The following is a 72089-nucleotide window of genomic DNA, read 5'->3' as shown; positions in this document are numbered from 1 at the left end:
TCACACATTGCTGTTAGCTAGGGAGTTCCAAGATTTTGACCCAAATTCCATTGGATAACCCAAAACTTGACTGTTGGATTGTTTGGTTTTTTTATAAAACACTATGAATGAACCAAGCTGAAGTTGGAGTATGATGGTAAATAAAACATTTTTGCGATAGCAGAACTGTGCTTGCTTTGTTTGGATAGCTACATTTCAGTTCACATGTTCTTTATATTTCAACTTAGAAAGTATTGGGCAGATATTAACTTCTCAAAAGGATGTTGGTAATTGAATTAAATGAAGAAAATAGTTCTGCTTGCGAGTGAGTCTAAAACTAGGGGCCTTAAATAAAAAACAATTACTAATAAATCCAATAGGAAATTCAGGAGAAACTTCTTTACCCATTGAATTTACCACAAAGAGCAATTAAGGTGAGTAGCATAGATGCATTTAAGGGAAAGCTAGATAAATGCATGACGGAGAACAGTAAATATAAGATTATACTGGTAAAGTTAAATGGAGAGGGGTGGGAGGAGGTTCATGTGAAGGATAAACACCAGCGTGAAACACTTGGGCTGAATGGGTTGTTTCTGTATGGTGAATTCTATGTAACAGCCCTGTAGCAATTCAGAAGATGAATTGCATGCATGTAGCAGTATGAAGTTCAGTGCCTGGCAGTAGTTCAAGTGGAAGAAGTCATGTTAATAGATAATGGTTGAGGTATTTCCACTGTTTTGTTCCAGTTAATTGAATATTTCAGATTTGATTTTTACACACTCACACTTTATTGCTGCAGGCAGACAATGTAAAAGAACAAGATCCCATAGTTTCCTTGCCAAGCCCAAATATTTGATGGCACCACCTACACTACACCTGTAATCAAAACTTGTTTGGATTAAGGATAAACATTTGCTATGACAGTTTATGTGCAGTACAGCGCACAAGGCTGACTCCAGGGTTCTGGTGACCCAATAGTCCAATGTTGGTAAGTAAATACAGGTTACTATAGTGATGTGTTACTATAGCGACATGTTTATGTATAACCAGTGTTTGTTCCAGACGCAGTAAAACCAACCAAGCATGTAGACTTGCAACAGAGAAACAGCGTTGTTAGTCAATCAAAACACAAGTAGAAATGTCAAATTCTTTGTGTATTTGCCTCCTTTTTTTAAGTAGGTAAGGCCCATCCAGTCCCTACGTATGATTTTGCTTTCACAGATGAGATAGAAGTAAGAAGGAGAAAAGAGAACAAGGTCTGAAGAATCCTTCATGATGTCTCCACCAACATGGCACACACTGTGGCCATGACTCCCTCAATACCTGTAACATTTAGGGCATGTGCCTGAAGCAGAAAAAGGGTGTGCGAGAGGTTTTAAACTTCTTTGCTGGCTGCCTGCTGCTTCATTTTGTGCCTGACCTTGGCCTGCGAGAAAGAAGGGAAAATGTTTGTGGTAGCCTTAGTGAGCTGTTTTGAGAACTACCTGTAATGATTAAATAATGGAAATATTATGTACAAGATAAGTTAGGGTATGTGGCCCAGATAAGCGCCCTTTATACAAAGGCAGGGAGTATAAGGAACAAATTGAATGGGCAGGATTTTACCGTCGGCGAGTGGGGGTGAAAGTCCCGACGTCACCCCACCCCATTTAAATTTTCAGGAAGGTGGGGGCGCAGCAAAATCAGCTGCGGGCCCGCCGACCTGTCAATGGCCAATTAAGGCCATTGACAGGATCAATTAAGCCATTAAAGGACCTGCCTGTCCAACCTTAAGGTTGGCGGGCAGGCCAGGAGCCCCGGCGGCAACTGGAAAAAACATGGAACCTCATCCAACGGCGGGATGAGGTTTCATGCTGGGTTTTTAAAATTTTAATAAAGTTGTGATGGAAATTATGAACATGTCCCAACCCATGTGACATTGTCACATGAGGGGACATGTAAGGGAATTTTTTTTTCTCTATTTTTAATATTTTTAAAAGTAGAGGCGATCTCCCTGAGGCTGCATTTAGCCTCAGAGAGATGAGTGTGCGCTTTGATGCGCATGCGTGAAAGAGCGCACTCTCGATTTTAGGGATTCCCCCCGCCCGCACAGGGAGTGCATAGCGCTTCCCTGCGGACGTCACGCTGGGCGGGCCTTAACTGTCCCGCCCGCGCAAAATGGCGGCGTGGCCGCGATTGGGTCAGCTCCGCCCGCCCGATGAACAGAAAATTCAGCCCAATGAATTGCAGGTGCAAATTCAACTTGGAGGGTAGCCATTACTATGACTTGGCTGCAAGCTGGTCAGGACTGGGAACTAAATATATCAGATTACAAGGTCTGCAGGGAAAAAGGTAGAGCGGGAGAAGGAGCCTTAGTGATTAAGGATGAAATTTTACGAGAGCGTACAATGAGAGGCAAGCAGACAGTGGAGACTTTATGGGTAGAATTTAAAACCATAATGGGCATTGTGTATCAGATGTGAAGTGGTAAATTGCAGAAACGCAGAGATTAAGACAAGCATGTAGCAATGGCAGAGTGGTTTTAATGGTTGGGATTTTAACTTTCATATGGATTGCAACAAGCAGACTAGCATGTCAAAAAATTTCTTAGGTGTGTCCAAGGTTGTTTTCGGTAATGATATGTCCTAGAACTTACATGCGTGAACAATTATCTGATAGTTATCATAACATATTGATTAAGTGCAATATAAAATTTAAAAGGAGGTGTCAGCTGTGGCTCAGTTCATAGCACCCTTGCCTTTGAATCAAAGGGTTGTGGGTTCATGTCCCACTCCCGGAAAACCAAGAACTGTGATTGTACTCAAAGAGTTGCAATCTGTGACTGTTGATAACTCGAAAGAGTATAAAATTTAAAAGGGAAAATTGCAAAACAGCTCCTAAGATTCTAGGTTTGACATAAATTTGATTAGACAGAGACTGCCCACTGTAAACTGAGCAAGTCTGCTCATAGGTAAAATGAAGATCAGTGGGAGGTTTTTGAAAAAAGAACTAGTTTATACCCCTAAGGGGCAAGAGCTCTACTTGCCAAAAAGAAATTGGGTGACTAAAAATGTAAGAGACAACTTAAAACTAAAAGAAAAAAACATTCAAAATGCAAAAAAAGCACAGATCCTGACAAAGGAGGAAGTTACAAAGAACAGCAAAGGGTGAAAAAACAAGTAGCAAAGGCTTTACAAAAGGAGTATGAAAAGAAACTTGCACAGACCAAAATCAACACAGATTTTTTATATAAAGGAAAAGATAGTGATCAGGGGCAATGTGAGCCCTTTAATCTGCTAATGGTGATATTGCTGATGAAAGTAAAGAATTGGCAGGTGTATTAAATAATTAATTTATGTCAGCATTTACAGTAGAGGCAGAGGTCAACATACAGAAACCCTAAGCAAACTATTACAGAATCAGGGACAGGGAGTCACCAAAATTAACATAAGCAAAGTAACAGTAATGAAGAAAATAATGGCAGCAAAGAGTGACAGTTCCTCAGGATTGATTCCATCCCAAGGTTTTAAAAATTGGTAAGTGCAAGAGAATATTATAGATTCCTTAACTATAACCTTCCAATGTTCTCACGATTCTGGGACTGTTCCTTTAGATTGGAAAATCGTGCATGTCACTCAGCTATTTAAGAAAGGTGAGAGAGGAAATTCAGGAATTATAGGCCAGTTAGCCTAATATCTGTTGTTGGAAAATTCCTAGGCCAGGATTTTCCCGTCGGCGATTTGGGGGTGGGGCCCGCTCATCGGTGGGAAAACGACGCGGGGTGACATCGGTAGGAACCCCTGATGTCATCCAGGTCCCTTTAAATTTTCAGGAAGGCGGGGGCACAGCGAAATCAGCTGTCCGCCCACCGACCTGTCAATGGCCAATTAAGGCCATTGACAGGCTAAGTAAGATTGTAAAAGGCCCTGCCTGTCCAACCTTAAGGCTGGCGGGCAGGCCAGGAGCCCCAGCGGACTTCTGATAATACATGAAACCTCATCCACTGGCAGGGTGAAGTTTCATGTCTGTTTTAAAAAAGTTTCATAAAGTTTATGTGTTTCTTATTTAACCTGTCCCATCTCGTGTGACAGTGTCACATGAGGGGGACTTGTTAATAATTTTAATATTTTTCTATTTTTGGAGTTTTTTTACCTGTCAGTAATCTCCCTGAGACAGCACTTGGTCTCAGGGAGCAGTGCACACTTTGACAGTTGGGGATTCCCTCCCCCCCCAGAACAGGAAGCGCATAGCGCTCCCTGTCAGGCAGGCCGCTGGGCGGGCCTTAATTGGCCTGCCCACTCAAAACGGCAGCGTGCCCCGTTTCGGTGGCGGAGTTTGGCTGCTTGCCTGCCGCCAAGCCATTGGGGCCCGCCCGCCATCCAAGGGCAAAATTCTGCCCCTAGAGTCTATAATTCAACATCATTAGCTGTCCCTCAATTCGAGGATGATGTCTACTCAGGGTCGTGAGTTTCTGCCATGGGTCTTCATGTGACTGAACAGGCCGACTCGCGACCCACAGATTTTTGGGCATGTGGGGCAGGATGTCCCAAGAGGTCATTGGATCCGGCGTACAGGGTTTGCTTCCTTCTCTTTTCTTCCATGCCGCCGCTGTACCTCATCACCAAGATGCTTTGAGCACAGCAAGTAATTAAGAAGGCTAATGGAATGCGATCCTTTATCACAAGACGAGTTTCAGGACTGGATGCTGGTGGATGGTGAGTAAGGGGTCTTAATTTTTTTTCAGTCTTTTTGTAAAGATCTAATTTTGTTTGTAGTTAACATTTAACTGAAATCCAGTTTAAATGCTAAAGTTCCCAGCCTTAACCTGGGTTTTAACAAGGTCTTCGCTGGATGAGCAGTTGGGTTTAGTTAATTGAAGAAGCAGCTGAAACTGGTTCCTCTGTGACTGGATCAGCCAGTCTGAGGAGCGTAGAAAGCCAGCCAACTTAGTGCAACTTAGCACTTGAGTGCAACTTAGAATAGACTGCTGGGAGTTGGGTGATTAAGGGATTTTTGGGGAGGAAGGGAAAGAGGTACTCCTTTGTTTTTGCTTTTGATAACGTGAGAGGAGCGGCACCTGGGAATGGCCTGGGACCAGAGCGAGAGGAGCAGCAGCCTGGGAATGGCCTGGGACCAGAGCGAGAGGAGCAGCAGCCTGGGAACGGCCTGGGACCAGAGCGAGAGGAGCGGCAGCCTGGGAATGGCCTGGGACCAGAGCGAGAGGAGCAGCAGCCTGGGAATGGCCTGGGACCAGAGCGAGAGGAGCAGCAGCCTGGGAATGGCCTGGGACCAGAGTGAGAGGAGCTGCAGCCTGGGAATGGCCTGGGACCAGAGCGAGAGGAGCAGCAGCCTGGGAATGGCCTGGGACCAGAGCGAGAGGAGCAGCAGCCTTGATAAGTAGGACCTGCTGAGTATTTCTACTGTCCAGTCTTTAAAGTAAAAATTGGTCTTTAGTTTAGATTGAGTAGTGTTTAAAACATAAGAAGTAAGGTCCCTATTATACATATTTAATATTCCTTAAACTAGAGAAAGTAAAGGTAAAGGGACCAATTTATGGCTAAGTCATTGCAGGGCAGGTTGGCCAAGTGGAATTCTCTTCCTGTACGATGTGGGAAGTCAGTGACCCTTCCATTGTCCAGGGCAACCATGTGTGCAGGAAGTGTCTCCAGCTGCAGCTACTGGAAATCCACGCTTCAGAGTTGGAGCTGCAGCTGGAGTCACTGTGGAGCATCCGCAAGGCTGAGATCTTCATGGATAGCACGTACAGTGAGGTGGTCGCACCGCAGGTAAAGAGTGCACAGGCAGAAAGGGAATGGGTGACTGCCAGACAGAGTAAAAGCACTAGGCAGGTAGTGCAGGAGTACCCGAGGTCCATCTCCCTCTCTAACAGATTTTCTGTTTTGGGTACTGCTGGGGGAGATGATTTCTCAGGGGAATGCAGCAAGAGCCAAGTCCATGGCACCATGAGTAGCTCAGCTGCACAGTGAGGGAGAAAAAATAGTGGGAGAGCAATAGTAATAGGGGATTCTAACATAAGGGGAACAGATCGACGTTTCTGTGGCCACAAATGTAACACCAGGATGGCATGTTGCCTCCCTGATGCTAGGGTAAAGGGTGTCGCTGAGTGGCTGCAGGACATTTTGATCCAAAGGGGAGTCATATAAAGTTGCCAGAAAAAGTAGCAAGCCTGAGGACTGGGAGCAGTTTAGAATTCAGCAAAGGAGGACCAAGAGATTGATTAAGAGGGGAAAAATAGAGTATGAGAGTAAACTTGCAAGGAACATAAAAGTGAACAGTAAAAACTTCTATAAGTATGTAAAAAGAAAATGATTAGTGAAGACAATAGTAGGCCACTTACAGTCTGAAACGGGAGAATTTATAATAGAGAACAAGGAAATGGCAGAACAATTAAACAACTACTTTAGTTCTCTCTTCACAGAAGAAGACACAGATAATTTCCCAGAAATGCTAAGGAACCAGGGTGTTCAGCGAGCGGGGGGCGGGGGGGGGGGGGGGGGGGGGGGGGGGGGTGGTTGGGACCCGCTCACCAATGTGTAAAAAGATGTGGGTTGATGTCGGGCGTGCGTCCTGACGTCACCCTGTGTCATTTAGATTTTCAGTTCAGCGGGCGCGCAGCCGAATTGGCTGCACATCCACCGAACTGTCAAAGGCCTATTAAGGCCATTAAAAAAGTAATTAACATGATTAATGGACCTGCCCGTCCAACCTTAAGGTCGGGATGAGGTTTGATGGGGGTATTAACATTTCTGTAAAATGTTTAAATAAAAGAAATTGACAGGTCCCAGCTCATGTGACAGTGGCACATGAGTGGACATGTCAGTAACTTTTTTTCTCATATTTATTTAATGTTCCAAACCTGAGCCGATCTCCCTGAGGCAGCTCTTTGCCTCAGGGAGATCTGCACGCTCTTTCGCACACATGCGCGAAAGAGTGCACTCCCGGCTGAGGGAATCCCCTCCACGCTCCCCCCTCTCCCCGCCCGCACAGGGAGTGCATAGCGCTTCCTGGCGGACATCACGCTGGGTGGGCCTTAAGTGGCCTGCCCATGTGAAATGGCAGCGTGCCCCCGACTGGGGACGCCAATCGGGAACCCGCCCGCTTGCACCCGCTCCCGCACAATCCCCCCAACGGCGGGGAAGATCCTGCCCCAAGGGTCTAGTGAGCAGGAAAAATTGAAGGAAATTAGTATTACAAAAAAAATGTACTGGAAAAATTAATGGGAATGAAAGCTGATAAATCCCCAGGGCCTGATAATCTACATCCCAGGGTGCCAAAGGAAGTGGCCATGGAAATAGTGGATGTGTTGGTTGTCATCTTCCAAAATTCTGTAGATCTTGGAACAGTCCCGGCAGATTGGCGGGTGGAAAATGTAACCTGGCTATTTAGGAAAGGAGGGAGGGAAAAAACAGGGAATTACAGACCGGTTAGCCTATCATCAGCAGTAAGGACAATGATAGAGTCTATTATAAAGGATGTGATAACAGGACACTTCGAGTATCAACGGGATTAGACAAAGTCAACATGGATTTATGAAATGGAAATCATGTTTGACAAACATACTGGAGTTTTTTGAGGATGTAACCCGTAGAATAGATAAGCGAGTAACAGTGAATGTGGTGTATTTGGATTTTCAGAAAGCTTTTGATAAAGTCTCACATAAGAGGTTAGTGTGCAAAATTAAAGGACATGGGATTGGGGGTAATATATTGGAATGGATTGAGAATTGGTTAGCAGACAGGAAACAGAGAGTAGGAATAAATGGGCCTTTTTCAGAGTGGCAGGCGGTGACTAGTTGGGTACCACTTGTGCTTGGTCCCCAGCTATTCACAATATATATCAATGATTTGGATGAGGGAACCAAATGTAATATTTCCAAGTTTGCTGATGACACAAAACTAGGTGGAAATGTGAGTTGTGAGGAAGATGTTAAGAGGCTTCAAGGCGATTTAGACAGGTTGAGCCAGTGGGAAAAATCATGGCAGATGCAGCATAACATGGATTTGTGTGAAGTTATCCACTTTGGTAGGAAAAACAGAATGGCAGAGTATTATTTAAATGGTGATAGATTGGGAAATGTTGATGTACAGAGGTACCTTGGTGTCTTTGTGCACCAGTCATTGAAAGCAAATATGCAGGTGCAGCAGGCAGTTAGGATATGTTAGGCTATGCTCGCTTTCATTGCAAGAGGGCTTGAGTACAGGAGGAAGGATGTCTTACTGCAGCTGTACAGGGTCTTGGTGAGACCATACCTAGAATATTGTGTGCAGTTTTGGTCTCCTTACTAAGAAAGGATATACTTGCCATAGAGGGAGCGCAGCAAAGGTTCACCAGACTGATTCCTGGGATGGCAGGATTGTCGTATGAGGAGAGATTAGGTCAACTAGGCCCTGTATTCACTGGAGTTTAGAAGAATGAGGGGATCTCATTGAAACAGAGAAAATTCTGACAGGGCCGGACAGACTGGATGCAGGGACGATCTTTCCTCTGGCTGGGGGTCTAGAACAAGAGGTCACAGTCTCAGGATTATGGGGTAGGCCATTTAGGACTGAGATGAGGAGAAATTTGTTCACCCAGAGGGTGGCGAACCTGTGGAATTGTCGACCACAGAAGGTTGTGGAGGCCAAGTCACTGAATATATTTAAGAAAGAAGTAGATAGATTTCTCAACTCTAAAGGTGTCAAGGGGTATGGGGAGAGAACGGGAATATGGCGTTGAGTTAGAGGATCAGCCATGATTATATTGAATGATGGCGCAGTCTCGAATGAACCACTCCTGCTCCTATTTTCTATGCTTCTATGAACATAAAAGAAAGAATGTTATGCTTCAGTTGTATAGAGCACTGGTGAAACCACATCTTGAATACTGTGTGCAGTTTTGGTCTCTTTATTTAAGGAAGGATGTAAGTGCATTGGAGGCCTTTCAGAGGTGGTTTTCTAGATTGATACCTGGAATGAGTGGGTTGTCTTAAGAGGAAAGACTAGACAGACTGGGCTTGTTTCCACTGGAGTTTAGAAGAGTGAGGGATGACTTGATTGAAGTATAAAAGATCCTGAACGGTATCGATAAGGTGGACATAGAAAGGATGTTTTCTCTTGCAGGTGAATCCAGAACTTGGGGGTAAAAGCAAAATACTGCGGATGCTGGAAATCTAGAACTAAAACAAAAATACCTGGAAAAACTCAGCAGGTCTGACAGTTGACGTTTCGAGTCCGTATGACCCTGTTCCTCCAGTTTGCGTTGAGCTTCACTGGAACAATGCAGCAGGCCAAGGACAGACATGTGGGCATGAGAGCAGGGTGGTGTGTTGAAATGGCAAGCGACAGGAAGGTCTGGGTCATGCTTGCGGACAGACCGAAGGTGTTCCGCAAAGCGGTCACCCAGTCTGCGTTTAGTCTCTCCAATGCAGAGGAGACTGCATTGGGAGCAGCGAATGCATTAGACTAAATTGAGGGAAGTGCAAGTGAAGTGCTGCTTCACTTGAAAGGAGTGTTTGGGCCCTTGGACGGTGAGGAGGGGGAAAGTAAAGGGGCAGGTGTTGCACCTTCTGCGGTTGCATGGGAAGATGCCGTGGGAGGGGGTTGAGGTGTAGGGGGTGATGGAGGAGTGGACCAGGGTGTCCCGGAGGGAGTGATCCCTGCGGAAAGCTGCTGGGGGCGGTGAAGGGAAGATGTGTTTGGTAGTGGCATCATGCTGGAGTTGGCGGAAATGGTGGAGGATGATCCTTTGAATGCGGAGGTTGGCGGGGTGATAAGTGAGGACAAGGGGGACCCTATCATGGTTCTGGGAGGGAGAGGAAGGTGTGAGGACGGATGCAAGGGAGATGGGCCGGACACGGTTGAGGGCCCTGTCAACCGCCGTGGGTGGAAAACCTCGGTTAAGGAAGAAGGAAGACATTTCAGAGGAACTGTTTTGGAAAGTGGCATCATCAGAACAGATGCGATGGAGGCGAAGGAACTGAGAGAATGGGATGGAGTCCTTACAGGAAGCGGGGTGTGAGGAGCTGTAGTCAAGGTAGCTGAGGGAGTCGGTAGGCTTGTAATGAATATTGGTGGACAGTCTATCACCAGAAATTGAGACTGAGAGGTCAAGGAAGGGAAGGGAAGTGTCATTGATGGACTGCATGAAAATGATGGAGGGGTGGAAATTGGAAGCAAAATTAATAAATTTTCCCAGATCCAGAGGAGAGCATGAAGCGGCATCGAAGCAGTCATCGATGTACCGGAGAAAGAGTTGTGGGAGGGGGCCTGAGTAGGACTGGAACAAGGAATGTTCCACATACCCCATAAAGAAACAGGCATAACTGGGGCCTATGTGGGTACCCATAGCCACACCTTTTATTTGGAGGAAGTGAGACGAGTTTAAGGAGAAATTGTTCAGTGAGAGAACAAATTCAGCCGGATGGAGGATTGAAGTGGTGGATGGGGATTGTTCGGGCCTCTGTTCGAGGAAGAAGCTGAGAGCCCTCAGACCATCCTGGTGGGGGATGGAAGTGTAGAGGGATTGGACGTCCATGGTGAAGAGGAGGCGGTTGGGGCCAGGGAACTGGAAATTGTTGATATGATGTAGGGAGTGAGAGGAATCGCAGATGTCGGTGGGGAGAGACTGGACAAGGGGAGAGAGAATGGAGTCAAGGTAGCAAGAAATGAGTTCCGTGGGGCAGGAACAAGCTGACACGATCGGTCTGCCGGGACAGTCCTGTTTGTGATTTTGGGTAGGAGGTAGAAGCGGGCCGTCCGAGTTTGGGAGACTATGAGGTTGGAAGCTGTGGAGGGAAGATCTCCAGAGGAGATGAGGCCAGTGACAGTCCTGGAAACAATGGCTTGATGTTCAGTGGTGGGGTCATGGCCAGGGGGAGGTAGGAGGAAATGTCTGTGAGTTGACACTCAGCCTCTGCGAGGTAGAGGTCAGTGTGCCAGACAACAACAGCACCACCCTTGTCAGCAGGTTTGATAACAAAGTCAGGGTTGGACCTAAGAGAACGGAATGCAGCAAGTTCAGAAAGAGACAGGTTAGAGTGGGTGCGGGGGGCAGAGAAATTGAGACGACTTGGGGGCACTGTTTTGAAATTAAGGGTCACCCCTTTAGGACAGAGATGAGAATTTTTTTCTCTCTGAGGGTTGCGTAACTTTGGAACTCTCTGCTTCAGAAGGCAGTGTAGGTGGGGTCATTGAATATTTTTAAGGCGAAGGTGGATAGATTCTTGTTAGGAAAGGGAATCAAAGGTTATCAGGGTTGAATGGAAATGTGGCATTTGAAACACAAACACAAGAACCAAGATCCTATTGAATGGTGGAGCGGGCTCAAGGGGCCAATTGGTCTACTTCTGCTCCTATTTCATATATTCGTATGTTCGTATGACTCAAAGCTTGATGTAGCTTGATGGATAAATTGTCGCAATCCTGAATGATTAGCACAAGCACCTCCCAGTCATTAATGTCAATGCCGCCGTGCTTCAAGGAGACCTTCGGGGTGTCTTTGAAGTGTTTTCTTTGCCCTCACTTCGAATGTTGGCCACTTGAGAGTTGAGAAAACAGGACCTGGCAGAGGAGATGGTTTTGAGCCACCTGAACACAGTGTCCAGTCCGAAGTTGATCTTACAGGAGATTTGCCTGAATGCTTGTGGACCTGTCTTCAGGAAGGACAATAACATTTGTTCGATGTTCCTCCCATTGAATCCAGAGGGTGCGGCGGAGGCATTGCTAATGGAATTTCTCTGGCACTCTTATGTGTCATTGATTCACAATTCAGGTCTCACTGCAGTGCAGGAGTGTGGTGACAATTGTTCTGTACACTGGGACTTTTGTTGACTTGTGGAGGCCTTTGTTGTTAAACACTCGCTGCCGTAGTTTGTAGAAAGCTGAGCTGGTGCAGCTGATCTGGTGTTGGATCTCCTCATCAATAGCGGCCTTTGAGAGAGGTGGCTGCCAAGGTATGGGAAGTGCTCAACATGTTCCAGAGTCTCACCTTCAACATGTATGGGAGATGGAATATTTAGTTGTCCAGGTATGGGTTAATGCATGAGCTTTGTTTTGGCAACATTCAAGGACAGGCCGAGTTTCTTGCATGCAGAATTGAAGAGATTAAGAGTGGCTTGCAAATCTGTTGCAGAATGGGTAACAACACTTCAGTCATGTCAATGGAAAACTCTAAAACTTAAATCCATAATTAAGGATTGAAAATTTTCAGCTGATCAGCGACTCTCTCTGCTAACTCTTAGCATGGATTTGTAAAGGGTCAGCCTACCCAATGAGCCTGATTGATTTTTTAAAAAGATGACTAAAGTACTGGGCAAGGGAATATCTATTGATGTCAGTTCCAGAGGCATTTGATAAAGTCCCTCTTAAGAGACTGTTAGCTAAAGTTGAAGCCCATGGAACTGAAGACAAGTTATTAATCTAGTTAGAAAGTCCACTGACGGAAGGAGACATAGAGTAGGGACAAAAGGCTGGTACTCTAGTTGGTTGGATGTGAAAGTGATGTCATACAGGGAACTGTGTTGGGGCCTCAACTATTTACAATATTTGTAAACAACTTAGATGATGGAATAGAAAGCCATAAATCCAAATTTGCTGATGACACAAAGATAGGCATCATTGTAAGCAGTGTAGATGGAGACATAACATTACAAAGAGATAAAGACTTGCATTGGGGAGGCGATAGTGCAGTGATATTGTCAGTGGACTAGTAATCCAGAGACCCAAGGTCTCTGGGGATCCAGGTTCAAATCCCACCACGTCAGATAGTGGAATTTGAATTTGATAAAATCAGGAATTATAAGTCTAATGATGACCATGAAACCATTGTTGATTGTTGTAAAAACCCATCTGGAAGGAAATCTGCTGTCCTTACCTGGTCTGGCCGGCATGTGAAGCCAGATCCGCAGCAATGTGGTTGACTCTGAAATGGCCTGGCAAGCCACTCAGTTGTATCAAAGTTGTACAAAGTCCAAAAAGAATGAAACTGGACGTATCACTCGGCATTCGACCTGGGCACCGGAAACGATAATGGCAAACTCAGCTCTGTCAATCCTGCAAAGTCCTCCTTACTAACATCTGGGGGCTTGTGCCAAAATTGGGAGAGCTGTCTCACAGACTAGTCAAGCAACAGCCTGACATAATCATCCTCATGGAATCGTACCTGACCGATAACGTCCCAGCTACAACACTGACATCTACCCATCAATGTGGAAAATTGCCCAGGTATGTCCTGTACACAAAAAGCAGGACAAATCCAGCCAGGCCAATTACCACCCCATCAGTCTACTCTCGATCATCAGTAAAGTGATGGAAGGGGTCATCAACAGTGCTATCAAGTGGCACTTACTTAGCAATAACCTGCTCATGACGCCCAGTTTGTGTTCAACCAGGGTCATTCAGCTCCTGACCTCACCACAGCCTATGTTTAAACATGGACAAAACAGCTGAACTGCAGAGATGAGGTAAAAGTGACTGCCCTTGACATCAAGGCAGAACTTAACCGAGTGTGGCATCAAGGAGCCCTAGAAAAATGGGAATCAGGGGGAAAACTCTCCGTTGGTTGGAGTCATACCTAGAACAAAGGATGTGGTTGTTGGAGGTCAGTCATCTCAGTTCCAGGACATCACTGCAGGGGTTCCTCAGGGTAGTGTCCTAGGCCCAACCCTCTTCAGCTGCTTCATCAATGACCTTCCTTCCATCATAAGGCCAGAAGTGGGGATGTTCGCTGATGATTGCACAATGTTCAGCACCATTCTCAACTCCTCAGATACTGAAGCAGTCATGTCCAAATGCAGCAAGATCTGGACCATATCCAGGCTTGGGATGACAAATGGCAAATAACATTCACGCCACACAAGTGTCAGGCAATGACCATCTCCAATAAGAGAGTCTAACCCCTTGACATTCAATGGCATTACCATCGCTGAATCCCCCACTATCAACATCCTGGGGGGTTAGCATTGATCAGAAACTGAACTGGACTAGCCATATAAATACTGTGGCTACAAGAGCAGGTCAGAGGCTAGGAATCCTGCGGTGAGTAGGACTCCCCAAAGCCTTTCCACCATCTACAAGGCACAAGTCAGGAGTGTGATGGAATACTCTCCACTTGCCTGGATGAGTGCAGCTCCCACAACACTCAGGAAGCTCGACACAAACCAGGACAAAGCAGCCCACTTGATTGGCATCCCATACACAAACATTCACTCCCTCCACCACCAATGCACAGTGGCGGCAGAGTGTGCCATCTACAAGATGCACTGCAGGAATTCACCAAGGCTCCTTCGACAGCACCTTCCAAACCCATGACCATTACCATCTAGAAGAACAAGGCCAGCAGACGCATGGGAACACCACCATCTGGTAGTTCCCCTCCAAGCCACACACCATTCTGACTTGGATATATATCGCTGTTCCTTCACTGTCGCTGGGTCAAAATCCTGGAACTCCCTCCCTAACAGCACTATGGGTGTACCTACACCACATGGACTGCAGTGGTTCAGGAAGGCAGCTCACCACCACTTTCTCAAGGGCAGTTAGGGATGAGCAATAAATGCTGGCCTAGCCAGTGATGCCCACATCCAGTGACCACCAGATGTCTCAAAGCACTTTATAGCCAATGAAGTACTTTTCAAATGTAGCCACTGGTGTAATGTAAGAAATGCAGGAAGCCAACTTGCACACAGGAAAGCTCCACAAACAGTGATCGTGTAATCTGTGTTTTGTGATATTGATTGAGGGATAAATATTGGCCAGGACACCAGGGCTAACTTCCCTGGACACCTTCGAAATAGCGTTATGTGTTCTTTTAAGTCCACCTGAGAGGGTTTAACATCAGAATCTGAAAAACAGCACAGCTGACAGTGTAGCACTCCCTCAGTACTGCACTGGAATGTCTGCTTTGATTTTTGAGCTGGAGTGGGACTGGAACCCACACCTTTCTGACTCAGATGTGAGAGTGCTACCAACTGAGCCACAACAAAACTGCAGCAAATGTATTTCATTGTGAGCAAATGTGGAACAGGGTATTTTCCAAATGATGAAAAGCTAGAAACAGTGGGGGGGTGCACAGAGATTTCAGGGTCCAGGTAGTCAGATCATTCAAATGCCATGAATGTGTACATAAAATAAACAAAAAGGCTAATGGAATGATGGCTTTTACATCTAGAGGACTAGAATATATGGTTAGAAGTCATGCTTCAGCTCTATAAAGCCTTAGATCACACTTTACATGTAAGCTGTTCGAGGCACCACACCTTATGAAGGGTATAATGACCTCGGAAGGAATGCAGAGCACAGATTTATTAAAATGATACCTGAACTCCAAGGATTAAATTACAAAGAGAGATTACACAAACTGGAGTTGCATTTCCTGGAATATATATATGGGTAAGGGGTGATTTGATTGAAGCTTTCAAGATTTTTATAGGGGTGATATTCTCAGAATCTTCCAAAGCATTTCACAGTCAATGAATTTACTTTTGAAAGGTAGTTACTGTTTTGCAGGAAATTACTTTATGTAGAGTGAGATCTCACAAATATTAATGATAAATTAAACTGTTTTGGTGGAGGGATGGTTGTTGGCCAGGATACCATTTAATCCTTGGCTCTTCTGTGAATCGTGCATAGGATCTTGTGTATTTACCTTAATAGGCAGACAAGGTATTGGTTTACTATCTTACCCAGAAAATAACGCCTCTGGGAGTGCAGAAATCCCTCAGTTTTAATATCTTCTGGATTATATACTCGAGGCCTAGGGGGATACTTAAGTCCACAATCTTCTGACTTAGTTAAGAGTGCCACTACTGAGTGTTTTTATAGAGCTAAATGGACATTGAAATGGAAGAGCTATATTATAAATTCTGTGAAGTTTACTATTGAAACAAGACATTGGGCACAATTCTGATTTGTGCAATAGTATAAGATGCATGATAATGAATCAGCAACCCGTTCTACTTGAGATTTTTATATCCGTAGAAATAAAACTCTGGAGAGAAGTCAAACGGGCTCCGATGCCCCTATCAACCATTTTACCCTATTGCAGAAAGTCAAGATTATCCCCATGTTACAGGGGTGAAGTTATCATGCAAAATCCCAATGGAATATGAGTATTAGAACCCGTGGGATCAGTATTCTGGCATTGTAGCACATCCCTAGTGCACTTGTTCAGATTATGGTGATCTCGATATACATGAGTCAGTGCTTGGCTGCTGCTGCCATAAATTTAAAAAGAGGCCACATTGGTCTGCTGTAATTCTTAAACCGCTACTTAGAGATCAGATAATGGAATATGAAATCTGGCAGCTTTAGTAAATGTAAATTAATGTGTATAAACTGATTTATTTTTCACAACGACACTATTCATTTGGTATACTTAGCTTTCCCATTCACTGTTACCAATTTACATTTTTTAAAATTCCTTTTATTGGAAATTTACACAAGAAAAATTAAACAAGGTTTTTTTAAGATGGATAACGAATTTAGTTTTACTTATATCATAGAATAATAGATGCAGTAAAATATGTTATAGGCTGACATCTTATTGGGAATTTGCACAATTTATACAAGATTAACTTATACCTGGAAGTGATATGTACTGAATCTAACTGAGAGGTTTGGATACTTTAGACATAGAATCTAATTTGCTTCTGTATTCTATTATCAACAATGACATGAATAGAAATTTTGATCAACAAGAAAACAATTCTGTACTAGCAATTCCATTAATATTTAGCTACGTGATGTTAATTAATGTCAGCCCTAAAGCTATTGCTAATATCTTGCTAATGATAACATTTACAGTGCATACTCTTTCTTCCTGCTGGTTTTAGCGAGTTTCAGTATTTTGCAAGAATTCGAGTATTTTATGTTTTCTACAGAGAGTTTTGTATTTTATTCTATTTTAGAATGTGTTTGTGTCTCAGTGCAAAAGATATTTAGCCAGATAGTGCCAGAACTGAGGAGGAACAACAATCAAGGAAGACTGAACAGACTGGGACTCTTTCCACAATAAAAGAGATGATGGAGAGGTGACCTGATAGAATTATGTAGGGGCTTGAGCAGGTAGAAGTAGTGAAGATGTTTTCAATTATGGCAGAGCCCAAATCTAAGGGTTATTAATACTAAGATAGTCACAAATAAATCCATTAAGAAACTCAGGACAAACTTCTTTATTCAAAGTGGTTAGAATTTGGAAAGAAAGGGTAAGCACTGCAAATGTTATTAATATTTGGTTTTGAACGTGGATCTCGCCACCACAAAGAATTATTGAATAGCATAGATACATTTAAGGGGAAGCTTGATAAGTACAAGACAGAGAAAGGAATAAAAGGATATGTTGTTAGGGGGGGAGACGAAGTAAGGTGCGAGGAAGCTCATAGACTTGATGGGCCGAATGGCCTATTTCTGTGCTGTAAAATTTAATGTATGTCACTTGTGTTGCTTTGCAATATTATTATCTGATGCCGGATTACAGGAAAGCTCTATGCACATTTTGTATTATGTTACAGGAAATTATCATCCACGTTCGCTTAGGCAATGGCTCTTTCTTTTCCTTTCTCCATCATAAATATACAATTACTGAATTCAGATTATTTCTCTGGTTTATTTTAATTCTACGGCTGTGTTGTTAATGGAATTGAAAAATAATCAAACATTTTTCTTGTTTTGTGAAAGTTCTGAGGTGTTCCATTTTCACAGAATTTAAATATTTTAAGACTGAAAGAGAAATGTCATGTAAGACAGGATGAATGTGAAGACATTAGTGAGAGCGAGGAAAAGATTCATGAGAATAGTTCCAGTGATGAGGAACTTCAGTTATGTGAATAGATTGGATAAGTTGGGGCTGTTCTCCTTGAAGGAGAGAAGTTTGAGAGGAGATTTGACAGGGGTGTTCAAAATCAGGAGGGGTCTGAGCAGACAAGATAGGGGAGAAGCTGCTTCCATTGGTGGAAGGATCGAGAACCAAAGACCACAGATTTAGGTAATTGGAAAAAGCAACAATGACGATATGAGGAGGAACTTCTTTTACAGAATGAGTGGTTCGGATCTGGAATACACTGCCTGAGAATGTGGTGGAGGCAGGGTCAATCGTGGCTTTCAAATGAGAATTGGATCATTATCTGGAAAGGAAACAAAGGCAGGGAATGGCACCAGGAGAATCATACTTTTTAAATATTCATTCACCGGCTAGGCGTTTATTACCCATCCTTAATTGCCCTTGTTCAGAGGGTATTTAAGAGTCAACCACATTGCTGTGGGTCTGGAGTCACATGTAAGACTGTATCTGACAGCAGATTTCCTTCCATTAGTGAACCAGATGAGTTTTTAATGACAATCAGCAATAGTTTCACAATTATCATTAGATTTTTTTCAGTTCCAGATTTTTTTTTAATTGCTACGGTAGGATTTGAACCCTAGGCCTCCAGATTACCAGGCCAGCGGCAATACCACTACGCCATCATATCCCTCTTGCAGAGAGCTAGCACAGATATGACGGGCTGAATGACCTCCTTCAGCGCTTTAAACATTCTATGATTCTATGAAGACTAGCCCTGCAGTACATTCACAGCTCTGAGAAAATATTTGCGTAAATCATAATCCCACCCCAGATGCTCCCACACATAATGTTTGCACAGAAACCTGACAATCTGCTGCCACTGTTATCTGATCCCAGTAGGAGTTCTGAATCTTGAGAACAACAGCTAAAATATCAGCAGATATAAGTGATCAAATGGATATTATTAGAGATCACTGTGTGGCACTCTGACAGGCATTAGCTTCTTCAGTAATAGCTACATGGCATTCTATCTAAAACGTCAGAAAAAAACAAATCATCACTGTATCGTAAATAATTTAAGGAATAACATAAAAAATATTCTTTTAACATTATTCCCTGAATGGGGCTGCCTGGTTTTTTTTTCTATTAATAATGCAGGAATTCTGTCAATTCTTGGTTTTGATTAAAACTGTTCACCATGAATACAATCTAAGACTATTCCCTCTGTACAAAGCCTGTTATCTGATCTTCAGAATCATCTTACCACACATTCAGGAGGAAAAGTAGATGAATGTGTTTTCATGTTGCTCTTCCTAATGGAGTTCTTGCAAAGTATGCATGAAAGTGTGTCTTGAAATGAATCTACAGAGTAACCAGGCCTATTGGAAGACTGGTTAGCAAAGCATGAGGATCTTGGGCTCCTTAAAAAGAAGCACTGAGTACAAAAGCAGGGGAGTTATGCCGAACCTTTATAAAAGTTCTGGTTAGGCTCAAACTAGAATATTGTGTCCAGTTCTGGTAACCACACTTCAGGAAAGATGTGAAGGTCTTTGAGAGGGTGCAGAGGAGATTTACAAGAATGGTTCCAGGGCTGGGGGTTGTCGGGGTTGGGGGGGGGTTAGTTACAAGGTTAGTTTGGAAAGGCTGGCGTTGTTCTCCTTGGAGCAAAGGAGATTGAGGGAGATTTAATAGAGGTGCACAAGATTGTGACAGGCTTAGATAAGGTAGACAAGGGAAAACTCTTCCCATTAGCTGATGGCACAAGATTAGGTGACACAGATTTAATATTTTGGGCAAGAGATGCAATGGGAATGAGAGGAAGAACTTTTTTACCCAGTGAGTGGTAATGACTGGAAACTTGCTGCCCACGAGGGTGGTGGAAGCAGAAACAATCAACAATTTCACAAGGAAATTGGATGGACACTTGAAGGAAATAAACCTGCAGGGCTACAGGGACCAAGCAAGGCAGTGGAACTGACTGGATTGCTCCCCGGGCAGCTGCTATGGACTCATTGGGCCTCCTTCTGTGCTGTAAATGACTCTATGACCAGATGCAATGCTAATTCTAATTGACATCATTGTATCACATCACTTAATCACACAGTGGATAAAATGTTCAGCTTGGTGAAGTAATCCCAGATCTAACTTACCTTCAAGCCTAGCAGTAGAATAAATAGGTTTATTCTAATAAATTGCCACTATTGGCCACACTACACTTTTAAAAATTCATTTATGGGATGTGGGCATTGCTGGCTAGGCCAGAATTTATTGCCCATCCCTAATTGCCCTTGAGAAGGTGGTGGTGAGCTGCCTTCTTGAACCGCTGCAGTCCATGTGGCACTAGTAAACATACCAGATGGAAGGATGGAATATAGGATAAGGGTTAGATTAGACATCTTTGTAATCCTATTCCTCCAACCCTAATTAAAGTCCAAGGACGAAGGGCCCCCTCAACCTTCAGCTCTGCTGAGTAAGTTGTCCTTTCAGGTGAGATGTTGAACCGAGGCCTCATCTGTCATCTCAGGTGAACGAGAAAGCTCTTATGGTGCTATTCCGAAGAAGAGCAGGATGGTTGTTCGTGTGTCCTGGCCGATATTTATCCATCAATCAACATCACAAGAAACAGATTGTAAAATTATTGTTTATCGGTTGTGCTGTTCACAAATTGGATGCCATGTATTCTACATTACAACAGTGACTACACTTCAGAAGTACTTCATTGGCTGTAAAATGTTTTGAGATGTTCTGTAATCATGAAAGGTGCAACATAAATGCAAGTCTTTTTTTTCTTCTCTGCTAACCCAAGCTTAGCTTTCCAGGTGCACCAAGTCAAACCATCTCCCCTTTGCTTGCTCATTCTCTGTTATGTGCTTCATCACTCAGGGGCTCTTGACTTTTTAACCATCATCCTGAGCACAAACTGAGGTAGTGATAAGCTACAAAAAGTATTCCTGAAGAGCTAAAGAAATGAGGAATGCTCTCAAATGAAACTTAAAGAAAGCTGCAGTTCTCCAGTTCAATGTCCCTCATGAACTCTAGGTCTTGAGGGACTTGGTGAAGAACTTGTGTTTCAGGGCAGGTCAGATTACATAGTCCATGATCCAGCAAGGGCAAGCTGGCTCAAAAATTTATATTTTTGGATCCTCAGGGTCAGCATGGCTAGTAACAATGGTGCCAACAGAAGAGACCAATCAATAGGATATCAACAGTGCCAGGTCTGGTTAATGACTTAGAAGGACAGATTGAACATGAGTCTAACCAGAACCTTGGAGATAATAAACAGTAAGGAGACACATCAACAAGTGCATATTGTGTTAGTATCACCAGATTTTGGTTAGATACTAGCTGTTTACAACCTGAAGGAGAGTAAAGGGGAGACTGCAGGCATCCATTGAGGCCTCTAGGCTAACACAGCCTGTAAAATGATTGAGTAATGAACAACAAAGAATGTGTCAAATCAACCATTAGCTATATAACAGGCTGGAGAGATTTCAATTTGAAAACAGATATTCTTTGACTATAATTAGAATGCCAGTTAAATGCTTGTTTCAGGACTTGATCTAATAGCTACAATATCAAAACAGTTAAGTTTAATTGTAGATACATAGAAACGTAGAAAATAGGAGCAGGAATAGGTCATTCGGCGCTTTGAGCCTGCTCCGCCATTCAATATGATCATGGCTAATCCTCTATCTCAACACCGTAGTCCCGCACTCTCTACATACCCTTAGACACCTTTAGAATCCAGAAATCTATCTATTTCCTTCTTAAATATATATTCAGTAACTTGGCCTCTGTGGTAGAGAATTCCATAGGTTCACCACCCTCTGAGTGAAGAAGTTTCTCCTCATCTCAGTCCTTAATGGTCTACCCCATATCGTGAGACTGTGATCCCCCCAACCCCAGCCAGAGGAAGCATCATCCCTGCATCCAGCCTGTCCATCCCTGTCAGAATTTTACACATTTCAATGAGATTCCCTCTCATTCTTCTAAACTCCAGTGAATACAGGGCCTAGCCGGCCCAATCTCTCCTCATACAACAATCCTGCCATCCCAGGAATCAGTCTGAATCTGATGTCTTGTGTTATGAGAATATAACATATTAGTAATGGATGTGAAAAGATTTGCAGGACAGGCCCAGAGCTGAGTTCAAAAAAACAATGAAAAATTCTGGGAAGTTATTCTAATTTTTAGCTAGAGTGTAAAGTAAAATTTGTGTGTAATTCATTCCATCAGCTTCATGTGGAGATCTTTATGTGTTGCAGATGTAATCTCAGGCCAGAGAAGAAGCTATCAAGACAGAGGGTGGAATTTTCTGTGCCCACTGCAGCGGGCAATCTGGCGCGATCTGTTTCACAACGACGGGAAGGCAGGTCGCAATCGTCTGCTCAGCCCGCCAACGGTCGTCAGGGAGCTGATAGTAATACATCAGCATATCAGTGAAAGGCCATCCCGCCACACTCTTGCACCCCGGCCGGATAGTCCATCCACGTCAGCGGGAAAGCACGTCGACGTGTTTCACAATGGCACACAAGCGACGTGCGCTTGGCGGCCTTCACTTTGGGGGAACTGGAGGTGAGTGAACAGCATTCGCTCTGCAGAGATCGCCAGGGTCGCCTGTTGCTTGGCAGACTTCAGGAGTGCCCGGGGGGCTGGGCTGATGTGCAGCCCTGTCACGGAGGCGACTGTTGTTGGGGGGGTGGTTGAGTTGGTGGGGGGGTGGCATGTCCAGGGGCAACTGCTGCCCAGCCTCGGGGGCAACTGGTGGCGGGGGGGGAGGGCGGCACTGCTGCCCTGGCGTTGGATCCTGTGCAGGAGTAATGAAGGTGGGCGAGGGCAGTGGCCACGCAGAAGGGACACCTGGATAAACTGACCGTTGCCAGACCTTACCCTGCCACACCCCCCCCCTCCCCCCACACAGCACCACAGACTGCGAGTCCACGACTGTACTGGACCGTGGGGCAGTTGGACTGTACACGTTGTACAATCTCCTTGCCAACACTGACCATGGAGCAGTCACTGCTGGAGGCGCTTACAGCCCCTTCCAATCTCAGCATCCCGGTTAGGAGCTGTCTCCCCCATGTCACAGGCTGACAGGGCAGCCATGCAGTGCGCTCATCTATGTCCATCCGAGAGGTGACCAGCACTCTTTGGGAAGCGTTAAGGAGCCATCACACAGGGCCAGGAAAGGTGATAAACACACCCATGCTAACCATGTCTCTCTCTTTTCCATGCTGCAGGAGGACCACATCAGGAGCGTAGAACCTGGTGACCTAGCTGTGTGCCTGATGGCTTACAGAGAGCGGAGAAAATGGAGGAGAGAGAGACTGAGGCTCCTGGCTGTGCAAAGGCAGGAGCAGCAACCTCAGGAGGAAGGGGCTGCTGGGGCTCCTGCGCACGCTGCCAAGGAGCGATAGTGAGCTGTGGCTGGTCGGCGCCTAGCGACACCCAGGGTCTACAGACACCGCCTGCCATTCCTGCAGATGACTGAGAACCAGTGTCGCCGACAACTGCACATGTTTAGGGACCTGGTCGCTCACATCTGCCACTTACTATAGGACTTGGCACCAAGGGGACATGGTGGGCATCCACTGCCAGAGGCTGTGAAAGTGACCTCAGCGCTTAATTTCTATGCCAGTGGTTCTTTTCAGGGCTCCACAGGTGACCTCTGTGGGATTTCACAATCTGCCACCCACAAATGCATCCATGAGGCCACGGATGCCATCTTCTCGAGGGCACACAGCTTTGTGCATTTTGCCCAGGACCAGTACAGCCAGGATGCAAGGGCCATTGGATTCTCCTGGATCTCGGGATCCCCACAAGTGCAGGGTGTGATTGACTGCACTCATGTGGTGCTCAGATCTCCATCGCTACACTCGGTGAACTTCATCAACCGCAAGGGCTTCCACACACTGAATGTGCAGCTGGTATGAGACCACCAGAAACGCATCCTGAAGGTATGCGCACAGTTCCCAGGGAGTGTGCACGACGCCTACATCCTCAGTCAGTCACAGATCCCTGAAGTCTTCCAGGGTCCACAGAGGCTGCAAGGATAGCAACTCGGGGACAAGGGCTACCTGCAGAGGCCGTGGCTGATGACACCCATGCGGTGGCCTCAGGCTGCAGCAGAGTGACAGAATAATGAGGCTCATGCTGCAGCTCGCACCTTGGTAGAGAAAACCATCGGGTGCTGAAGATGAGGTTCTGGTGCCTGGACCGGTCTGGTGGAGCCCTGCAATAAAGAACAAAGAGGGTGTCACACATCATCATCGTCTGCTGCGTCCTTTACAACCTGGCGCTGCAACGGGGAGAGGGGCTGGCTGAGGAGGAGATGGAGGAGCTGCATGTCTCCGATGAAGAGGACGTCGACGGAGATGAGGGTGAGGGGGTCCTCGGAGGTAACGATGATAGGGATGAGGCCCACACACAGGCTAGCAAAGGCAGGCATGCTCGGGAGGCCCTCATAGCTGCTAGATTTGTGGAGGATGATGATGACATGCTGTGAAGTGACCCCATAGATCCTCACATCGCATTTGTGAATGTTTGACTCCGTCTGGCTTATGGCGATGAGAATACCCTCTGTGATAATGATCCTGTCATGGAGATGCAGTGGAGGCCCTAATAGTCGCTCGATTGCAGGAAGATGATGACAACGTGCAGTGAGGACACTGCATAGATCTTCACACAGCCTCTGAGAATGTCTGACTCCTGTCTGGACGAGGGCAGCTCGCTTGTGCTCTGTGATCAGGGTCATATCATGGAGACGCAGCCATGAAATTTTAAAAGTATCTTATGCTTTGTCTGCCTTCAGCACCTGAGCCCTTCAGGAGCACAGCATCACTGTGACATCACTGGTCACAGATGCTGGTGTGATGGGGGCCAGCCCCACCTTAAAGGTGCTGAGAGCACACAGAGAGAATGAGGGAACTCTGTGGTGCCTGCCCACTACATTCTGGCAGCAATGACCAGCACTGCCGAGGTGCAGGCATCAGTAATGTTTCCAGGGAGTGTGTGGCCGGACCATCACTGTGGTCTGAAGGCTGCGCAGAGCACAGGGAAGAGGCCCTGGACTGAGACACCTGCCTTTATCTTGTGCAAAAAGGTTTCACATCTGAGTGACAAGAACACTGCTCATCAGAACAAGGAGCCATGGCAGGGAGACATTCTTGGGAGTTTATTGACAATAGTGAACAGTATGTGGAAGTGATTAACACCCGTGCCCAGGCTGTGCAACTAATTCCCCTTAACCTTCCTAATCCCGCCGCTATGTTTTGTTGCTTCCTGGACATCCACCGCGGAGCTGGGGGCAGCCTGCTGACTGATGACTTTGGCGGGCGTCCTCTGGAGGGCCGAGACTTGGAGGGCCCAGGTCTGCTTTCGGGGTCCTGCTGTGTGGCAGTGGCACCACCTCGGCCTGTGGAGCTGGAGCTGCTGAGGTCAAAGGAAGAAGGGATTCGGATAGGCCGGACACACTCTCAGAGTCACCTGGATGGATGGACCCGGAGTGTGCACCTGCTGATCCTCATCCCTATGTGTGCCCGGGGGCCCCAGGCTGACCCCTTGAGGAGCAAGGGTAGCTGGAGTGAGATTGAGCCACCCAGCACCCCTCTTGCGTACACGCTGTTGGAAGCCAACTAAGGCATCAGCGGCTGATTTGAGTCCACGCGGCAGTGCAGGACCGAACTCCTAAACCAAGGTCTCCATGGTGGCCACCACCCTACCAGTGTTGACCTCAGTGCGTTGGCATGCCAGCGCCATAACCCCAGCCTGAAGGCAGATGGACTCCTTCATCGTGCTTTGCAATCTGAGGAGTGCAGCGGACATCCCTGCCTGATGTTCCCGAGCTGCCTTTGCAGCTCCAGCAACTGTGACATGACCGAGTCCAGAGGCTCATCATCTGACTCGGACTCTGCAACGTTCTGGCCTCCAGCAATCCATCAAGTGCTGGACACTTGGGAAGTCCCTGCCACCACCTACTGTGGATCAGACAGTGCGATGTGCTCACCAGATTGTGATCCTGGGGCTACTCTAAAGCTAAGCCCCTCCGAGCTGTGTGTCTCTGCACTGGTGGTGGGTGTGGGTGAGTGCTGTGATGGGTCTTCAGGGAAGGTGCCTCCAGATTCCTCATCAGAGGTTTCTTTGGGTCTTGATTGGAGGCTCTGGGTCATGGACTCTGTCAGCTGTTTGGCAGACGTGCCTGCGAAAGCAAGGGGGAGATAATTAGTGCCTGGCAGTGGCCTGTGAAAGAGGACACATCACTCACAGCATGGTTGTCTGATGGATGTTGCACTGCTGGACCCTCACTTGGTAGAGCAGCGCCGATCTTACCATCAGCACAGGAACAGTCCAGATCCTCGCCAATCAGCTGGATGGCTCTGTTTTCAAAGTCCGTGAGGACCATGATTTCAGGCATTCCCCACCGGTCTGTGACCTCTCTCTCTTGCTGTGTGCCAGCTTGCCCTACATGAATAGAGATGGAGAAAAGTGTAAGCAAGATTCCTGCCAGGCCAGATAATAAATATACCTGGCATGTATGAGTGGTTCCCAGGGACGGGATGAGGACAATGACGGTGTGTGTGAGAGAGTGAATGGTGATGTCCCTTGAACTGGCAGTGAGTGAGGGCCCTGTGGATGTGTAATGGGTTTGTGAGTGTTTGAGTTGAGGGTGATGGGAAGAGTGACTTACCCTGATGGGACGGAGGAGATCATTCATCCTCTTGCAGCACTGGGTGACTGTCCTCTTCAGAAGGGCATTGGCGCTGACCACCACTGCCACCGCCTCCCAAGCTGGATTAGTCATGTTGCTGCCCATCCTGCGGCCAGAGCGGAGGTACAGGACATGCTGGCAAGTATCCACGGCATCCAGCAGTCGCTCAAGGGACCCGTCATTGAAGTGAGGGGGCTGCAGTCTTTTTTCCTTTGCTGACCATGTCTCCCGGGCAGTGGTAATGAGCTGGTGGTGATGATCGCTTTGCTGGCGGTGGCCTTTTAAACATGGCAGCCAGTGTGATGCAATGGTGAGGTGATGGCAGATGGGTGAATGAGAGCCCACCTGCCATGGAAATGGCGTGTTTCCCAGCAATGCATAAGTAATGTGGCGGACTCGGGACGATACGGCGTGAAAACCCACCATCGCTGTCGGCGGGTGGAACACCATTTTGCCCGCACGCCCCCGCACTTAGTGCAAATTTGGGAAAATTCTGCCCAGAATTTGCATTGTTAACTGAGTCTTTTGTGTATCTTGGACAAGTAAAGGCAGACTGCTTTGCAACTCAGCAGGATCCCATTTTTGATCTAAGTCAATAAGTGTGGCATTATGAAGGAGTAAGTTTTATTGGCAGATTTAGAAATGCAGTAGAAATCCTCCTGCCATGGTGGTACCTAACTGATTTGTTGGAGATGTATTCAGCCATAAAACACAAATAGAGTGAGAACATTGATTACAAGAGACTTAATACAGGTGTAAAATGAAAGAAGATTGCAAACATTGCTCCAAAGTGTTTATACAGAAGAGAAATGATACGCTATATCGTGTATTATTAATCTTCTGACAGCCAGCTGGTGAAGGAGAAGATGTCAATCTTTATTCAGTTTTCGATTTATTCACAAAGTGAGACATTATAAATGTATAACTCCTAATTCTAAAACACTCTTCATATGTGCTTAAGTAATTACCCACTGAGCGCCCCCACCTATACATACTTCACCTTAATTTATACAATTAATATGTGTGTATTGTCTACTGTGGTTTTTTAAAATTGCGTTCACTAGAGATTCCCATCCCTATAAAACTGGGTGTTTGGCTATTTTAGAGTCAACCATATTGCTGTGGATCTGGAGTTACATATAGGCCAGACTGGGCAAAAACAGCAGATTTCCTTCCCCAAAGCTCTGGCAATTTCATGGACACCATTACTGAGATTAGCTTTATAATTCCAGATTTATTTATTGAATTTAAATTCCACCAGCTACTAGGGTGGGATTTGAACCCATGTCCCCAGGGTATTAACTGGGGCCTCTGGACAATAAGTGCAGTAACATTACCACCGCACCACTGTCCCACCACATATAGTATGTGGAAAACCCAACTCTACAGTAGCCTCAAAGGTAAATGCAGTGCCTGTGTCTGAGCTGGTGGCTGCGAGTGTCAGATCATGTAATAAAGCGTCTTCATCAGTGCTGTGCTGTTCCTTTTGGGGTTCCTGTGGCTGGGCAGAAGGCAGTTGTTGGCCGTCTGAAAGCAGGAACTCAGAAGGGGAAGGTTATTGTGAGGGATAGTGGGTGAGGTGTGAAACAAGAGGTTCAAGGTTCAGCAGCTTGCTCACTGTGCCAAATAGCCAGGACAAGGGCATGCTGGGAGTTGGGAAGAGGCATAAACAGGAAGATGCTGCCACCTTCAATGTTCTCAGCAATGTCAGATGCCAGGGGGCCCATCGATGCCAGCCCCATGATTCTGAAAAATATCCTCTCTGTCGGGCCCAGGAGATGTGCCCACCTTCTCTGTTTCTTCTATTTTGTGCCATCTTGTATTGCAAGAAAGAGAGGGCAGAATTTCAGTGGCTCTGTAGCATTGTGTTTGGATGATATATATGGTATGTGAAAACAGTGAGAGCAGGGCGTGAGTCTGGCAGCATTGGTAGGTATATGAGGCTAAGGTGGAATAGCTGGATGTTAGCAGTGAGTCTTGAGCGCCAGGATTTGGTGCTGAGTGAGTGATGGGACTGCAGTGCATTGAGCAGCATGAGAGGTTAGTGGTGTGGTGGATAGGAGATGTCCTTTGCAGGTGCACTCCCTATCCTTAACCACCCTCATGAGATCATTAGACCTCTTGTGGCACTGCTGCCAAGTCCTCAGGTCCAGACTATGGGAGTTGACCTTCTTGGTCACATGTTCCCACTCCCCTCTGAGGGTATTTCTTGAGGTTCTTCTGGCCTCTGATGGGACCACAGCATCTTTGCTCCTGGCCACCTGTAGTAACAATGCATCCAGCACTGCATCCATCAGTCTGGATTCCTCTATCTGCCCTGGATGTTAGTTTGCAAGAGATACAATTGCAACAGTCTTTTAATGCAGCTTCGCTTGAAGAGATAGCCTGTCTTTATGAAGGTGTAGGCTGTCTGCACTACGTGGTCTGAAACAGTGATGCCTAGGCCTCCTGCTTTATGTAGAGCTTGCCAGCACTGTTGAGAAAGCAACACTAGAGTGTAGGAACTAGTACCAAAAATCAATCAGATGGGTGTGGATCTGAACAGCACTGGCACAACATGAATAACAGCCCCTGTGCCCAAAAATCAGGGCAAAATAATTTTCATGCTCTTTGCTTTATATAGTTGTGTAAAAACGTATCTTTGTATCTGAAGACCCTTACTATATTATTTGATGTTGAGACGTGCACAAGGTTGCATTTACTGCTCATCTTCTGTTGCCCTAAGAAGATGGTGACTTTTTTCTTGCAGCCATTAGTTTTACTACTCCAGAGGCACTCAAGACAACTATATATAGCATGGCCAGGCTGGGTAAAGATGACAGAGTGAAGGTCATTGGTGAAGTGAATATGGTTTTCAGCAAATCCATCAACTTTTTTGGTCTTAGCTCACAGTTACCAAATTTACTGAAGTCACTCTCTTGCCAACTGGGAATTTGAACTCACAACTATGGACCTGTTACACAGTGCTATATCCATGATAATCCTACTACACTTGTATAAATAAACTCCCTTAAAGCTCCATCATTGGAAAGACACCATCAGACAGACAAACTTGTAAAACACAATGGTGCCTGTGCTGTTGATGGCACTAAGACTTCCTTGGGAGGATGTTTCCCAGATGATTTCTACCGCTGGATACCAATGACAGCCCGGGTGCTGCCATCAACAAACATAAGTTTCATTGGCAGTGCTTTGGGCCACTGCCATCTTGTGTCTGGACACTGACAGACTGTCACTCCCATCTCGCAGTGTAAATTAAGCAATTCAACCATGAGTGAAATTGGATTGTCTTAGAGAATGAGAGTGGTTATGTCATATACATTTGGCCAGTCAGCCTGGCTTTAGATTATAATTGCCTCACCCAGAAACAACAGGTGCTTAACTCTGTGAATGATGCAAAGTGGATTTGCTTCCCAAAATAATTTTTAGTGGTGGAATGTCTTTCTCTCCAAGCCCCAGGATCAAATCCCAATGTTCCTCTCCCAACTTGTTCTACACAGTTGTGCCTCTGCCACAGACAAACAGCTTTCTGGTTGCAGTGCGGAAGCTTTGATGGCTCTTCCCATCTTCACACCCTCAAACATGAAGAAGGACAAGATCAACAGGAATGTGGGAATACTGGCAACTCCAAGTTCCCCTCTGATTTGCACACCATTCTGGCTTGGACATACATCATTGTTCCTTCATTATTGTTGGGTCAAAATCCTGGAATTCCCTACCTGACATCCTCATAAGGGTCACTATCACTGCAATGGTTCAAACAGAAGGTTCAGTACCCTTCATAGGGCAGCTAGGGATGGGAAATAAATGTAACTTTAGCAGTTGCCCACATCCTGAAATAAAATTAAAAATTGTAGCCGGGAATGTGCTACTAGCTTTCTGTTTAATCTTTACCAAGCTTCTGGGTGAATTTCGAGAAAGAAAAACTCAAGGTAAAAATCACAGGTGTTGCTTTCTTTTCGCTCATTACAAGACTGAAGTACTCTCCAACGACCAAGACAAATATTTGGATGTATGATCCCATGTACAGCACTAAACACAAAGATATCTATTATCTGTACAATTGTCTCAAAACAACAGATATCAACTTGTCCTCTAATCAAGTACACTAATTTGCTGGGCAGGTATACACAGGTAGGGGCACTGAAAGTATATAGAATGCCTCGATTGTAATAATGCCTTTGGACATTACTCAGATGGAGCTGCGGTGCAAGCATCAGAGGAACAGGAGCTGTGATATCAGAGACTGTCAACACCTTGAGATGCAAAAATTAAAAGCTGCAATATTGAGGCCTGAAATACTAGAAACAGCAGTATCACCATATCAGACTGTAGCATTCATTCATTTGCACATGCACTGCCTGAAGGCAAGGCCTTGGGTCCTTCCCTGTTGATACTTCATCCTGAGCTATTTTCTTGGCAGTTTTTGTCAGTGGTGATTTACCATTACCTTCCACTCAAGCAGAAAGACAAGGCAGGTCCCAAGTCTAACTCAGCCGGAACAGAAGTCAAACCTGTGCTCTTGGCGTTGTATCTGAACCGCATGCTGACCAGCTAGCCAATTGAGCTAATTGGCCATCCAGCTACACAAGAAGAGGTTGCAATATCTAGGACACCAATGTTGGGTTGCAATATCAAGGGCTGTAATCTTACAAGCTAGCTGATGTCAGGATCTATATCAGCAGCTGGGATGTTGTGGGCTGCAGCTTTGGGGTTGTAATATCAGAAGCTGCAATATTAAGAGCTTCAATATCTGTCTATGTAATGTGAGATACTGTAATATCAGAGGGTGCAATATCTAAAGCATTAATATCAGAGATTGTAATTTCATAAGTGGTAATATCAGAGGGTGTAATATTAGTGTAATATTTTTGAACCTATATCTGAGGCTAATTTCAGAAACTAATATCAGGCACTGTACATAATCTGATAGTGTAATTTTAGAAGCTGCAGGAAGAGAGGCTTAATATCAGGGTACATATTATTAGGGTTGTAAAATCAGGAGCTGTAATATCAGTGACAGTAATATCAGGGCTTTCCTTGGAAGTGGAATATTACCTGGAGAGAAACAAAAATCCAGATTTTGATGACTTAATTTAATGTGCTGAGTGAGTAGAATCACCCTCTGACACAAACAACCCTTTTTGAAAATGTCCAGAAACAGCAAGTTCAACTGGGCAAATGGCGAAAGCTTTGTGGTTCTGATCTCACGTTTCTGTCTCTGTATCTTTGGTAACTGACCAGTATTTAAAGTCATTTAAAACAATTCCCCCTGGATATCACTAGCAGATGGCAATTCAAAGAACAGATGTTGAGTAAGGTTTGGGAGGGAGCTTGTGAAGTAGGCAGAGGGCTGCCAACTTAGAAGGAGAGAACAAAAGGTGTGCTATGAGGCAGTGGGTGACTACATTGGGTCTGGAGGTGTGGTGGGTGGGTGTGGGCAGCTTGTGAGCAGTGCAGCTTGGCCTAGATTCAGGGAGTATTTGTGGACACTGGCTTGAGACTTGCGAGCACTCAACATAGGTGGGAGAGGCTGGGGTGCAGGAGTTAGGGAGAAGTTATGATGCAGGAGTACTTGATGGTTTGAGCCTTGGAGCACTCAGACTAGGACAATGGAGTACTTGGAGGTGGGAGGAGAGCTGGGTCTGACAGGATGTGTAGGTTTGGGATACGATACCATTTGTGTTAGGAGCAATGGAGTCAGAAATAAACCCCATTGAGGGACAGTTAGAGAATGAGTGGGAGGCGGGAGCTGGTTCTGACAGCTTTCGAGAGGGAGATTGGGATATTGGAGTATTTGGGGCCTGAATTGTACTCATGGGCAGGGTGATTAGGAACATAGGGACAAGAATAGGCCATTCAGCCCCTTGAGATTGACCCGCCATTAAGTTAGATCATGACTCACCTGTGCCTCAACTCTATTTACCCTTCTTTGTTCTATATCCTTTACATGTGACTTCAGACCCACAGCAATGCAGTTGACTCTAAATTTCACTCTGAAATGGCCTAGCAGGCCACTGAGTTCTAGGGCAATTAGGGATGGGCAACAAATGCTGACCTTGCCAGCAGCACCCACATCCTGTGAAAGAATAAAAAATAAATAAATAATGCTGCACCTGGATGTCTCCAGTGTGCTCCTATAACTCTAGATGAGCAGAATCAATAGTAATGATTCTAGGAAGATCACAGCTTCAAAACTTGGATTTCTTCAAAATTCAACACATCCATCACATTCAAAAAAGTGGCTGATGCCTACCAAATATTACTCTCTGGGGAACAGGGCTTAAGCCTTAAGCACACTTAGAGAATTCAGGGGGGAAACCATCCATGGAGCAGAAGGCCTGGTTTAATGATTCATTGAAAAAACAGAAGCTCACAAGAAGACCATTTAGTTTTATTTTAATATTGTGATTGTAACTAAAACTATTACAGAATGCATTGAACATGCTCTAGAAAAAGAGAAGGCTGAGGAGAAAGCCTGAAAGAGGTCTTTCAAATCATCAAAAGGTTCAATAGTGCAAATACAGAGATGTTTCCACTTGGGGTGTGTCCAAAACTAGAGATGATAAATCAAATATAGTCACTAATAAATCCAATAAGGAATTCAGGATCAAGGGTTGGGTTTGGGCCTCACTCTACACAATCCAGCGAGTGGAGACTGGAACACTGGATTGGAGCCATAAGACCATAAGACGTAGGAGCAGAAGTAGGCCATTTGGCCCGTCGAGTCTGCTTCACCATTCAATGAGATCATGGCTAATCTGATAATCCTCAACTCCTCTTGCCAGTCTTTCCCCCCATAACCCTTGATTCCCTTACTGATTAGAAACCTGTCTATCTCAGCCTTGAATATACTTAACAATCTACAGCTCTTTGCGCTAAAGAATTCCATAGATTAACTACCCCCCGAGAGAAGTATTCCTCCTCAGCTCTGTTTTAAATGAGCGACCCCTTACTCTGAGATTATGCCCTCTGGTCCTAGACTTTCCCACAAGGAGAAACAACCTCTCAGCATCTACCCTATCAAGCACCCTAAGAATCTTATATGTTTCAATAAAGTCGCCTCCCATTCTTCTAAACGCCATTGAGTATAGACCCAACTGGCTCAACCTCTCCTCATAAGAAAATCCCTCCATACCTGGAATCAATCTAGTAGAACTTCTCTGGACTGCCTCCAATGCCAGTATATCTTCCCTTAGATATGGGGACCAAAGCTGATCACAGTATTCTAGGTGTGGTCTAACTTGTGCCTTGTATAGTTTTAGCAAGACTTCCCTATTTTTATACTCCATTCCCTTTGAAATAAAGGCCAACATTCCATTTGCCTTCCCTATTACCTGCAGAACTTGTATGTTAGCTTTTTGGGATTCATACACAAATACTCCCAAATCAAAGACTTTCTGCAGTCTTTCCACCATTTAAATAATATTCAGCTCCTCTATTTTTCTTGCCAAAGTGCATAACCTCACATTTTCCCACATTATATTCCATCTGCCACTTTTTTGCCCATTCACTTAACCTGTCTATATCCCTCTATAGATTCCTTGTGTCATCCTCACCACTTGCCTTACCATCTATTTTTGTATCACCTGCAAATTTGGCGATAATACATTCACTTCCCTCATCTAAGTCATTAATATATATTGTAAATTATTGAGGCCCCAGCACTGATCCTTGTGGCACTCCACTTGTTACAGGTTGCCATCCTGAAAATGCCCCCCTCATCCCAACTCTCTGTCTTCTATTAGTTAGCCAATCCTCTATCCATGCTAATATACTATCCCCAACACATGGGCTCTTGTCTTATTAAGTAGCCTTATGTGCGGTACCTTATTGAAAGCCTTTTGGAAATCCAAATATACTATATCTACTGGTTCCCCATTATCTATCTGGCTAGTTACCTCCTCAATGAATTCTATTATTTTTGTCAGGTATAATGTGCCCTTCATGAAGCCATGCTGACTCTGCTTGATTAGATTATGTAATTCTAAATGCTCTGCTATTACATCCTTTATAATAGACTCCAACATTTTTCCAATTACAGATATTAAGCTAAATGGCCTATAGTTACCTGTTTTTTGTCTCCCCTTTTTGAATAAGGGTTTTACATTGGCAGTTTTCCAATCCTCTGGGACTTTTCCAGAATCTAAGGAGTCTTGGAAGATTACTACCAGTGCATCCACTATCCCTGTAGCTACATCCTTTAATATCCTAGGATGCAACCCATCAGGTCCAGGGAACTTATCGGCCTTTAGGCCCATTAATTTCCCTAGTACTTTTCTCTAGTGATAGTTATTGTATTTATTTCCTCCCCCTCTTTTGCCCTTTGATTATTTAGCATTGGAATGCTATTAGTATCTTCTACCATGAAGATTGAAGCAAAGTATTTATTCAACTCCTCTGCCATTTCCTGGTTCCCCATTATTATTTCTCCAGCCTCATTCTGTAAGGGCCTTTGTTCACTTTGGTCTCTCTCTTCCTTATTATATATTTAAAGAGGCTCTTAATGTCTATTTTTATATTACTTGCTAGTTTACCCTCAAAGTTCTTTTTTCTCCCTTTTTATTATTTTTTTGGTCATCTTTTGTTGGTTTTTAAAACTTTCCAAAATCTCTGGCTTACCACTAATCTTTGCCACATTGTATGTCTTTTCTTTTAATTTGATACTGTCCTTAACTTCCTTGGTTAACCATGGTTGGTTTATCCCCTTCCTTGAATCCTTCTTCCTCACTGGGATATATCTTTGTTGTTAGTCATGAACTCTTTTCTTAAATGTCTACCATTGTTCATCAACCATTTTTTCTGCTTAAATCCTATCCTAGTCCACTCCAGCCATGTCTGCCCTCATTCCTTTGTAATTACCCTCATTTACATTTAGCACAGTTGTTTCCGACCCAAGTTTCTCACTGTCAAACTGAATGCTAAATTCTACCATATTATGGTCACTGTTTCCTAGGATATCTTTTACTCTGAGATCATTTATTAAACCTGCCTCATTACACATTACCAGATCCAAAATAGCCTGATCCCTGGTTGGATCCACAACATATTGTTCTAGGAAACTGTCCCGAATATACTCTATGGATTCTTGCTTGTGGCTACCTCTATCAATTTGATTTCCCAATCTACATGAAGATTAAAGTCACCCATGATTAATGTAATGCCTTTTTTACATGCTCTCATTATCTCCTGATTTATTATCTGTCCTGCATTATAGCTACTGTCAGGGGGACTATAGACTACTCCCAGCAGTGTCTTCTTCCTCTTGTTATTTCTTACCTCCACCCATATGGATTCTACAACTTCGGATCCAATATCATTTCTTGCTATCATACTTATTCCATCTCGTACTAACAAAGCTACCCCACCACCCTTTCCTTCCTGCCTGTCCTTTCGAAGTCACATACCCCTCAATATTTGGTCCCAGCTTTGATTTCCTTGTAACCATGTCTCCAAAATGGCTATAAGATCATACCCATTAACCTCTATTTGTGTCGTTAATTCACTTACTTTGTTCCAAATACTATGTGCATTTAAGTAAAGAGCCATTAATTTTGCCTTTTTACCATTTTTTTCCCCCTTTGACTCTATTTACTGCTTTTTTTAAGTTTGTACACTCTGTCCCTTACTGTCACACTCTGGGTATCATTACCTAAATAGCTGCCCTGCAAGGTTGCCATATCCTTTTGCTTTTTAAGCCTACGTTTCCCTCTCCGGAACCCTCCTCCTCGCTATTTAATTTAAAGCCCTCTCTACAGCCCTAGTTATTCGATTAACCCAGACACTGGTCCCAGCATGGTTCAAGTGAAGCCCGTCCCACTAGAACAGCTCCATTCTACCCCAGTACTGATGCCAGTGCCCCATGAATTGAAATCCATTCCTCACACACCAATCTTTGAGCCACTCATTTAACTCCTTGACTTTATTTATCTTATGCCAGTTTGCCCGTGGCTCAGGTAGTAATCCCGAGATTATTACCTTGGAGGTTCTGCTTTTTAATTTAACTCCTAACTGTTTAAATTCTTTCAGCAGTGCCTTCATTCTGTTGGATTCATGTCCAGCAAGGGCACAAGATGCAAGTGTGACTTCCATTGCCTCCTTTATCTAGTGATGATTAGAATGTGGAACTTGCTAATATATGGAATAGCTGAGGTGAACATCATAGATGCTTTTAAAGGGATACTAGATAAGTACAGGAGGCAGAAAGGAATATAAATATATGCTGATAGAGTGAGATGAGGTAGGGCAGGAGGAGACTTGTGTGGAGCAAAGACATCAGCGTGGACCAGTCAAGCTGAATGGTCCATATCTGTACCGTACATTCTATGTAATTACAGCTGCAGCAATAGTGCAAAGTGACTTTGCTGAAAGTTAGTTAGATCCTGATTGTGAATTTACACAACTGTACCATAGGTACGAAGCACCATTGATGGGGCTGTTGTATTGTAAATGCTGCCTTCATTGCAAGTTAACAAGTATGTACTCATTCCAGTCTCCTCAGTAGCACGTTTTTCTGAGGGAAAGAATACTTCTCACCTTCACCTTGCACCTTGCCATTTGGTTATGCAACCAACCATCAGTAGCACTTTATCTACTAGAGTACACTTCACACGACAGTGTATACACAAACAGCTCAAGGGCTAAAGAAAGCAAAAAACGCATAAACATGTAACCTACAAACACTGTGCAATATAATGAAATGAACACAATTTTACTATAGCTTGGGAGGTTATCATTTTTACAAAGTATTAAAATATCAGTTTGCCCAAAAGGCACTAATTCCTCTTACATCCGCCAAAGGGTGTATGAAATATCTCCATTACATTAAGGTTGAAAGAAACAATCACCTCTACTACCCATATTCTTGGGTAGTAAACTCAAAATCACACAGTATAGGAGGCCATTCAGCCGATAACACATTTTGAAAGGGCTGTAGAATAAGTTGCATTCCCCACCTCCTTCCCCAAAGCCCTGCAAGTGTTTTCCTTTTCTAGTGTACATCCAATTCATTTTTGCAAGTTAATATAGAAACTGCTTCCAAACTCTTTTGTACCACTCACTCTGTAACTGTTGTGGTAACACTTTGAAACCATCAGCTTCCTTAAAATCCAGGCATAAAATTTCCTTATGGGCTCCCCCAGTCAGCTGCCATGATATTGGCAGAAATGCTGGTGAAACAGCAAAAATAGTCATTTACTCTGTTTATCTAAAGTTCCCACTGAAGCTATGAAAGGGTTTGGAAGAACCTATGTGAAAATTTCTGGTGACTAACTTGTTTTTCCATGCGATTTTGCAGCTTCAGAAATCTACATGAGCTCATCATTAATGACCTTAACAAGTGGTGGTGGTGGGGCAGGACTGAATTTGTCTGTATTCATTAATGTTCTTCCATTTTCAGGGGGCATGGAACCAAGAGTCATACAAAACATTGGATGAATAGTCCATTGGGTACACTTTACTCTTTGTCAGAAATAGTGGGTATGATCTTGATGTTTTATCAGCTCCATGAGATCTGAATGTGTCCTTTACATAACATGAAATAGGCTGTAATACACTGTAATGGAACAATTTTACAAAATATACAGTATTCAAAATAGTTTACAGTAGTTATGTGGCACTTGTCAATGTCTCAGTGATCCCACTGCAAGGACACATTAAGTTACGCAGGCTTGAATTATCCCACCCAGCCCACCACAGGTCTACTCAGGGCACTGAATTCCTGCGATTCTGTCTCTGGACCAGTTGCCTATAGTTAGGGTGTGAACGGTTTAAACTGCCACCATCTTCAGAGTCCTCACTGTCACTCTCTGAGGCTGACACATCTTGGTCGCTATCGTATTCCTTTTTCAGCTCCTGAATCCCAATGTGAAGCTCCAACAACCGTTTCACCAAAGTCTGATTCTGGAAGCGCATTTCCGTCTGTGAATTGTAAAGGATGGGTTAGGATCATTACTTACTGAGAAGCTGAGTCATTGGGCCAAAGCCCTATACTCCCACATTTAAAACATAAGAAACAGGACTAGGAGTAGGCCATACGGTCCCTGAACCTGCTCTGCCATTCACTACTGACCTTCATCAACTCCACTTTCCCATACTAACCCCATACTGGTCGATTTCCTTTGTGTTCAAAAAATCCATTGATCTGAGTCTTTAATATATTCAGCAACTGAGCATCCACAACTCTCTGGGGCACAGAATTCCAAAGATTCACAACCTGCTGAGTAAAGAAACTTCCCTTCATCTCCGTCTTACATGGCTGTCCCCTTGTCCTGAGACTATGAGCAGAGTTGAGAAGAGTGGGTGAGATGATAAATGATATCCATCAGTCGCAGTTATTTAGCACAAGCTTGTGGTTTAAGAGCTTGTTGATTATACAAGGAAGAAAGACAGAGGCAGACTTCCACAGTTTTGCGATCCTGGGAGAGAATGAGTTAGCATTAGAGACACTGTGATGAGCAGCCCTGATTTCAACACAGTGAAGAAACAAATTTCAAAGAGAGTTTCCCAGGTTTTGGGGCTAAAACTGACTAATGAAACACTCGGTAAAAAACAGATTGGTTTAGGTTACAAAACAGGTTAACATCAAAAAAAGAATGATAATTCCTCAGGCTTGAGTCTCCCTGATATCCAAGTTACATCAGCTTCAGCTTGTCTTGGCCATTTTGGGTAAATATCAGCCGTAGAACCATAGAATGGTTACACCAGAAAAGGAGGCCATTCAGCCCAGTGTGTTTATTCTATCTCTCTGCAAAAGCAACTCAGCTTTTGTCACTCCCCCACCTTTTCCCCATAGCCCTGTAATGTTTTTCTCTTCAGATAATTATCCAATTCCCTTTTGAAAACCATGATTGAACCTGCCTCCACCAAACTCTCAGGCAGTGCATTCCAGATCCTAACCACTCACTGTGTAAAAAGATTTTCCTCATGTCGCCTTTGTTTCTTTTGCCAATCACCTTAAATCGGTGTCCTCTGGTTCTTGACCTTTATGTCATTGGGAACAGTCTCTCCCTTCTAGTCTGTCCAGGCCCCTCATGATTTTAAAGACCTCTATCAAATCTCCTATATATAATATAATATATAATAGTCTGAGCTTCCCGGATCTATCCTCATAACTGAAATCCTTCAACCCAGGAACCAATCTAGCAAATCATTTATTTGCCCTCTCTAATCATAATCGAATCATAACTTTTGTTTAAAAGACAGCAAATCTATTTTAGACTTAGTATTATGTAGGGAGAGCAATTCACTAGAATTTACAAACACAAAACGCACAGTGAAATTTGTATTTCACGGTTTTAGAGTGTAGTCCAGCCTGAAGCCAATATCTGAAGTTTGGATTTAAGCCAAGCAGTGCTAGTTTACATATTGATCATCTAAAACCTCAATTTGCACTTGTTTGGTTAATTTTTAAAATTATCACTCATTCTTGGGATGTGAGTGATGCTGGCAAGACATTGGCCATCCCTAGCAGCCCTGAGATGGTAGCGGTGGGCCACCTTCTTGAACCGTTGGGTAGTGTTCTTTCAGCGAGATGTTAAATTGAGGCTTCGTCTGGCCTTTTAGGTGGATCTAAAAGATTCCATGGCACTATTTTGAAGAATGGCAGAGGAGTTCTCCCCAGTGCCCTGGCCAATATATAATCTTCAATAAACATCACGTACGAGAAAGGACAACGGCACACCCCAGCCCTGTCAACCCTGCAAAGTCCTTACCAACATTTGGGGGCTTGTGCCAAAATTGGGAGAGCTGTCCCACTTACTGGTCAAGCAACAGCTTGACATAGTCATAGTAACCATGGGTTACTTCAATCTACATATAAAGTAGACTGGGTAAATCTAATGAGTACTAATGCTATGGAGGACAAATTCCTGGAACGTGTTTTTTTTTAATTCATTCATGGGATGTGGGCATCACTGCCTAGGCCAACATTTATTGCCCATCCCTAACCGCCCTTGTTCAGAGGGCATTTAAGAGTCACCCACATTGCTGTGGGTCTGAAGTCATATTGCTGTAGTCTGGAGTCACATGTAGGCCAGGCCAGGTAAGGGTGGCAGATTTCCTTCCCTAAAGGACATTAGTGAACCAGATGGGTTTTTACCACAATCGGCAATGACTTCATGGTCATCATCAGACTTTTAATTTCAGATTTTTACTGAATTCAAATTTCACTATCTGCTGTAGTGGGATTCAAATCCAGGTCGCCAGGGCATTACCCTGGGTCTCTGGAAGACTAGTCCAGTGACAATACCACCGCCTGGTTTTCTAGAGCAGTATGTTGAGGAACCAACTAAGGAACAGGCTGCTGTATTTTAGACCAAGCATTATGTAATGAGAAAGGACTAGCTAATAATCTTGTTGTAAAATAACCTTTAGGGAAGAGTGACCATAATATGATGGAATTTTCCATTAAGTTTGAAAACAATGTAGTTCAATCCGAAACTAGGGTCCTAAATCTAAACAAAGGAAACTATGAAGGTATGAGGCAAGTTGGCGTTGGTGAATTGGGAAAATACATTAAAAGGTATGATGGTAGACAGACAGTGGTGAGTATTTAAAGAATTAATATACGGTTTACAACAAATATACATTCCTTTAAGGCATAAAAAAACAACAGGAAAAGTGAGTCAACTATGGAAGTTAAAGATTGTATTAGATCAAAGGAAGAGGCTTATAAAGTTGCTGAAAAATGTAGTAAGCCTGAGGATTGGGAGCATTTCAGAATTCAGCAAAGGAGGACCAAGAAACTGATAAAGAAAAATAGAATATGAATGTAAACTAGCAAGAAACATAAAAATGGACTGCAAGTGATTCTAAAGGCTTGCAAAAAGGAAAATATTAGCAAAGACAAATGTGGGTTCATTAGAGGCAGGGGCAGGAGAATTTATAATGGCAATAGGGAAATAGCTGAGAAGCTAAATAATTACTTTGTGTCTGTCTTCTTGAAGGAAGATACAAAAAACCTCCCAGAAATAATAAAGAACCAAGGGACTAACGGGAACAAGGAACTGAAAGAAAGTAGTATTAATAAAAAAGTAGTACTGGAGAAATTAATGGGACTGAAAGTTGATAAATCCCTGGGACCTAATGATCTACATCCCAGAGTGTTAAAAGAGGTGGCTATAGAGTGAATACACTGGTGGTCATCTTTCAAAATTCTGTAGATTCTGGAATGGTGCCTGCACATTGTGAGGCTGCAAATATAACCTCAATATTTAAGAAAGGAGGGAGAGAGAAAATGGGGAACTACAGAACTGTTATCTGACATCAGTAATAGGGAAAATACTAGAATCTATTATAAAGGATGTGATAACTGAACACTTAGAAAATAATGATCTGATTGGGCAGAGTCAACATGGATTGATGAAAGAGAAATTATGTTTAACTAGGGTGTGCCTAAACCACATGGACTGCAGTGGTTCAAGAAGGCAGCTCACCACCACCTTCTCAAGGGATGGGCAATTAATGCTGGCCCAGTCAGCGAAACCCACATCCCATGAATGAATTAAAAAAAACAAACGTGTTGGAGTTTTTCTGAGGATGTTACTAGCAGAATAGATAAGGAGGAACCAGTGAACGTGGTGTATTTGGATTTTCAAAAGGCTTTTGATAAGGTTCTACAACAGGAGTGGGATCTTATCGAAAGATAAGGCAGTATCCTATTTAAATGGAGAGAGATTTCAGAACTTAGTCGTACAGAGGGATCTGGGTGTCCTAGTACATAAGTCACAAAAAGTTAGTATGCAGGTACAGCAAATGGATGGGAAGGCAAATGGGATGTTGGTGTTTATTGCAAGAGGAATGAAATATAAAAATAGGGAAGATTTACTGCAACTGTACCAAGCTACTTGTCACAGATGCATCTGCCCATGACAATTTTGGTTGGAGTGACCACCGTACATCCCTTGTGGAGATGAAGTCCTGTCTTCACATTGAGGATATCCTCCATCGTGTTGTGTGGCACAACCAGCAAGTTAATTGGAATAAATTTCAAACAGATATAGCTACTCAAAACTGGACATCCATGAGGCGTTGTAGGCTATTAGCAGCAGTAGAATTCTATTCAACCACAATCTGTAACCGCTTGGTCTGACATATCCCCCATTTTACTATTATCATCCAGCCGGGGAATCAACCCTGGTTCAATGAAGAGTACAGGAGGGTATGCCAGAAGCAGCACCGGGCATACCTAAAAATGAAGTGTCAACCTGGTGAAGCTATAACACAGGACTATTTGCACGTCCAACAGCATAAGCAGCACGTGGTAGAGAGAGCTAAATGATCCCACAACCAACGGATCAGATCTAAGCTCTGCAGTCTTGCCACATCCAGTTGTGAATGTCGGTGGACAATTAAACAACTCACTGGAGGAGGAGACTCCACAAATATCCCCATTCTAAATGAAAGGGGAGCCCAGCACAGCAGTACAAAAGCTAAGGCTAATGCATTTGCAACCATCTTCAGCCAGAAGTGCCAAGTCGATGATCCATCTCGGCCTCCTCTGGAGGTCCCCAGCATCACAGATGCCAGTCTTCAGCCAATTCGATTCATTTCACATGATATCAACAAATGGCTGAAGGCACTGGATACTGCAAAGGTTATGGGCCTGACAACATTTGCGCAGTAGTACTTAAGACTTGTCCTCCAGAACTAGCTGCGCCCTTAGCCAAGCTATTCCAGGGCAGCTACAACATTGGCATCTACCTGGCAATGTGGAAAATTGTCCATGTATGTCCTGTTTACAAAAAAGCAGGGCAAATCCAAGCCGGCCGATTACCCCTCTGTGTCTCCTCTTGATCATCAGCAAAGTGATGGAATGGATCATTAACAGTGCTATCTGGTGGCACTTACACAGCAATAACCTGCCCGCTGAAGCTAAGTTTGGGTTCTGCCAGGGTCACTTAGCTTTTGCCCTCATTACAGCCTTGGTCCAAACATAGACAAAAGAGCTGAACTCAAGAAGTGAGGTGAGAGTAACTACCCTTGGCATCAAGGCAGCATTTGACTGAGTGTGGGATCAAGAAGCTGTAGAAAAACTGGAGTCAATTGGAATCGGGGGAAAACTCTCCACTGGTTGGAGTCATACCTAGCATAAAGGGAGATGGTTGTAATTGTTCAAGGTCAATCATCTCAGTCCCAGCACATGGCTGCGGGAGTTCCTCAGGGTAGTGTCCTGGGCCCAAACATCTTCAGCTGCTTCATCAACGACCATCACTCCATCACATGGTCACAAGTGGGGATGTTCGTTGATGATTGCACAATGTTCCGCAATATTTGTGACTCCTCAGATGATGAAGTAGTTTGTTTCCATATGCAGCAAGACCTGGACAACATTCAGGCTTGGGCTGATAAGTGGCAAGTAACATTTGCACCACACAAATGCCAGGCAATGACCATCTCCAACAAAAGAGAATCTAAACATCTCCCATTGACATTCAGTGACATTACCATCGCTGAATCCCCCACTATCAACATCCTGGGGGTTACCATTGACCAGAAACTGAACTGGACTAGCCATATAAATACTGTGGCTACAAGAGCAGGTCAGAGGCTGGGAATTTTGCAGTGAGTAACTCACCTCCTGACTCCCCAAAGACTGTCCACCATCTACAAAGCACAAGTCAGGAATACTCCCCACTTCCCTGGATGTGTACAGCTCCAACAAAACTCTAGAAGCTCAGCACCATCCAGGACAAAGCAGCGCACTTGATTGGCACCCCATCCAATACCTTAAACATTCACTTCCTCCACCAGCAATACACAGAGGCAGCAGTGTGTACCATCTACAAGATGCACTGCAGCAACTCACCAAGGCTTCTTTGACAGCACCTTCCAAATCCGTGACCTCTACCATGTAGAAGGACAATGGCAGCAGATGCATGGGAAAACCACCACCTGCAAGTTCCCCTCCAAAACCACATCACCATCCTAATTTGGAACTATATTGCTGTTCTTTCACTGTCGCTGGGTCAAAATCCTGGAACTCCCTTCCTTACAGCACTGTGGGTCTGCAGTGGCTCAAGAAGGCAGCTCACCATCACCTTCCCAAGGGTAATTAGGGATGGGCAACAAATGCTGGCCTAACCAGTGACACCCTCACCCTGTGAGTGCATATAAAAAGGTATCTGGTCATTATGATAGTCACTGTGCACAAATTGGTTGTGTCTTTCCTACATTAAAACGGTGATTGTGCTTTGAAAAATACGCTGTAAAATTTATTGGGATGTCCTGAGATTGTGAAAGGTGCTGTATAAAAGCCAGTTTTTTTTTCAGTTGAGTGCTTGCCAGGCCACTTCATAGGTTAGTTATGTGCTAATGTGTCACTGCTGCAAATAGAGGTCAGACCAGGTAAGGGCAGCAGATTTACTTACTTAGAAGGAAGTTAGTAAACTAGTTGGGTTTTTATAATAATCTTTATAGTGTACAACTCATTCTCAGCAATTAAATTTTTAAAATGCTTAAGGGTGCAGCTTCTACACAGTCTGAATGTTCTTAATTTTTTTTATTCATGGGATGTGGGCATCGCTGGCTAGGCCAGCATTTATTGCCCATCCCGAATTGCCCTTGTTCAAAGGGCATTTAAGAGTCAACCACATTGCTGTGAGTCTGGAGTCACATGTAAGCCAGACCAGGTAAGGACAGCAGATTTCCTTCCCTAAAGGGCATTAGTGAACCAGTTAGATTTTTACAACATTCGACAATGGTTTCATGGTCATCGTTAGACTTTTAATTCCAGGTTTTTTTTATTGAATTCAAATTCCGCCACCTGCCTTAGCAGGATTCTAACCCAGGTCCCCAAAGCTTTACCTGGGTCTCTGGATTAGTCCAGCAATAATACCACTATACCACCACCTCCCCAAATTATTAAATTAATTGCAGGTGGGTTTGAAAGATGTCCAGTGAGTATTTTCTATCCCCAGTTTGCCACCACAATAGTGACAAAACTCTGTGAGAAACTCACTGCATTGTTCCAGACTCGGTCGGTCTTGATTTACGCTACATTTACATATAGGGTGGGATTTTCCAGTCCCGCCCACCACGGGAATTGTTGGGGCAGAACTGGAGAATCCCACCCATAGTGTTGGTGTCAAATTAAACCACTGTTCACCAACATTAAGAATATTAGATTTCTTAATTGCTCTTAGGGTGTGGGTACTGTGGCAGGATGGTATATACTATCCACCCTTGGTTTCTCTAAATAGGGGGTGGGTCAGATTTATCTGCCTCTGCTTGGCATAAACCAGGTGACAGGCAGGGGGGCTAATCCAGACCCCTTCCCACAATCCACACCCGAATCTAGCCAACTGCAACTTTAAATTACAGGTGGCAAGGGCACCCACTCCATACTGCCAGAGTTGGGGTTCTGCAGTTTGGGCTCTGATTCACTTAAGAATCAATGACACCCTCATTCTGTGAATGAATATAAAAATGTATCTGGTAAAAGGGTTCTGATTCAATTAAGAACATAATAGGAACAGGAGTAGGCCATTTGGCCCCTTGAACCTGCTCCGCCATTCAATAAGATCATGGCTGACCTGATTGTGGTCTTAACTCCACTTTCCTTAACTCCACTGCCTCCTATAATCCTTGACCCCCTTGTAGATCAAAAATCTGTAACTCAGCCTTGAGTATACTCAATGGTCCAGCCACCACTGCTCTCTGGGGAAGAGAATTCCAAACACTAATGACCCTCTGAGAGGAGAAACTCCTCCTGATCGCCATCTTAAATGGAAGGCTCTTTATTTTTAAACTGTAAAACCCACTAATTGTAGATTCCCCCAAGAGAGGAAACATCCTCTCAGCATCTACTCTGTCAAGCCCTCTCAAAATCTTATATGTTTCAGTAAGATGACCTCTAATCCTTCTAAACGCCAATAAATATAGGCACAACCTGCTCAACCTTTCCTCATAAGACAAACCCTTCATACAGGAACCTAGTGAACTTTCACCGAACTGCTTCCAATGCAGGTATGTCCCTCTTTAAATAACGTGGCCAAAACTGAACACAGTACTCTAGGTGCGGCCTCACCAACGTGCTGAACAGTTGCAGCAAGACTTCCCTACTTTTATACTCCACCTCCCTTGCAATGAAGGTGAATACTGTGTTTGGTTTCCTAATCACTTGCTGTACCTGCATTCTGACTTCTTGTGATTCATATACAGGGACATCCAGATCCCTTTGTACTGAGGCATTCTGCAGTTTCTCTCCATTTAACTAGTATTTTGCTTTTCTTTTCTTCTTGCCAATGTGAACAACCTCACATTTTCCCACATCATATTCCATCTGCCTAAATTTTTGCCCACTCATTTAACCTGCCTTTTTCAACTCTTTGTATCCTCCTCACACCTTACTTTCCTACTTGTCTTTGCATCTTCAGAAAATTTGGCTACAGTAGTTGACCCCTTCATCCAAATCATTAATATAGATCGTAGATTTGCTTTTTTAACCTGTTTAACCTATTTGAGGCCTGAGTGGGGGAACAGTGGTGACATCCCAAACTGAACCAAACCTAGAGGAACAGCTGCCAGAGCCAGAAAAGGCAAGATAAGTTTTTAAATTTGTTTTTAGTTTCTTTATGGACTAGGGGGAACAGGAGTGTCCCTCGGGGCCCACAAGGAAGCCTTGGGCCTCCACTGCCCCAGGCTTATCTTATTACATATATATGTACATTTTATATATATCTTACCTTATCTATAGGGCTGGGGAGCACACCCTGATTCCCCAGCAATGCCCTATTTTAAGCGCTGGTCATTCGGTTCCCACTGAGTCACCAGCTGTTTGGGTCATTAGCGGAATGAAATGGGTCTCAAGCCATTAAATTGCTGAGCTTCCCTGCCATCTCTCCTAAACAGGCTGTCTTTCACTAAAATTCCCACCCGTGAGTTAAAATTGGACCAGACAACTGGAGTCACCTGTCGGGTGGTAATGGGTGGGAAGTTCCCTTCCCCTCCCCACAACAGGCATTAGTGAAGCAGTTTGGATGTTAACAACACAACAGCTTTCAACATTGTCCCACAAATTAAACAAATTGGTGGTTGAATTGGACGACATGTTAGGGTGGGAACTCAACCTCCAGGTAACTAATCCAATACCAGAACCACTGGACTGCTGTGCCCGTCTGGTAATACTGTAGCTTTAGATGAATTATAAAACCACAGGCAGACAGATATGCATTCTGCATTTGCATGTTAACCCTAATTTACGTTAGAGTTATTTTTGTATAGAGTGATTCTGGAACAAAATAGAGAGAGGTTCACTCCCCCTTACCAGGACAATGTCACAGACACATATATACACCGTGAAAATCCTGCACCGCTTTTACTGCATTCTTCACACTAATGAACAATATTTAAATTCAAGACATCAATAGGAGGATGCAGTTAAATTAATTTACTGGACTATTACAGTATAACCTGCTCCCTTCCAATTATACACTGATTTAAATTATTCCAGATTAATTCTTTCCTCCCCCACTCTCTGCCCCAGGCTATCCCATCTCTTTCCCCACTCTTTGCCCCAGGCTATCCCATCTCTTTCCCTATTCTGGCTCAGGCTATCCCATCTCTTTCCCTATTCTGCCCGAGGCTATCCCATCTCTTTCCCTATTCTGCCTCAGGCTATCCCATCTCTTTCCCTATTCTGCCCCAGGCTATCCCATCTCTTTCCCTATTCTGCCCCAGGCTATCCCATCTCTTTCCCTATTCTGCCCCAGGCTATCCCATCTCTTTCCCTATTCTGCCCCAGGCTATCCCATCTCTTTCCCTATTCTGCCTCAGGCTATCCCATCTCTTTCCCTATTCTGCCTCAGGCTATCCCATCTCTTTCCCTATTCTGCCCCAGGCTATCCCATCTCTTTCCCTATTCTGCCCCAGGCTATCCCATCTCTTTCCCTTTCTGCCCCAGGCTATCCCATCTCTTTCCCTATTCTGCCTCAGGCTATCCCATCTCTTTCCCTATTCTGCCCCAGGCTATCCCATCTCTTTCCCTATTCTGCCCCAGGCTATCCCATCTCTTTCCCTTTCTGCCCCAGGCTATCCCATCTCTTTCCCTATTCTGCCCCAGGCTATCCCATCTCTTTCCCTTTCTGCCTCAGGCTACCCCATCTCTTTCCCTATTCTGCCCCAGGCTATCCCATCTCTTTCCCTTTCTGCCTCAGGCTACCCCATCTCTTTCCCTATTCTGCCCCAGGCTATCCCATCTCTTTCCCTATTCTGCCCCAGGCTATCCCATCTCTTTCCCTATTCTGCCCCAGGCTATCCCATCTCTTTCCCTATTCTGCCCCAGGCTATCCCATCTCTTTCCCTATTCTGCCCCAGGCTATCCCATCTCTTTCCCTATTCTGCTCCAGGCTATCCCATCTCTTCCCCACTCTCTGCCCCAGGCTATCCCATCTCTTTCCCTATTCTGCCCCAGGCTATCCCATCTCTTTCCCTTTCTGCCCCAGGCTATCCCATCTCTTTCCCTATTCTGCTCCAGGCTATCCCATCTCTTTCCCTATTCTGCCCCAGGCTATCCCATCTCTTTCCCTATTCTGCCCCAGGCTATCCCATCTCTTTCCCTATTCTGCCTCAGACTATCCCATCTCTTTCCCTATTCTGCCTCAGGCTATCCCATCTCTTTCCCTATTCTGCCCCAGGCTATCCCACCGCTTTCCCTATTCTGCCCCAGGCTATCCCATCTCTTTAACAAAAACAGAATTACCTGGAAAAACTCAGCAGATCTGGCAGCATCGGCAGAGAAGAAAAGAGTCGACGTTTCGAGTCCTCATGACCCTTCAACAGAACTGTTCTGTTGAAGGGTCGTTAGGACTCGAAACGTCGACTCTTTTCTTCTCCGCCGATGCTGCCAGACCTGCTGAGTTTTTCCAGGTAATTCTGTTTTTGTTTTTGGATTTCCAGCATCCGCAGTAGTTTTTTTATTTTTATCCCATCTCTTTCCCTATTCTGCCCCAGGCTATCCCAACTCTTTCCCTATTCTGCCCCAGGCTATCCCATCTCTTTCCCTATTTTGCCTCAGGCTATCCCATCTATTTCCCCACTCTCTGCCCCAGGCTATCCCATCACTTTCCCCACTCTCTGCCTCGGGCTATCCCATCTCTTTCCCCACTCTCTGCCCCAGGCTATCCCATCTCTTTCCCCATTCTCTGCCCCAGGCTATCCCATCTCTTTCCCTATTCTGCCCCAGGCTATCCCATCTCTTTCCCTATTCTGCCCCAGGTTATCCCATCTCTTTCCCTATTCTGCCCCAGGTAATCCCATCACTTTCCCCACTCTCTGCCCCAGGCTATCCCATCTCTTTCCCTATTCTGCCCCAGGCTATCCCATCTCTTTCCCCACTCTCTGCCTCAGGCTATCCCATCTCTTTCCCTATTCTGCCCCAGGCTATCCCATCTCTTTCCCTATTCTGCTCCAGGCTATTCCATCTCTTTCCCCATTCTCTGCCCCAGGCTATCCCATCTCTTTCCCCATTCTCTGCCCCAGGCTATCCCATCTCTTTCCCTATTCTGCTCCAGGCTATCCCATCTCTTTCCCCATTCTCCGCTCCAGGCTATCCCATCTCTTTCCCTATTCTGCTCCAGGCTATCCCATCTCTTTCCCTATTCTGCCTCAGGCTATCCCATCTCTTTCCCCATTCTCTGCTTCAGGCTATCCGTGATTAATCCCTGTTTCCCCGAATCATTCAAGAGATTCCAAATCTCTTTTCCATATTTCTCACCCAGACGATCCCTGGTTATCCCTGTCTCTTTTCCCCAATCTCTGACTTTGACTTCCTGCGTTTTTCCCAGTTCTCTTCTCCCATTCGAGACCCAGACTAGGCAGGTTCAATCCCAGTCTCTTCCTCCTTCCCCACCACTGGCCCATTTCATTGTTCCTGAATCCTCTTCCTTCATCTCTGGCCCAGACATTCCCCGGTTAATCCCCATCCCTGCCCCCCACTCTCTGACCCAGTCTAGCCCTGGTGATCCTCACCTCTCTCCATACTCTCTGCAGGCCATCCCACTCTCCTGCCCCACTCTATCCCCATCTCTTTCCATGGCCTCTGACCTGGTGTATCCCAGATTAATTCTATGACACTCCAGTTCCCTGGTTCTGTCACCCTTCCACCCCTCCACCACCGTATCTGGGTTTCCAAACCTGGATTATTCTGTTAATCCCTGTCTCCCCGCATTAATGCAGATCTCTTCCCCCATCTCTCCCCCTGCAGCTCTGAAGGACAGATGCTGGCCAGAGTCGCAGGGATTTCCAAGCACTCTCTTGTTTTTTTATGTATTCCGCATTTCCCTGGTACGGACTATCCCTGGTCGATCCCAATGTCTCACCAGTTCCGATTTAAGCCACACCAGTGCTTTCTCCATGTCTATCCTCTGCCTCTTGCCCTGCGGGTCCCATTCGATGCCAGAGCAGCTCTGCCCGGGCTGACTGCTGCTGCCTCCCCCGTCGGCGAACCTGTTGGGTTTGGAAGAGAAATCCTTCAGCCTGGTCAGCAGCAGCTCCATCCCCGAAGCGCCCGCCTCTACGAGCCGGGGTGAGAGAGCTGGGACTGGGGGAGGCGGCCGCCCAGCCTCCGCCAGTTCACCAGCGGCGAATCCCGGGCGCAACACACACACAGAGGAGAGAGAGAGAGAGAGACGGTCTGTCAGGAAGATCCTGCTCTCTCTCTGTCACATCGGGAGTCCAGGAAACCTGGAATCAAGTTGAACCCCACCAGGCAAAGCAGAGCTGTCCTTTACAAACTTCAGCTCTAACGTGAAGGGGCGGCCTCAGTGACTCAAACCCTATCAGGACACGCGTTGCAACCATTTCCTGATCCCCAAGTGTGACAGACGTGACTCAGCTCTGGTCCCTCCTCAAAGCATTAAATACCTCGCCAAGAAAAACCAGTGTTGCCAGTCTGCCAGTGTTTTCCAGGTTCTGACCAGAGTCTTCAAGGAGTGTGGGGAGACTGGGGAAACTGGGATTATTCCCCTTAAACCAGAGAAGGTTAAACGGAGATTGATCAGAAATGTTCAAAAATCACAAGGAGTTTTGACAGAGTGCATAGGGAAATACCGAGCTGGCGGGGGGGGGTCCTGGAACCAGAGAACAAAGGTATTTGGCCAAAGAATCAAAGGCAGGATGGGGAGTTTTTTTTTTAAATGTAGGGAGTTGTTGTGATCTGGAATGTACTGCCTGAAAGGGCGGTGGAAGCGGGTTCAATAGGAACTTTCAAAAGGGAATTGGATAAATAGTTGGGAAGGGAAAAATTTCAGGGCTATGGAAATGAGTAGAGGGGGCGACACTAATTGGATCTATCTTTCAAACACCCTACACAGGCTCAATGAGCCGAATGAACACCTTCTGTTGTGCAAGGATCAATGATCCTTACCCCGTGTTTCTCTTCTGACAACTATTTGGAAGCAAGGAAAAGCAGGATATTTGTTTAAAGGGTGAGAGATTAGTAAATGTTGGTGTGCACAGGAATTTGAGTGTTCCTGTACACAAATCACAAAGTGCAGAAGAGGCCCTTCGGCCCATCGAGTCTGCACTGACAGGTGAGAAACACTTGCCCTACCTATTTAATCCCATTTATCAGCACTTGGCCAATAGCCTTGAATATTATGAGACGCCAAGTGCTCATCCAGGTATTTTTTAAAGGATGTGAGGCAACCCGCCTCCACCACCCTCCCAGGCAGTGCATTCCAGACCGTCACTACCCTCTGGGTAAAAAAGTTTTTCCTCACATCCCCCCTAAATCTCCTGCCTCTCACCTTGAACTTATGCCCCCTTGTGACTGACCCTTCAACTAAGGGGAACAGCTGCTTCCTATCCACCCTGTCTATGCCCCTCATAATCTTGTACACCTCGATCAGGTCGCCCCTCAGTCTTCTCTGCCTCAACAAAAACAACCCAAGTCTATCCAACCTCTCTTCATAACTTAAATGTTTCATCCCAGGCAACAACCTGGTGAATCTCCTCTGCACCCCCTCCAGTGCAATCACATCCTTCCTATAATGTGGCGACCAGAACTGCACACAGTACTCCAGCTGTGGCCTCACCAAGGTTCTATACAACTCCAACATGACCTCCCTACTTTTGTAATCCATGCCTCGATTGATAAAGGCAAATATCCCATATGCCTTTTTCACCACCCCACTAACATGCCCCTCCACCTTCAGAGATCTATGAACACACACGCCAAGGTCGCTTTGTTCCTCAGAACTTCCTAGTGCCATGCCATTCATTGAATACTTCCTTGTCAAATTACTCCTTCCAAAGTGTATCACCTCACACTTTTCAGGGTTAAATTCCATCTGCCACTTATCTGCCCATTTGACCATCCCGTCTATATCTTCCTGTAGCCCAAAACATTCAACCTCACTGTTAACAACCCGGCCAATCTTTGTGTCATCTGCAAACTTACTAATCATACCCCCCACGTAGTCATCTATGTCATTTATATAAATGACGAATAATAGGGGACCCAGCACAGATCCCTGTGGTACGCTACTGGACACTGGCTTCCAGTCACTAAAGCATCCTTCTATCATCACCCTCTGTCTCCTACAACTAAACCAATTTTGAATCCACCTTATCAAATTACCCTGTATCCCATGTGCCTTTGCCTTCTTTATAAGTCTCCCATGTAGGACCTTGTCAAAGGTTTTGCTGAAATCCATATAAACTACATCAACTGCACTACCCTCATCTACACACCTGGTCACCTCCTCAAAAAATTCAATCAAATTTGTTAGGCATGACCTCCCTCTGACAAAGCCATGCTGACTATCCCTGATCAAACCTTGCCTCTCCAAGTGGAGATAGATTCTCTCCTTCAGAATTTTCTCCAATAGTTTCCCTACCACTGAGGTGAGACTCACTGGCCTGTAGTTCCCTGGCTTATCTCTACAACCCTTCTTAAATAGCGGAACCACATGAGCTGTTCTCCAGTCAACAGAAAGTTAATTTGCAAGTACGGCGAGCAATCAGGAAAACAAATAATATGTTGGCCTTTCTTGCAAGGGGTTGGACTATAAGAATAAGGAAGCCTTGCTGCAATTATATAGGGCTTTGGTGAGACTTGAACCTGGAGTACTGTGTACATTTTGATATCCCTAGCTACAGAAGAGCAAATTGCCTTAGAGGGGCCGCAATTAAAGTTCAACAATTTGATCCCTGTGATGAGAGATTTGCCCTATGGGAAGAATGGGCTTAAACTCTCTGAAATTTTGAAAATCAAGAGGTGATCTTATTGAGGTGTACAAACTTCTTAGAGGGCTTGACAAGATAGATGCTAAGAGGTTGTTTCTGTTGGCTGGAGATTTGAGAGATAGAAGTCATAGTCTCAGCATAAGAGGTTGGCCATATAAAATTGAAATGAGGAGTCATTTCTCCACTCAGAAGGTTGTGAATCTTTGAAATACCTACCCCTGTGATGTGGATAGTCAGTCATTGAATATCTTTATCACTTAGATTGATAGATGTTTGGACGCCAAAGATAATGGGGATAGTGCAGGAAAAATTGAATTGATGTAGAAAATCAGCCAGGATCTTGATGAATAGCAAGGCAGGCTGGAGGAGCCAAATGGTGAGCTAGCCAGCGATGCCCACATCCTGTTAATGAACTTTAAAAATCTGCCTTCTTGAGCCACTGCAGTCCATGTGGTGTAGTTAAACCACAATGCCTCTAGGGAGGGAGTTCCAGGATTTTGGCTCAGTGACAATGAAGAGACAGCAATATAGTTCCTAGTCAGAATGGTGAATGACTTGAGGTAGAATGTGCAGATGCTGTTGTTTCCATATTCTTCCAGGTGGTACAGGTCATGGGTTTGGAAGGTGCTGTCGAAGGAGCCTTGGTGAGTTGCTGCAGTGCATCTTGTAGATGGTACACACTGCTGCCACTGTGCATTGGCGGTGGAGGGAATGAATGCTTAAGGTAGTAGGTGGGGTGTCAATCAAGCAGAATGCTTTGTCCTGGATTGTGTTGAGCTTCCTGAGTGTTGTTGAAGCTGTATTCATCCAGGCAACTGGAGAGTATCCTGATGAAAGTGGGCACTGACTGCTCCAGTATCTGAGGAATTGCGAATTATACTGAACATTGTGCAATCAACAGCAAACATCCCCGCTTCTGACCTTATAATGGAATGAAGGTCATTGTTGTGCCTAATTGGAGGAACTACTGGAGCAGTGTCCTGGGATGAGATGATAGGCTTCCATTTTCTTCTTGCTGGCTATGAATTCAACCAACTTCAATTTTGCTAGGGCTCCCTGGTGCCACACTCGGTCAAATGCTGCCTTGATGTCAAGTGTAGTCATTCTCACCTCACTCTTTGAATTCAGTTCTTTTGACCATGTTTGAACTAAGAGTCTAATGAGGTCTGGAGATGAGTGACCCTGGCAGAACCCAAACTGAGCATCAGTTGTTAATAGTGTGTTAATTATACTGTTTATATTGTTAAGATACAGAGGTGAAGGGCATTGTTTAGTTAAGCACTTTGATCACATTTAAATAGGGGGCACGCCTGGGCATCCCTGGAGAGGGAGCACACGGTGTCGTTCCACAATTGGTGGGCACCACAGGGGCTGGGGTGCATCATCACCCCCAGAAATTATATTTTGGTTTAGTTAGTTAAGTTTCCTTTGATGTTTTGATTTTTGCTACAGTGCCCGACCAGGAACTGCCATCCCCTCTCATTTATTGATTTGTTTAACTTATTGATTTTTGTTTTGCTAAAAGAATATAAATAGGGGGTGTGCCTAGGTGTCCCTGGTGAGGGAGCATGTGGTGTCCACTTGAGGCTTTCTGCCACTGGTGGGCATCACTAGTGCTGGAGTGCATCACTAGTTCTGGGAATGACATATTAATTTAATTAAATAAGTTTCCTTTGAAAGTTTTGTGTTTTATTACAGTGCCCCTTTAAGGGGCTGCCACCCCTGTTAATTGTTAATTAGTTTATTTTATTGGTTTATTGTTTATTTAAAATAATATAAGTAGGGGACAGCTGGGACACTAAGGGTTGGAAGATGTGGTATGAGACTGAACAAAGACAATAAACTCTCTCAGTAAAGAAAAGCTCCATGTCTTGGTTTTGACTTCACCAACCGCTTGGATTCTGTTAACATCAGTGAACAGGTTGTTGCTGAGAAAGTGCTACTTAATAGCACTATCGTTGACCCCTCCATCACTTTGCTAATGATTGAGTGTAGACTGTTGGGCAGTAATTGTCCTGCTTTTTGTAGACAAGACATAGCTGGGAAATTTTCCACATTGTCGAGTAAATGCCAGTTTTCTAGCTGTACTGGAATAGCTTGACCAAGGGCATTGCTAGTTCTGGAGCACAAGCCTTTGGTACTACAGCTGGAATGTTGTCAGGTCCCATTGACTTTGCTGTATCCAGTATCTTCAGCCAATTCTTGATATCATGTGATGTAAGGTGAACTGTCTGAAGACTGACATCTGTGATGGTGGGGACCCAGGAGGAGGCCAAGATGGATCTTCCACTCGGCACTTCTGGCTGAAGATGGTTGCAAATGCTTCATGTCTTGTCTATTGCACTGATGTGCTAGACTCCATCATCATTGAGAATGGGGATATCTGTGAAGCCTCCTCCTTTGGTTAGTTGTTTAATTGTCCACCGCCATTCATGACTGATTGTGGCAGAACTTTGATCTAATCTGCTGGTTGTGGCTTAGCTCTATCCATGGTATGCTGCTTCTAGTATTTAGTATACGTGGAATCCTGTGTTGAAGTTTCACCAGGTTAACACCTCACTTTTCGGCATGCCTGGTGCTGCTCTGGGCATACTTTCCTACACTAGGGTTGAACCAGAGTTGGTCCCCTGACTGGATGGTAATGCTAGAATGAAGAATATGCTAAGCCATGAGGTTATGGATGTGCTTGGCCCATTTGGAGCACTCTTGGTTCTGAGGTGGGAAATCATGGGCCCATGTCCCACAGCAAAGACTTGATCACATAATCTCAGCATAATCACTTCCTTGGTACGGTCCTGAGGTAGTGCTGCACTGTCAATGGTGTCATCTTTAAGAATGAGAGTTGACTTGGCTGCATTTTCTCATGACACTCTTTGGAGAAGAGCACAGGAGTTAATAGCCAACATTTATCCCTTAATCAACATCACTAAAAACTGATTAACTGGTCATTTATCTCTTTGCTATTTGTGGGACTTTGCTGGGGACAAATTAACTGTCAAATTTCTTTACCTTACAACAGACACTGCACTTCAAAAGTATTTAATTAGCTGTGAAACACTTTGGGATATCCTGAGTTTTTCTTTTTATTATATGTAATGTGCAATGTTTTGTATCACTTTGCTCCAAATGTAAAATCATTAAGCAATTCCCTGCCATTCTCTCCTGCTGTTGTTGCAGCAGAGCACTCAGTCTACCCAATATTAATACCTCAACAATAATATTGCCTTTAAGTATTACTTGGGTCATCATGGATATTACAAAAGTGATCGAATCACATAGAATGAGTCAGCAGATGCCTTTAACCTGAGGGTCTGGACTGTATCCAGAAAACACAAGTGCTTCACTCTGTTGGTTCATGACATCATCTGCAATTGTTTGATTTCAGTTCGAGTCTCATTGCTCACTCCTTTTATGTTCATAAAAGCAGGTAAAATCTAAACAAATCATTGCTCACAAAATATAAGATGTTGCCTATGTGGTGGGTCCTAATTATTGTGAATTATTTTAATTCCTTTTAAGTGCATACAAAGGAGGGCACAAGCTCCACATAGTATAGATCATAATTCAGCAATGAATTTTCTCTTCGTTGCAATATTTAAACCAGATGGATTTTGCTAAACGTGTCCACACATCAGCAAAGGCCTGATGGCAGCAACAGCCTGGAGTAACAGGTTGTTCACATCAGAACTGAGGGGCTACCGTGCAGGTATATTACTTTAACATGCCAATGACTCAAGTACCTTTGACTGTACAACCATAAGTTGATGAATGTCACCTGCCAGTTTCTCCTTTAAGTTGTATGATCATTGTATTTTTATGGACTCAAACTGTCCTGTAGGTACTTATATCATAGTATTAACCAAAGATGCAACAATGCATGGTATTAGGTAAATTGGACCAAATACTCATGTTTTTTGTAAATGTACTGATTCAATTTTTCTTACAGCAAACTCGGTTACTGCTTCATGAGGCAAGTGTTAATCTATTATATTACACACTAAGTTCCATAGAGAGCAACAGCTATGGTAAGCTTCAGTTATAGAATTCACTAAATGTGACATCAAAAAGCAATGCTGATAGATGCCACCTTCCCCAAGGAGTTTTAATATGATGCAGTAGTGCTGTTAGCACCTGACAAATGGATCCCCCTCCACTGACAGCACTGTTAAACCCTAGATTGTAAAAAAAGACTTGAAAGGTATAATAAGGTGGGTCAAGTGGATCAAGTGGCAGTAGGAGCACATTTAGCAGGCAGTGACCATTGTATCATGAGGTTTAGGTTAGCTATGGAAAAGGACAAGGAGCAACGCGGGGTAACAATAATTAACTGGAGGATGCCTGGCTTCAATGGGATGAAAATGAATCTGGCCCAGGTAAACTGGAACCAAAGATTGGCAGGAAAATCTCTAATGGAGCAATGGGCTGAGTTGAGGTACAGTCAAGGTGCATTCACAAGAGAGGCAAACGTAGGACAAACAAAGCCAGAGCTCTCTGGATGATGAGCGAGAGAGAGAGTAAGATGAAGCAGATAAAGGCTGCATGTGACAGATGTCAGGTTAATAATACAAGTGTGAACCAGAGGCGTACTGAAAAAAATAAAATAAAAATACCTGGAAAAACTCAGCAGGTCTGGCAGCATCTGCGGAGAGGAACACAATTAACGTTTTGAGTCCGTATGACTCTTCAACAGAACTAAGGAAAAATGGAAAAGAGGTGAAATATAAGCTGGTTTAAGGGAGAGGTGGGACAAGTACAGCTGGATAGAGGGCCAGTGACAGGTGGAGATAACCAAAAGATGTCATAGACAAAAGGACAAAGAGGTATTGAAGGTGGTGATATTATCTAAGGAATGTGCTAATAGGTGACATTAAGGGTAGAAAGCAGGACAAGCAAGGTACAGTTAGCCCTAGTGGGGGTGGGGTGGGGGGAAGGGATCAAAATAGGCTAAAAGGTAGAGATGAAACAATGGATGGAAATACTTTAAAAATAATGGAAATAGGTGGGAAAAGAAAAATCTATATAAATTATTGGAAAAAAGGGGGATCGGAAAGGGGGTGGGGATGGAGGAGAGAGTTCATGATCTAAAATTGTTGAACTCAATATTCAGTCCGGAAGGCTGTAAAATGCCTAGCTGGAAGATGAGGTGCTGTTCCTCCAGTTTGTGTTGAGTTTCACTGGAACATTGCAGCAGGCCAAGGACGGACATGTGGGCATGAGAGCAGGGTGGAGTGTTGAAATGGCAAGCGACAGGGAGGTCTGGGTAATGCTTGGGAACAGACTGAAGGTGTTCCGCAAAGCGGTCACCCAGTCTGCGTTTGGTCCCAATGTAGAGGAAACTGCATTGGGAGCAACGAATGCAGTAGACTAAATTGAGGGAAGTGCAAGTGAAATGCTGCTTCACTTGAAAGGAGTGTTTGGGCCCTTGGATGGTGAGGAGAGGGGAAGTAAAGGGGCAGGTGTTGCACCTTCTGCGGTTGCATGGGAAGTTGCCGTGGGAGGGGGTTGAGGTGTAGGGGGTGATGGAGGAGTGGACCAGGGTGGCAGATTGTGAAATCCCACAGAGGTCGCCTGTTGGGCCCTGAAAAGAGCCACTGGCATAGAAATTGAGTGCTGAGGTCACTTTCACAGCCACTGGCAGTGAATGCCCTCCATGTCCCCTTGGCGCCAAAGTCCTGCAGTAAGTGGCAGATGTGAGCCACCAGGTCCCTAGACATGTGCAGTTGTCGGCGACACTGGTTTTCAGTCATCTGCAGGAATGTCAGGCGGTGTTCATAGACCCTGGTGTCACTAGGCGCCGACCAGCCACGTCTCACTGTCACCTCTGGGCAGCGTGTGCGGGAGACCCAGCAGCCCCTTCTTCATCAGGATGCTGCTCCTGCCTTTGCACGGCCAGATGCCCCAGTCACTCTCTCCTCCGTCTTCTACGGTCTCTGTAGGCCATCAGGCATACAGCTAGGTTACCAGGATCCATGATCCTGACGTGGTCCTCCTGCAGCATGAAAGACAGAGACAAGTGATTATCATGGCTGCACTTAGCACCTTTCCTGGCCCTGTGACTGCCCCTTAACGCTTCCCGGAGAGTGCTGGTCACCCCTCGGATGGCCAGAGATGAGTGCACTGCATGGCTGCCCTGTCAACCTGTGACATGGGGGACACTGGTCCAAACCGGGATGCTGAGATTGCAAAGGGCTGTGAGCACCTCCAGCAGTGACTGCTACATGGTGAGTGTTGGTGAGGAGATTGTACAACGTGTGCAGTCCAACTGCTCCGTGGTCCAATAAAGTGGTGGCGGACTCGAAGTCTGTGCCGGGGGAGAGGGAGGTGCGGGTAAGGTATGGAGCTTTTGGTGGCCCTTTGGTGCCTCCGTGTTGCTTGCACGGGTGGGCAGGCTAGAAGCCTGACCCCAGACATATCACTGTGGCTGCGCCTGATCTGTCTCAGTTGCAGAGGCATGGTCAGTTTATACAGGCGTCCCTAATGCGCAGCCACTCCCCTCACTTACCCTGTCCCCCTCCTCGATTGCCTGTGCACGGGAAGCAGCACCAGGGCAGCACTTGACACCCCCCACCCCGCTCAGCAGTCGCCTCTGGGACCAGTCATCAGTTGGCCCTGCCCCCCCGGGGCCTGTAAACAACAGGCAAACTGTGGAGAACGCTGTTGCTCACTCACCTCAGTTCCCCCAAAGTGAAGGCCGCCAAGTGCACATCACCTGCGTGCTGTTGTGAAACACGTCGGCGTGCTTTCCCGCTGAAGTGGACGGACGATATGGCGGGGTTCCGAGACCCTGGTGGGATGGCCTTTTAATTATATGCTAAAGTGTTACAGTTAGCTCCCTGCCGACTGATGGGAAATGTGGCCCGCCATCGGTTTAGTTGCGCCATATTTTCAGCGCATCACGCCAGCGGGCTCAGGAAATTCCGCCCATTGTGTGGGCTAAAAGTCGCTTAAGTGGAGGTATTAGAAAGGTTGGCTGTACTTGAAGTTGATAATCCCCAGGACTGGGTCAGATGCATCTGAGGATACTGAGGGAAGTAAGGATGGAAATTGTGGAGGCACTAGCTATATAATTTTTCAATCCTCCTTAGATACACGGGTGGTGCCAGAGGACTGCAGAATTGGAAATATTACACTCTTGTTCAAAAAAGGGTTGAAGGACAAACCCAACAACTACAGGCCAGTCCGTTTACTTCAGTGATGGGAAAGCTTTTAGAATGTATAATCTGGGACAAAATTAAAAGTCATTTGGACAAGTGTGGGTTAATTAAGAAAAGCCATGACGGATTTGTTAAGAACAAATTAACTAATTTTAAAAAGTTTTTTGATGAGGTAATAGGGAGAGTTGATGAGGATAATGCGGTGGTGTGTTTGATAAAGTACCACATGACAGGCATGTCAGCAAAGTTGAAGCCCATGGAATAAAAGGGACAGTGACAGCACGGACACAAAGTTGGTTAAGTGTCAGAAAACAGAGATTAGTGGATTTTCAGACTGGAGGATGGTATATAGTAAGGTTCCCCAGAGATTGGCATTAGGATCACTGCTTTTCTTGATTTATATTAATGATCTAGACTTGGGTGGAGGGCACAATTTTAAAATTTGCAAACGACGCCAAACTTGGATGTATCATGAAATATGAGGAGTATAGTGTCACAAAAATGTGCTATTTGGAATTGATTTGATATCTCATCAGCTGGTTTCACATCTTAAAATTTTTAAAAAGGGCCATTTCACTGGAACACAAAGACACTGACTTAAAATGGCTGCCAATTTGCATCTATTTAGCCACAGTCCATTTCACGGGACAAATACGTCCTACTTCACACTAACACGTGCAAACACACAGTCAAACCCTAAGCATGCAGAAAGATTATAGCGTGTTGGAGGTTAACCTTGGCCAAGTTAAAGTACAGATAAAAAAAGTCAATAAGAGTTCACTGATCAGATCTGAAGGTATTGGTTCTTCAGTTGGGTCTATGGAGGCTCCAACAGAGACAAGGACTTCCCTGGAGGTGTGAAAAGTTTCCTTCCTATCTCATCCAAATGGAAGAATGAACCATTCAGGAGTTAATTGCTAGAACATTAAAATGAATCACCTCGGCTATCACAATGGCTAGGAGGAGCTGTGCCAGACATGAGTTGATCAGCTTCCTCTGAAAATATACAACTGAGATGGGGAAAGGTCATGTGACACAACCTTTTGTGTAGATACTTGAATTTGGGATTTAGCAGAGATACCCTAGCTGCTGGAGTGAGCAGCTGTCTCTCGCTCCAACCACCACCCACCCAGCACCACCACCACCGACCCCCTACCCCGCCCACTTCTCTCTTGCTCTATCTATACTATTCCATCTAAACTTTGAACTCCGTTTGGCTGAGTTAAAAGTGTAACTACATTCCTACAGCAGACAGAGACACTTTACTGAAAGCCATTGGATTTCTACAACAGTGTTTCCAGGAGGAAAGGGACGTACCAGACACAACTTTAAACCAAAATAAAAGCAAAATACTGTGGATGCTGGAAATCTGAAATTAAAACAGAAAATGCTGGAAAAGCCCAGGTCTTGCAGGATCCGTGGAGAGAGAAACAGAGTTAACGTTTTGAGTCTATATGACTCTTCTCTGAAGTTAATATCCAGTACTCAGTAAAGTTGTGTTTCTCTCTGCATGCTTGGGGTTTCAGTGTGTATTTGTGCACCTTAGTGTGAAGTAGGACATATTTGTACATTTTAAACCTTTTATCTGGGTGGGTTTAGTATAATAAAACTAATCCCTTAGGTGTCTAGCTCAGTATTACCAGTCTGGCTTAATTCTTACAAACTGCACACAGTCAAGCACATACTGAATTGGCAATACAGCATCCTTTTTAAAATTCAAAACCTCTCCTATAGCCAAATAAGGAGTTTGAAAAGAAGAGAACCAATCTATCCCTTCTCACTTGGTCAAAACAATGGTGATAGACTTCAGAAGGACATATACAGGCTGGTGGAATATGCAGACAAGTGGCAGATGAAATTTAATGCAGAGAAGTGTGAAGTGATTCATTTTGGGAGGAAGAACAAGGAGAGGCAATTTGAATATAGTGTACAATTTGAAAAGGGGTGCTTGAGAGACCTGGGGGTACATGTGCATAAACTGTTGAAGGTGGCAGGACAGGTTGTCTTACTTACTTAGACTTAGTACCTCCTGCAGCTAGAGGGGCATGAGGCAGACAGACTTTTTCATTCTCTCCTCTTCACAACCAGTGTTCTCATGTTGCTCCAGTGTCTGTTGACCAGCTGGAAATCTCTACTGACAGTCTGGCGCCAGTTTATCTTTAGTCAGTTGCCGCCCCCTTCTTCTACTCCAATAGGAGCCCACTCACAGCATGACCTGATGGGCAGGCCACAATAACAGAAGCCGGGTATCATGGCCAAGCCAGCTGAGTCATCTCATATGGATGATGGATGAAATAGGAGGCTGTTCTGAGCATTTTATTACTTTAGTGCTGGGTACCTCTAGTGTCTGACTAATAGCCTTCAAAAACACCTGATATCAAAGGCATCCAGCTTCTTTTCTTGGCAGGTTTTCAGGTTCCAAGGGCAGAATTGTCCCAGAATTGCACTAACTGCAGTAATGGGCATGAAAAACGATGTTTTACCCGCTGCCCACAATGGCGGGTTTTCGCACCTTATCGTCTGCTTCCCACCTCATTAATTATGCAGCCACAGGAAACTCGCTGTCTCGCTGGTGGGCGGTCTCTGAATCGCCCACCACACCGTTACCTCAGCATTTCCTCACTCCGGGGGCCATATCTAAACTGCAGCCACACACACAGTTCTCAATGTCTGCAGCCCAGGACTGCTCCAGTGAAGACACGGCCCTGAAAGCTGAGGGGGGTTCAGTGATCCGTCACTGGAATGCCTTTGGGAGGCCCACCGTGATATCCTTCACCACAGCTCTGGCCGCAGGAGGTCCAGCAATCCCACCACTCCAGCTTGGGAGGTGATGGCAGCGGTGATCAGTGCCAATGCTGCACAGAAGAGGCTGGTCACCCACTGCAGAAAGGGGATGAATGATCTCATCCGTGCTGCCAGGGTACGGCAACTACCTCCTCACTCTAAACTCTCACACTCACAGGGTCATCACACATACACTGGTATCTCACTCACTGCCAGCTCAAGGGACATCACCACTCACTCTCTCACACACACCCTCACATCTCCATCTGGCCTCATCTCCTTTACAGATTGCATCCTCAGACCTCACTATTTTGAGGCCATTTGCACAGAACGTGTGTCTCCACACACGCCCTGGGATATCCCCCTTCCCCAGTACAGCCCTCGTCCTGCAGCCTCTTCCCTTGCCTGAGGCCACTTCACCCCCTTCCCCAAGCAAGCCCTAGCCCTGCAGCCATTGAAAAGCCACCCCCGCCTTACGACTGGTCTGGTAGATAGGCCTGCCTGTGAGCCCCCCTAACAGTGATGTGGTACTGCCTGCAAAGCCTGGTGCTGATGACTGTGAGTGCTGCCCGAAGCAAGGGAGGCAAACAAACCTCGAAGTCCCGAGTGAAGAGCAGCCGGCCAGGCGCACATCGCTTATGTACGGTTGTGAAACACATCGGTGTTGTGCCTGGACGATCCAGCATGGGGGGAGATGATTCCGGCGAGCAGGGCTTATCGATGCTAAGCTATTGAAATTAGCTTCTTGACGTGTGGCAGTGAGAAACGTGGCCTGCCACTGGTGGGTGGAGTGGATGATTTCAAACTGGTCCCATGAGAAAATGAATTTTTGTGACCTTCTGAATTTTTCCACTCCCGCCCACTGTGACACCTGCTGCAAGTGGGAGCGAACGATTCCGCCCCAAGTTTCACAACCATACAGGAGAGTGGAGGGCACATCTGCGAGTTGAGAAAGTGGTTAAAAAAGCATACAGGATCCTAGGTTTTAGGAATTGAGGCATCGAGTTCAAAAGCAAGGAAGTGAAGGTCAACCTTTATAAAACGCAGGTTTGGCCTCAAATTGAGTGTACATCTGAAACTGGGCACCACAATTTAGGAATGGTGTGAAGGAGCTGGAGAGCATGCTGAAATGATTTGATAAGAATGGTTCCAATGATGAGGGACTTCAATTTTGAGGATAGATTGGAGAAGCTGTGACTGTTCTCCTTAGAGAAGGTTGAGAGAAGATTTGACAGAGGTATTCAAAATCATGAGAGGTCTAGACAGAGTTGATAGGGAGAAGCTGTTCCCTTGGGCAGACGGCTCTCTTAGGGAATCAAGGCACCTGAGTAGCAGGTGGGAAAGTGAAGCTGAAGCTCAAAATCAGCCATGATCATATTGAATAGTGGAGCAGGCTCAATGGGCCATATGCTCTTCTTCTGCTCCTGTTTCTTATGTTCTTAACCAGAGAACGCTGATTCAAGGTGAATGGTAAAAGAACCAAAGGCGACATAGGAATAACTTCTTTACCCAGCGAGTGTTAGGATCTGGAATGCACTGCCTGAGAATCTGGTGGAGGAAGATTCAAACATGGCTTTCAAAAGAGAATTGGATCATTATCTGAAGAGGCAAATTTTTAGGGCTATGTGGAAAGGGTGGGGGAGTGGGACTAGCTGAGTTCCTCTTGCAGAGAGCTGGCATGAACACAAATGGCCTATTTCTGTACTGTAACCATACTATGATTCTATATAGAGTTTTTCACTATCTCAGGACAATGCCATGCTGTGTTCAATGATGGAGTTACAATGGCAGCATGTTCCTGGGGCACAAAGCTTGCACTACCTCAGGTGCAAGGTAACAATTCACTCTGTGGTCTCTTGTGTCACTATCAAACTCCAGCAGCCAGCTGACTGTGTCCTCCTCCAGCACAAGTATTGACCTCTACATTACTATAAAGCTGAATAGTAAAGCCCAAGGTAATTGAATTAATCAGAGGTTGTTGGACAAATCCTTTCCTGTTCTTTTCTTACACAGCAATGAGTGGATTGGAATGCACCATCAAGTCTAAGGATTGTAAGATGCCTAAATTTTCTTTTGTATTGGTGTTACACATCCAAAAAGAATTGGATAAATACTTGCAGGGAAATGTACAGGGCAATGGGGAAAAAGCCAGGGGGAGGGGGAATAATTGCATAGCTGTACCAAAGAGCTGACACAACATGGTGAACCATATCGCCTCCTTCTGTGCTATTCCATGATCCATGATAACCCAGTCCAGTTTGCATTGGCAATTATACACATTGAACCATTACTACAGAACTATAGTACCAAGTGAAGCGTTCCCAGTGTCTTGCCTGAAATATCACAATCCAAGGCAGAAAGAGACACTGTTACATCTAACTGTAACTGCTATTCCATCTCACAGGGGAGCCCACTCATGATTGATTTTGATACTAATCATTCCATTTCAGGTGAGTGAGCCTTCTTGTCTAATTTGATCATTTAATGACAAAAGGAACATAAGATTTCCAATAACTGATCACGTGAAACATTTAGGAGGAATTTCTTTACACAGAGATTGGTGAGAATGTGATACTCGCTGTGACCTAGCATGGCTGAAGTTGAGGGTACTGATGTATTTAAGCGCAGGCTTAATGCATCGAAAAGGGAGGACCTCTTTATGCAACAAGTGGTTTGGATCTGGAATGCACTGCCTGAGCGTGTGGTGGAGACAGATTCAATTGCAGTTTTCAAAAGGGAACTGGATAATTATCTGAAGGGATTTAACAGGACTACATGGAAGAGGTGGAGGAGTGGGACTAACTGAGTTGCTGTTGCAGAGAATCAGTACAGAGATAATGTGTTGAATGGCCTCCCTCTGTGCTGTAACCATTCTATAATTCTATGGGTAACCTTGCTTTAATGCCCTGCCATTGAAAAAATACTTATTGTGCCACAAATAATAATCAGGACAATGGAAGGCAGCCATATTTGGAGGGATTAGAGTACATACTGAGTTTAAAATGCATCCATAATATTTGCTTCAGATTATGTCTATCTGGCCAATGGGAATACCTTTGCTGTATAGCCCCACACAATTTAAGAAGTGACTAGAAGTTTTCCCACCCCCACCGCATTCCCCCCACTACCCCACCTGGCCACCACCACCTCCCTCACCCCAGCTACCCCGCCCCCCTCCAATCTTGAAACCTGATCGCGATGAGTAACTAATTCCACACATTGTGTTGTAGATAATCAGACTTGCGGCACATGAAATAAATCTGTCAGCCCTGACCACAGGTCATCGACCTGAGAACGTTAACTGTGGTCTCTCTCTTCACAGAGAGGCTGGCACTGCCACTCACAGTCGCTTTGATTATGGTAAATGGACGGCAGAAACAGAACCTAAATTAAATAATTAGTGACCAGTTGCCTCTTGAAAACCAAGAGTCTTTTTGCCTGATTGCATGATAAATTTTAGTTAATAGAGCACAGTCCTAGAATTAACCACTGCCAAATGTCAAAAATGGTAAGCTGCTTCACAACAAACTTACCACTTTTTAAGTAACTAGTGCATGATTGAGGAACACATCAATTTTGGGGCTCCCATCCACTATATCTTGGATAACATTGATTGCTATTGGCGGATTGCTGCAGTTGTCCCTTGCATTTGTGTGTTTCAGTTTACACTCAATGTATTGGCTACATTTAGCTCCCCTCTTGAAAGTGACTATTTTCGTTTGTAAGCCAATTGGAGTTAAGTGAATTGTTACTGTTTTGTTCACTGTTGACTGGTGTGATGTACAATCGATGGCTTGCAAATTGGAAACAGTTATACTGTTCAGAAGTTTGACATGCTGTTTCATTTTGTAACTGCTTTGTTTTCAGTTATAAGGTGGAAACTTCAATATATTCAAGGATAAAGTGGTTCTGCTGGATTCAATTTGAACCATTAATAGATTTTTCTGACCTATTTGCATTTATTCAGTGACATGTCAGGTCAGCCATCCATTTTCCAAGCCCAGTTACAACATAAAGAAACGTATGTATATATATATATATATATATATATAGAATTCTCTTTTAGCTATGTCCGAGAGTACACGTGTCATGATACTTAGCCAAAGCATTAAAAAATGCTCTTAATGTGAGTAGCATCTCTTTCAAATAGTAGGGGCTTTCCCATTTAATCCAGAGTAATGATTGAAATATAACTGCATTAGCTCCAGCAATTTGGAACACCACCTTAAAATCCGGTGACCTGCTTCCAGAAGCAAACAAAACACAAGAAACAACACTTGGAGGCAGTAGTTTACCTCATCATGTCATGTGGGTTGTTCTCCTTGGAGCACAGAAGATGTAGAAAAGATTTGATAGTTGGCTGTCCAAAATCTTGAAGGGTTTTTAATAAGAGTACATAAGGAGAAACTGTTTCCAGTGGCAGGAGGGTCAGTAACCAAAGGACACAGATTTAAGATATTTGTCATGAGTATAAAATGTTATGCAGCAAGCTGTATATGGTATGATCTGGAATGCACCATCTAAAATAGTGGTAGAAGCAGATTCAAAATTAACTTTCAAAAGGAAGTTGGATAAATACCTGAAAAGGCAAACTTATTTGGGCTTTGGGGAACAGTGGGCAAGGGGACTAATTGGATAATTCTGAAAAGAGGTAGCACAGAAGCAATCTGTTGAAGGACCTCCTTCTGTGCTGTATCATTCTATGATTCTCTTATTTTAAAAGTCTTACCCTTGGTTTGAAATACCTCGAGGGTCTTGCTCCTCCCTTAAAATTTAGCCTCCTCTAGCCCTACAATCGTTCACAAACTCTGCATTGCTTCACCTCTGGACTCTAGTCTAATTCCCAATCCCTTTGCCCTACTATTGGTGGCTGTGCCTTTATCCACCTAGGTCTTAAACTCTGTTCTTCCCTCCCTAAATGTCTCTGCCTCTTCACCTCTCTCTCCTTCTTTGAGACCCTCCCCATGTGGTGGTTAAAATAGCTTCTGCCTCAATCCTTTACTCACAAAGAAATGACATCAGATGTCACATGACTCAGATGTCACATGACTGCAACCATACTCAAAGGTATTTCTCCAAACATCCCCCTTTTCATAAAAAGAAAATAAAAACACATTGCGTGCACTATCATGTGCAGTTGCAAGTTACACTCATTCATGGTCTATAAAGAAAGTCATCGTGCGATGAAACATAAACTGTTCATTCTAGTCGGCCTCACTTTCGTCTGTCTCTACACGTGCATTACACACACAATCTTTAAAGGTCTTCTAATGATGTGCATGTGGGTTGTTATTGGTTGTTTGTCTGGTGTCTGCTGGTTCCTGGGGAGACTTTGCCTCTCTGAGGAATGTTGTTGCCATGGCGACTGTTGCTACTGCTGATGTGTTACATTTGTTGGGAAGCAGTTGACCTCTGGAACTGATGGTCATTCCGTTCTTTGTTCAGTTGGTGAAGTCAACTGTTCCTCATCAGCTGTCTGCTGTGAAGAAGCAGTTTCTCCTGTTGCATGTATGGATCTGCGATTACGATGGTATATCTGGTCATTCACTTCTACCATGTACGATCGAGGCAACAACTGTTTTACACAGGTTCCAGTTGCCAAGTGGGCTGACCTTTGTTGAGCATGTTGAATGTTTGCACTTTGACTGGCACTCAAACTCCCAACTCTGGCAATGATTTGGTTGCTTTATCAAAGTGGAATTTGGCTGTCATTTCACTTTGATTTTATCACTCAGTCCTGTTAATACTTATGGTTTCAGTAGTATTTTTAGCTACTGGAAGAGTAGTTTGGGTGCAATGTGACGTTGCTCACTAGTTGAGGGGAGGTGGTGGCGTAGTTGTATTGTCACTGCACTGATAATCTAGCATAATGCTCAGGGGACTTGGGTTTGAAACCCACTATAGTGGAATTTGAATTCAATAAAAATCTGGAATTAAAAGTCCAATGATGACCATGAAACCATTGCTGTAAAAACCCGTTAACGTTTCGAGCCTTCGTGGCCCTTCGGCAGAACTGGAGCATAGTTAGAAGAAGGGAGAAATATAAATTGGTTTAAGGTGGGTGGGGGGGGGGAAGAGACACATTGAGGGTGTGATGATTGTGGAGATGAGCAGATAATCAAAAGATGTCACAGACAAAAGGGTCAAAGAGGTGTTGAAGGTGGTGGTCTTTGTCTGAGAAAAGTGCTAATTAAGAATGGAAGACAGGATATTCAAAGTACAGCTCTAGTGGGGGTGGGGGTGGCATATCCTGTCTTCCATTCTTAATTAGCACTTTTCTCAGACAAAGACCACCACCTTCAACACCTCTTTGACCCTTTTGTCTGTGACATCTTTTGATTATCTGCTCATCTCCACAATCATCACACCCTCAATGTGTCTCTTCCCCCCCCACCACCCACCTTAAACCAATTTATATTTCTCCCTTCTTCTAACTATGCTCCAGTTCTGCCGAAGGGCCATGAAGGCTCGAAACGTTAACTGATTTCTTCTCCGCCGATGCTGCCAGACCTGCTGAGTTTTTCCAGGTAATTCTGTTTTTGTTTTGGATTTCCAGCATCCGCAGTAGCTTTTAGCTTTTTGTTTTTATCGCTGTAAAAACCCATCTGGTTCACAATGCCCTTTAGGGAAGGAAACCTGCCATCCTTTCCTGGCCTGACCTACATGTAACTTCAGACCCACAGAAATGTGGTTGACACAAAATTGCCTGAGCGATAGGAAACAGAAAGTAACGGTTAATGGGTATTTTTCGAGCTGGAAGAAGGTTTGTAGTGAAGTTCCCCACGGGTCAGTATTGGGACCCTTGGCTTTTCCTGATATATATAAATGATCTAGGTCTAAGTGTGCAGCGGACAATTTCAAAGTTTGCAGATGACACAAACCTTGGGAGAATTGTAAACTGTGAGGAGGACAGTGTAGAACTTCAAAAGGGCATTGACACATTGGTGGAGTGGGCAGATAGGTGGCAGATGAAGTTCAATGCGGAGAAGTGTGAGGTGATACACTTCGGTACAAAGAATATGGAGAGGCAGTATAAAATAAAATATACTATTCTAAAGGGTGTTCAGGAGCAGAGACACCTTGGTGTATATGTACATAAGTCATTAAAGGTGGCAGGACAGGTAGAGGGAGCTGTTACTAAAGTGTACAGCATTCTAGGCTTCATTAATAGGGGCATAGAGTACAAGAGCAGGGAGGTTATGATGAACTTATACAAGACACTGGTTAGACCTCAGCTGGAGTATTGTGTACAGTTCTAGGCGCCAGATTATAGGAAGGATGTGAACGCATTGGAGAGAGTGCAGAAGAGGTTTACGAGAATGGTTTCAGGGATGAGACACTTCAGTTATGAGGATAGATTGGAGGAGTTGGGATTGTTTTCCATGGAGAGGAGGAGGCTAAGAGGAGACTTCATAGAAGTTTTCAAAACCACGAAGGGTCTGGACAGAGTAGATAGGGAGAAACTGTTCCTGCTCGTAAACGGATCGAGAATCAGAGGGCACAGTTTTAAAGTGTTTTCTAAAAGAAGCAAATGTGAGATGAGAAAAAACTTTTTCACACGGCGAGTAGTTAGGGTTTGGAATGCACTGCCTGGAAGTGTGGTGAAGGCAGGTTCAATTGAGGCATTCAAGAGGGCATTGGATGATTATCTAAATAGAAACAATGTGCTGGGTTACAGGGAAAAGGCAGGAGAATGGCACTAAGTTAAAATGCTCAGAGAGCCGGTGCAGACACGATGGGCCGAATGGCCTCCTTCTACACCAAAACAATTCTGTGATTCTGTGACTCTTAAATGCCCTCTGAACAAGGGCAATCAGGAATGGGCAATAAATACTGGCCTAGCCACATCCCATGAACGAATAAAAAAAAGGACTGGATTGCTTTCCATGCCTTCAGGCAGTGTGTTTCTTCACACTCACATCGCCCTGTGCTGGATCTACCTGATTTTTTTGATGACTCCTTTAGCAATTTTCACGGCTGCCTTTCCATTTGATTGGGGATAGTGTGGAGATGATGTGTAGTGCTGAATTTCCCAATCATCCATGAAGTGTCTGAATTGTTCACTCAGGAATTAAGGGCCATTGTCGCTCATCACAATGTCTGGAATGTCATGACTACTGAAGTGTGCTTTCAGACATTCTATGATCTCACTGGCAGTTGTTGACATCAGCTTGTCTAACTCCCAGTAGTCTGAATAGTATAGGCAACGGTGACAAGATAATCAGTCCCAAAAAGAGTGAAGAGGTCTACTCCAAGCTTCTGTCTGGGATGTCATGAGTGGCTTTTTAACTTATTCAGTTTGATGTTCATCACAAACACTGCCCTGGCTGATGTGGTCCTTAATCTCATTGCCCATGTTTGGCCAGTAGGGCATTTCTGTTGCCTTCCTTAGACTGGACTCAGTTCCTTAATGTCTTGCATGGAGATGCTTCAGCATCACTTTTCTCATCTCTTTAGGGATGATGACTCTAGTTCCTTTGTACAAGATGCCACCTTGGGCAATCACTTCATCACTGTATGCCCAA

At 44.7% G+C, this 72089-nt stretch overlaps 1 protein-coding gene and 1 pseudogene across 1 annotated transcript; both read right to left on the bottom strand.

The window, feature by feature from the left end:
* Window positions 1-36878: 36878 nt before the first annotated feature.
* LOC144688381 (uncharacterized) lies at window positions 36879-51186 on the bottom strand. Its single transcript, XM_078554854.1, has 2 exons — window positions 50758-51186; window positions 36879-38359 (listed from the first exon to the last, which is right to left on the bottom strand). The coding sequence occupies exons 1-2, from the start codon at window positions 50932-50934 to the stop codon at window positions 38144-38146; spliced, it is 393 nt and encodes a 130-aa protein (XP_078410980.1). The 5' UTR covers window positions 50935-51186; the 3' UTR covers window positions 36879-38143.
* Window positions 51187-57245: 6059 nt separating this feature from the next.
* Window positions 57246-57508, bottom strand: LOC144689297 (small nucleolar RNA SNORA53; annotated as a pseudogene).
* Window positions 57509-72089: the final 14581 nt, after the last annotated feature.

Source organism: Cetorhinus maximus, chromosome 13 (assembly GCF_964194155.1).
Source record: "Cetorhinus maximus chromosome 13, sCetMax3.hap1.1, whole genome shotgun sequence".
In the NCBI taxonomy this organism is placed as follows: domain Eukaryota; kingdom Metazoa; phylum Chordata; class Chondrichthyes; order Lamniformes; family Cetorhinidae; genus Cetorhinus; species Cetorhinus maximus.
The sequence above is the reverse complement of the archived record's forward strand: the minus strand, read 5'-3'. Positions and strand labels throughout refer to the sequence as shown.

What these genes read in the sequence shown, in the direction of transcription:
- LOC144688381 (XM_078554854.1), bottom strand. Translation starts at nt 50,934, where the DNA reads ATGGAGCTGCTGCTGACCAGGCTGAAGGATTTCTCTTCCAAACCCAAC. An exon ending in TGTGGCTTAAATCGGAACTG is followed by an intron (nt 38,360 to 50,757) that starts GTGAGACATTGG and finishes TACAATTCACAG; the next exon opens with ACGGAAATGCGCTTCCAGAA.